This window comes from Papaver somniferum, unplaced genomic scaffold, assembly GCF_003573695.1.
Source record: "Papaver somniferum cultivar HN1 unplaced genomic scaffold, ASM357369v1 unplaced-scaffold_137, whole genome shotgun sequence".
NCBI classification, from domain to species: domain Eukaryota; kingdom Viridiplantae; phylum Streptophyta; class Magnoliopsida; order Ranunculales; family Papaveraceae; genus Papaver; species Papaver somniferum.
The window spans coordinates 5,325,697-5,397,517 of record NW_020622934.1 but is presented as its reverse complement, the minus strand read 5'-3'; the positions used below and the strand labels follow the sequence as shown (position 1 = coordinate 5,397,517).

The window sequence follows — 71,821 nt, the reverse complement described above, 5'->3', positions numbered from 1 at the left end:
ACACCAAGTTTTTGGCGCCGCTGCCGGGGACTTGGCGTTGTGTTTTCGAAGCATTCTTATTTGCTGTTCTCCTTGCATTTATTTCATCTAGCCTCACTTGGATATTCATCTTGCATATTCTCTGCACTGCATATCTTGCATCATGCATTGCATTCTTGCATCTTAGATTAACTTGCTGTTTTAGTAGCTGCTGTGTAGTGCAGCTGAAAGAAACTGATCTTTGCTGAGTCCAGGTACCTGCTGTGAAGCCCAAATAGAGCTGAGCTGCTTCTCCTGCTGCTTCTCCTGATCCTGCTGCTGCTCTTGACCCTTGTTGCTGCTGCCCTGCCTGCAAGCCCTGAACTGAACCACCTGCTGTTGCTGTTGCTGCTGCTGATGCTCTTGTGCTGCTGTGGTGCTCCTCCTGGTGCCAGGCCAACTGACCCTGTGCACTTGCAGCTTTGCTGAACCAAAGCCCAACTGGGCTGTAAGCTGCAGAAGGTGAAGAAAGTGAACCAAAGCCCAACTGGGCCTCAGAAAAGCCAAAGCTTAGGATGATCCAAAGCCCAACTGAGCTTTTGCAACCTAACTGAGCAGCTGGGCTGTGCTTAAGCAAGTAAGCCTAAACCCATTAAGAGAACCCAACCTGTGGGCTTCCATTTTTAATTTGTGGGCTTGTAATAATTTTTGTTTTTCTTTATTTTTTTATTTTGGGCTTGTAATAATTTTTCTTTTTCTTCTTTTTCTTTCTTTTATGGGTTTGTAATTATTATTGTTGTTTTTATTTTTCTTTTATGGGTTGTGCTAATTTATGATAGGATAATTTAAAAAAAAAAAAAAAAAAAAAAAAAAACCAAAATTTTCTTTTGCTCCCAATTTTAAACCAAATTTCTTTTATATCCCACCAAAACCAAATTTTTCCCAAAAATCCAAACCCATCAAAAACCAAATTTTTGAAAACCCATTAAAACCAAATAGTGGGCTTGGTGTCTTTTCAAAATGGGCCAATCTAATGCTCTCCATGAATACATGTATCCGTCAATAAAAATTCCATTATCATGTATTGTATTACCTCAAACCAATAACCCTTTTAAAATAAATGCAAACATGATACAAATACTTCCTATATTTCGAGGGTTCGATTCTGAGAACCCCTATACTCATGTAAGAGAGTTTGAACAAATTTGTCGGACTATGCAACCTGATCATATGTCCGAAGACTCTCTGAAATTGCGTTTGTTTACATTTTCTTTAAAGGAAAGGGCCAAAACATGGTTTTACGGTTTGAGACCACAATCAATCACCACTTGGGAACAACTCACTAATCAATTTTTTCAAAAATTTTTCCACATCATAGGACCATCGCTATTCGTCAAAGTATCAATTGTTTTGTCCAATTGGATGAGGAAACTGTTTTTCACTATTTTGAACGTTTTAATGATTTGTTGAGTGAATGTCCGCACCATGGAATTGAGAAGTGGAGACTTGTCGTCATCCTCTATGAGGGACTAGACTTTAAATCTCGAACCATGGTTGAGTCTATGTGTAATGGTGAGTTTATTGATAAATCTGTGGATGATGCATGGAATTTTTTAGCCGAGATTGCAGAGAAAACCCATCAATGGGAATCCGTTAGGGAAACAGGAACAACACCACATGATATGAGTCACCCCCATGAATTAGAGTTTTATTCTTGTAATAACTCCGACCTTAGGATTGAAAAATATCCTAGATTGCAAAATTCCTATCATGATGATGATGATGATTATGATGTTATGTTAGAAGAACATGTCTATACTGAAAATGTTATGGAACCTTTGGGTTCAAATACATTAGGCTTCTCTGCCCCGACCTTAATGCATGATATTTCTTCTAGTATTCCATGTGATGTTTCCCCTGATTTGCCGATGCATGAAAATCAATCTGTTGATGATGTTGATAATTCTGATTGTGATCTTGCCAATTTGATTGATGATTGTGAGCATGATGTGACATGTGTAGATGAGTTAGGAGATTTTGATTTGATTGATAATGATATGCCTATTCTTCTACCTAAGTCACAATCTGATGGCCTTCCACCCAACCTAGATTTGGTTTGTACCAATATTGTCAAACCGATTTTTCTGAAAATTCCCAATCTAGGATTGGAACTGTGTGCCTCCCAAGTCCTCTTGGACTATTTTGCTTCAAAATATAACACTTTTAAAGAGCCACAGTTGGAAATTGCATGTTTGCCCATCCCGAAAACAGTCCATTATGAGTTAGACCTTTTGAATCCTGAACCCTTAAAATTAAAAAATTTTGTGCTTAAAAGTAAACCTGTTGAACAATTTAGGTTTAGGGGTGATTCATTCGGTTTTTCACTCTCACTCCCATTTAAGTCCAATTTTAGTGTTTTGGAACTTTCTATGTCTTTACACTTTTTCTTTTGGGTTGATCCTCAACTCTTTAGACTTTTGGTGTATGGTGAATTTTTTGTATATAATCCAGTAGATAAAATTTCTTAAAAACCCTTTTGTTCCTTTTGTATTATTTTGCTAATCCAATATGATCTCGGCTGAAATATGTTGGATTTTTGCCTTGAAAACGGAGTTTTAATTCTGCTTTCGCCGAAATCGGGTATTCTCTCTCCTTTTACTCTACTCAGCATGTCCCTTTCCATATGTTGCATTTAATTCTTTCCATATTTTGAAACATTGAGGACAATGTTTAGTTTAGGTTTGGGGGTATAGAGTAGATACCATGATAATTTGCCATAATTGAAAACGAACTCCTTCTTCTTTTTGAAAAAAATTGAAAAATTCCAAAAAAAATTGAAAAATCAAAATTCAAAAAAATTAAAAAATGAAAAATCATAAAAATGGAGCTCATTTACCTTGAAATGTTGACTCTTGTGCAAATATGTATTTTTATTAGGAGTCTTAGTCTAGATATTTAGGCACCCTGATTCTAGCACAATTCACATAGTGATAAGAAATTTGCACGCGCACGATCTACCAATACATGTATGGCCTCGATCTTCAAGGTGTTTGATAGGAAGTTACGATTGCCAATCACTTTAGAATACTGAACGAAACTTGACTAGCTTGTTCTTTGGTTGGTTGGGATAGAAGGTGGAGGTTACATTAAGAAAAACAACCATCGAATTTAACTGGGTGCATCAAAAAGGGCTACCTCTTGCAAAGTGTCATGTAATTTTTGTTTCCTTTTGTATTTATCAAAAGTGTTTCCTAGTTCAAAAAAAAAAAAAAAAAAAAAAAAAAAAAAACGATGTATATATTCAGAAAAAAATATCAGAAAAATACAAAAAAAAAAAAGAGAAAAAAATATCAGAAAAATACAAAAAAAAAAATTCAAGTATTTATCAATTCCATCATCTCTTGTTCCAAAAATAAAAAGAGAGTAGTCAATGTAAATAAGAGTCATGTAAATAGTCATCTTTTGTTGTTTCATTGTAATAAGCAAGGAGGGTGTATGCCATTGATGTACAACGCGAGCAATTGTGAAATACCTCCAACTCATTCACAATTCTCGTAAAGTCCGGACAGCTAGCTAGATTTCGACCTTGGTTCTTAGCCTGAGAAACTATCTCTTGGTGATTAGTAGTCATAACTTCAGATCTTTCTTTACACATGTGTAGATACACTTTACACTCTTATCACATGTCTTTATTTGTTATCAGTGCTAGGATTGTGCCTTCGATAGCTAGATTGACATCTCCATTTTGCTGTGAGCTTAAACTGTTTTGCACATGTCACATTTGATGGAATATGAGCTTATATTTTGTCCTTAGGTTTTGTAGGCACACCTCTGGTAAACCTTCACGAGACTTCAACTCGTCCACTAGGGACACTTAGTGGTTTAAAAGGCTTAGTGCATACGCTAAATGCATTCGAGAGACCAGCGACAGTGGTATAGTTAGGATTTCCTTAGTTTTGTTTTACTTGAGGACAAGTAAAATTCAGGTTTGGGGGTATTTGATGAGTGCCAAATATTGTATATTTTATCCCTTTTTGTTGGCATTTATTCATCTTTTGTGCATTAATTCTACATTTTATCCCATATTCTGTATTTTCATTGTTTTCAAGAATAAATATTTTTCTTACTTAATTTTGCATTTTTAGGTAATAAATAAAGTCTGGATGACTTGCGGAGCGGAAAAGAGCTGAAGAGTGGTGAAAAGCCGGAAGAAATTACGCAAGGAAGCCGCAAAGAATGGTGCGCACAAGTCCAAAAAGCTAGGAATGGGCTCAAGAAGGAAGAATTGTTCTTAAAGAAGATATGGGCTTGGCATACCCAAGGTCCAAAACCCTTACCCAAACCCATTTTCTATATCCATACCCGCCTCCATTCTCAGCCGTTAGATTGGATCCATCTCATCATCCAATGGTCGCTTCTTCATCGTGCATCAAAATCTGAAGTCCCTGCAAAACACCATAGTACCTAAATTCCAAGCCTTCAGATTAGATCACATTTAGATCCTACGGTCGCTTCTTTGCCTTCTCATCAAATCTCGATACTTCCGCTTAACACTACAGCACCTAACCTCGATCTTCGCCGTTAACTTTGTTGTATTTCACAATCCAACGGTTGAAGTGATTCATCTCTCATACCACCGTTAGATCTACCAACCATCTTCACATCCAACGCGTCTCCTCGCTAGACATCAAAGTTTGATGAACCCGCTCAACACCTTAGCCATCGAACCCATCGACCTCAAGCCAAACACCCTCTTCTTCCCAAATCATTTTCTTTCTTTCTTCTTCTCCTCCACCCGACAGTTGCAGAGCTGCAACTGCAACACCATGTACGCCACCACCATCTCTTCCATCACCACCTCGAGCTTCACCATCATCCAGCTCCCTAGTATTTCCCTTTCTTGTTCTTAGCATCAACCCTAGGTGCTACAGATAAGAAAGAGAAAAGCTAGGGCATCAGTAGACGCAATTGGGAGCTGTGGAGCTGAGGAGGAGCAGAGGGAACATCAACAGGGCATGGGTCGAGCTTAATTCAGAAAATTGGTGAGAGAATTTGATTTTCCCCAAAATTTTAGGGTTTCGAATTAGGGTTTGTTTTTGTTGTAAACTATAAATAGGAACTGATGTGTAGAGAGAAAACTGTTCTTGGTTAGCCGAGATACCCCCTAATTGGGTTAATTTCAGTTTAATTCCAATGTCAATTTACTGTTAATTTAGGGTTCTTTAATCTTTAATTTGCAATTTCAATGTCCTCTTAATTTCAGTTTTATCATGTGTTAGTTTCAATTGCTAGGGTCTTAAGGAAGCCTTAACTTGCTATCATGTGTGATGTGAATATGCATTCTTGAATGTTAAAAATGTTTAGGAGATAATCACTTTGGCATGTCTGCAAATTGCTCTCACAGTGGATGCCATGTATCCACTGTAGTTAGAATATCTCTATGTGGACATAGCCACCAATCATGCTAAACCAGACCATGTTGAGCCTTAGACTAGTTATACTTAGCCAGATAACTAGTGCTTTGGAGCAATGTCTTATTGGGGATGATTTCTCTAGTGGAGAAACTTCTTAGACATAGGGCAGACCACATCTTAACCCATGTCATCACAAGAACAAGAATGTAGTCATTGAATACATGGTGTAGGTTAGTGGTGGAATTAGTGATCCTAACTCCCTTCATCTGCTTTGTTTGCTTTCACCACTGCTCACCCACTGCCTATGACCTTTGGTCACTATCACTGTTTTTGTTACATTGCCTTATTTCTTTCTGCTTTGCTCACTCATCATCTTCACTGCCCTGTTCACTGCCTCTTGGCTTTGCTTTTCTCTTTACTGCCTTCTCATTTTTCTCACTGCACTGTCACTGCCATTTAGCTTAGGAATCTTCATGAACACACCCAAGTCCCTGTGGACAAACCCTTTCTTACTCCACCTATCTACAACAACCCTGTATACTTGCTAGCTATGCTCGGATCCTGAGAGAGATCAAAGGAAGGGAAAACCTGGAGTGGCCATGGTGTAAGGGAAAACAGCCCTCGAGAACCGAGAAGTCTAAAGATTATTGTGAATATCACTGCTTCAACGGACACCAGACCGAAAAATGTAAAAACCTCAAAATAATGATCCAAAAATTAATCGATGCTGGCGAGCTCAAACAGTACATACGAAAGGATGTCACCGAGGATAGATCCAAACGAACCAAGCCAGTCCAGCTTCCAGAAGGGAACCGCACAATCAACACCATTTCGTGTTCTGAAGCCGCAGTGCCCTCACTTACAGCACAGATAGGAAAGAGGTTACGGAAGAAGTTCGAAGACCGCTGCGAATTGTATAAGATCGATGGGATAGAGGTGGACGAGCACGAAGAGTGGATGTACTCTCCTATTATTTTCGATGCTGAGGATATCGAAGAGGACATGGAAGACCATAACGACCCCCTGGTCCTCACACTACCAGTGGCCGGATGTAACCTCAAAAAGATCCTCATAGACGGGGGAATCTCAGTAAACGTTCTATTCTACGACGCATTCAAACTAATGAAACTCCATGAAGAACAGATGATGACCTCTTATTACACCATCTACGGATTCAATGGTTCACCCACGAAGCCATTGGGAGACATCGTGTTGCAAGTTAACGCCGGACCCATGAAAGTAGAAACACGATTCAGCGTGGTTGACGCCCCATCCCCCTACAACGCCATTATCGGACGAAAGTGGCTACATAAACTCAAGGGAGTGGCGGAAACGTACTACCAATATCTCAGATTCCCTACACCTGAGGGAGTAATGGAAATCAAGGGAGATCGGGTCTCTACAAGGGAGTGCCAAGCCACTCAGGATCGCATCAACAACGAACAAGAAGAGCAGCGAAAAACCCGAAGAATTAAAAATAAAGAAGCCGCGAAAGAGAAGGCCATAGACCTGTTCCTCAAGGAAACTACAGGAAGGGGTTTGACCAAAGATGATAATGTCCTAAACACAGAGACAAGTACTTCAGCAGCCAATGAAGGACAGAAACATACTAAATAGCAATCAAAGAACGTCCTAGTTCTCGGGGGTCCGAAGCCGGTGTTCACGCCAGTAGAGCCCGTAAAAGAAATCAACATAGGAACGGAAGAAAACCCGAAGATGATCAAAGTAGGGACCATAATGGACGAAAAAAGAAAAGATTCTCTAATCAAATTACTTAAAGAATACGCGGATGTATTCGCCTGGAAATTAGGAGATATGCCTGGGATTGACCCAAAAGTAATCCAACACGAGCTGCGCATCAAACCAGGCACACCACCTTTTAGGAAAAAAATAAGAAAAGTTGCACCAGAGTATCATAAGGCCGTGGAAAAAGAACTTCGGAAACTACTAGACGCAGGTTTCATCAAGGAATTCAAGTACCCTACGTGGATCTCCAATATGGTCGTCGTTCCTAAGAAAAATGGAGGGGTTAGGATATGCATCGATTTTACTAACCTCAACAAGGCATGTCCAAAGGACAGCTATCCCTTTCCAAGCATAGATCAGCTGGTAGAGGCGGTAGAAGGATAAGAAGAGCTGTCATTCATGGATTGACATTCTGGCTACAACCAAGTAGCCCTGGCAGAAGAAGATCAGCCACACACAGCGTTTTACACCCCACATGGACTTTATTGCTACACTAGAATGACTTTCGGACTTCGAAACGCAGGGGCAACATACCAAAGAATGGTCGATGCTATCTTCAGGCCATGGATTGGTAGTACCTTAGAAGTTTACGTTGACAATATGCTCGTCAAAAGAAAGCTGCGCAAAGATCACCACCAGGATCTGAGAGATATCTTCGAAGCAATGAGAAAACATCACATGAAAGTGAATCCAGAGAAATGTACTTTCGGTGTCACCTCGGGAAAATTCCTCGGGTATCTGGTAACAAAAAGGGGCATTGAGGTAGACCCAGTAAAGATTCAATCCATAGTAGAAATGCCGTCCCCGAAGAATTTAAAATAAGTGCATAAACTCAATGGGTCCATCGCAGCCTTGGGCAGATTTATTGCCCGATCCTCGGACAAATGCAAACATTTCTTCAATATTCTCAAAAAAGGGAGTAAGTTTGAATGGACCGCAAAATGCGAAGAAGCCTTCCAAAAAATCAAAGAACACCTAGCTTCAATTCCGATCCTGCAGAAACCGGATCCTGATGAGGTTTTGGAATTGTACATAGCAGCAACAGAAGACGCAGTCAGCGCAGTGTTGGTCAAAACCAATACGAAGATAGAACAGCCTATCTATTACGTCAGTAAGACCCTCAATTCTGCGGAAAGGAACTACACAAAGATCGAACAACTTATCCTAGCATTGGTTTGGCCTACTCAAAAGCTGAGAACCCACTTCCTAACTCACTTCGTCCGCGTCCCATGCAAAGCACCACTGGAAGCAGTCCTCAAAAGCGCGGGAAAAGTGGGCAGAATAGCCAAGTGGAACACCCACCTGGACCAATTCAACATCATTCATGAAATTCAACATTCTCGAAAATCCCAAGTTTTGGCGGATTTCTTAGCGAACCTCCCCCTGGACAACGACGAAGAGATTAAGGGAATACCAGAAGCCGAAGAAGAAAGCAAAGATCCAATGGATATCCTCGAACCCGCGAGTCAAAGACAATGGGAAGTCTTCGTCGACGGTTCCAAAAATAAGGAAGGAGCAGGAATAGGCATTGTCATCACCACCCCAACCGGAGAAAATTGTACAGGCACTCAGGTTAGAATTCAAAGAGCATACCAACAACATCGTTGAATACGAGGCAGTCGTACATGCCCTCCGTGTAATAATAGAAATGGGGGTAACCGATGTAAGACTGACAAGTGATTCGCAGCTTGTCATACGGCAAATAGAGCTCGAGTACAATGTGTACGATGACACCCCTCAGCTTACATGGCCTTGGTCCAAACATTGGCGTCACAAATTCCGAACATCAAATTCCGGCACTTATGCAGAAAGGATCTCAGGCATGCGGATGCCCTAGCATATATATCATCCATGCTGAAGGATAAAAGCGTCGAAGCTATTAAAATAACAAGGGTATACGAGCCTTCGATTGCATCTCAATTCTCCTTCGCTACCAATCAAGATACAGTGGAAGAAAATATCGAAGACCAAGTAGGAGAAGACATCCATAACGATTTTGACGAAGAAGATATCCTGTCAAGAGCAAATCAAGACGAAGACTTCAGCAACGAAGATGATTGGAGAACGGTGATCCATGCGTTTCTCGAAAAGGGAAGCTTACCCGCGGATCATAAACAAGCTAGGAAAATACTCTCCAAAGTAGGAAGATATGATCTCCGGGATGGGGTCCTGTACAAGAAATCCTTCCTCGGGCCATTACTACGTTGCTTATCCCGGAGAGAGGGGCACCGAATTCTAAACGACATCCATTATGGTGACGCAGGGAATCATAGCGGCATGAGGTCACTAGCCGACAAAGCAAAAACGCAAGGATATTACTGGCCCACAATGATACAGGATGCCGCAAGGATGTCCCGACGGTGTGAAGAATGTCAGCGCTTCGCCAAAAAATACACGCGCCGGCAACACTGTTAAATTCTGTAGATAGCCCGTGGCCATTTGCGAAATGGGGCATAGATATCGTCGGGCCTTTCGTCGAAGGGTCAGGGAAAAGACGATTTTTGATAGTAGCCACGGACTACTTCAGTAAATGGGTGGAAGCCAAAGCCTTAGCCAGGATCAGAGACGTGGACGTGTTTACTTTCATATTCCAAAATATTATTTGCAGATTCGGCATACCAGCGGAAATCGTGTCCGATAATGGTAAACAATTACAGGGGAAAAACATAGACATGCTCTTTGACACTTTCAAAATAAGGAAAAACAAGTCCACCCCCATATACCCTCAAAGCAACGGACAAGCGGAAGCTACCAACAAGACCCTCGCCCTTATCCTCAAAAAACAATTAGACGAACATAAGGGGCGATGGTGTGAACAGTTGCATAATGTGTTATGGGCATACAGAACAACAAGAATGCCACCGGGGAATCCCCGTTTCTCCTCACTTATGGAGCTGAAGCAGTCATCCCGACAGAGATCCTCATGCCAACCACAAAACCGAAGCATGGGAGAAAAATCTCACAACAGACATGATGTTAGAGAGATTGGACGACCTAGAAGAAAGGGGAAGCAGCATTGCAGAAGATGGAAAATTATCAACGAAGACTAGCAAGGGAGTACAACAAAAAGGTCAAGCTTCGGAATTTTGTAGAGGGACAGTATGTGTTAAGAACTATCCCACAGTATCAACGAGAAAAGAGATGGGGAAAGTTAGCACCTACGTGGGGAGGACCCTTTATAATACACGACATTGCGGGAAGCGGTTCCTATTACCTTCGCAATCTGAAAGGCGAGGTCCTCCGACATCCTTGGAATGCTAAGTGGCTTAAACCATATTACCCATAGGAGCAACGCAGCTTTGCATCTGCGTGAAGAGTACCAGAAGAAGAAGGCAGCGTGACCGCTCTACATGTTTCTATCTCTGGACGAGGAATTGCAGGCCTCAACCTATCAATCAAACAAGCTTTCCTAAAAATTCAAGAAATCAACTTATCAACAATATTGGGGAAAGTAGTTAATCTACAATCTCTCAGGGCTCCCCCATCAGTGTCCATAAGTGTAAGACCAGGGGGAAGGCACCCAGCAGAAAGAGATACCCAACCAATCTTAAGGCAACGGGTCGACGGAATGGGTGTATGTAAATTTTTTAACCCCATATCCTAGAACGTTGCCTCGGCCCCCACCGTCTGGGAATCCTCTGGCCAAGGGTTCGCCAGCGGGGTGACAGGTCTCAAGCCGATCACGAAGGTACCTCCCTTCGGTATCGCACCCAAACACTTAAAAAACTCTTTTTTTTTAGCGTCTTTCATCACAATGCCTAAAATAAACAACAAACTGATATTGCAGGTATATCAAAAAAATGATCCATTTCATAAAGGTTGGTTACAAAAAGCGGCAAGGCCATGGATTGTAAATTTACACATCAAAAATTTACAAGGAATACACATCAAAAATATTCTTTTTCCAAAAGACTAGCAAAATCTAACGGAAGGATAATGATGTCGCGGTCTCTACTTAGAAGATGCCGCCCCATCAGCAGGGTTGTTCCGAAGAGTTGAAGGGACACTCCCACCAGAAGGGTCCCGAGGAGCCAGGCAAGGAAGCATGCACTGGACGACGCGGATAGCTCTTCACAAGGCCATGATCCTTCTTAAGGCCAAGCTCAATCTTCTCCAGCATCTTGTTTGTCTCCTCAGCCAATTGACACCGAGCCTTATGCATAATAACTGCCGTCCGCTGTTGGGATTGGGATAACAACGAAGATAGACGATTCACTTCTTTAGAAGCTGCACCAACGGCCTCTTCGCGGGATGCCGCCAAACTCTTAAAATGATTAGTCTGTTCTTCCTGCTGCGCTAAGGAAGATTGAGCCTTTTCAAATTTTTCATTCGCAACGCGGAGTTGTCCCTCGAGCTCTGAAAAAAGACAACACAAGGGAGTTAGCACAGAAAATACACAATCACACTCGATGAAATAGAGTTATACCTTCGACACAAGCCGAAGCCTCTTCATACTCATTAACAGCCGCATCTCGCGCTTCATCAAGATGGTCATATTCCGCGGATAATTTCTTATAATCTAGTTGAAGGTTGGTGAGAGTAAATTGACTGGCATCTAGTTCTACCTGCTTCATAGAATCCATGTGACGAAGATGGTTGACTTCGTTGTTTATCTCTGATACCCCTTTGCCAAGTTTGTACATACATACTTCAAGATTTCTCTCAGACTCAGCCAGACGTGCTATTTCAGCGCGAGACGCAGCAAGGGCCTTGCTTAGAGCCCAAACTTCGGCTCGGGCATCGTCCCGTTCTCTGGTATGACACAGCATGCTCTCATTAACTCCCGGAAAAGGAAGGGAGCGAGCCTTTCGTAATTCCTCTTCCAGAAGATGTATCCTAGACTCCAACAATGAAGTTCGCTCACGGGATTCCCGCAGATTCTCACGTGTCCACAACAGCGTACCATTGAACAAAGTACGGTCATGGTTATACAGATTCTGCATATCAACCATTTGAACATGCCTCGCGCCCCATACCTCAGCCCGAGCGTCCCACTTTTTGGCTTCACTCTTAATTTTCTCGACCAGCTCTTTGATACGAGATTTTTGCCGTTCCCTTTCGTTTCGAAGCCATATCACCTCGGGGACGCCACCCACTGGAGATAGGGTGGGGAAACTCAGACAGAACAACTAAGGAATATAGAGGAATTACGACGCACTGCGAGGGTAAAAGAGGAAAAAGAATCAAACCTGTGAAAGCTGAAACTTGGCCGCGAGTTTTCTCTAACTCAGCGCGAACGACAGCAAGCTCTGAACGAAGCCCAGCCTCCGCTTCACCCAGCCTTTCTTTCTCTCTAAGGCTTCTCTTCAGTTCTTCTATTTCTACCTCAGTCGCAGATAATTCCTTTTCTCTGTGACGAAGCTTAGCCTCCATCTTCAAAGATTCCGCCTTAAAGAATTGATACAGCACATGGTTACAATGCTCACTCCTCATCATCTACACATCAAAACGGCAAACATTATTACACCGAAGGATTCAATCGTCACGAAGAGATATGTACGAAGACTTACCTCCAAGACACGCTGCTGAGGAAAACCATATTGGTAACCGTCAGCTATGGCCATCATATCCTCGACAGAAGTAGGAGGCTCAGGTACAAGGGTAGCTTCGGGAACACTCAAACTTTTCCCCCACATCTCAGATACCCGCGCCTTGGAAGACAGTTCCATCATCCGACGGGTATAAGCATCGGAATCCTTTTCACCAGCAACCACTGGGGCAGGATGAGGGACAAACAGCAAACCCTTTTTCTTAAGCCAATCCATTATGGCGTCCTCACCCTCAAATGTCAGCGAATGAGGGAAATCCTCAGAAGGCGAATCAACCACGGACTTCCCCTTGGATGATATTGCCTCATCAACACAAGTTTCGGCATCACCCGCGCCTCCATCCTGAACAGCAATGTCTTCCTTACCAGACCCCCCGAGCACATCCCAATCATCATTGGGGGAAAGTAGAGAGAAGTCTTCAGGAAAATCAAGAGCATCGTCAAGGAGATCCCCTGCGGAATAAGCCCGGCCAAAAGAGAACTCTTGAGACATGGGGGGGGAGTTCCCGCAGCATCACCAGCAGGGACTGACATATCAGCGATAACACTGCCATCAGCTACCGCGGCATTATTTCCTCCATCACCTTTAAAACCCGCACCAATCTCCTCCCCGATATTAGGGGGGGAAGTATCAGTACGTTCTTCCCCATCAGAAATCTCATCCTCGGCAAACTCTTCGTTTACCGGACTGGTAACTTCTTCATGAACCTCAGCCTCACCCATCACAATGGTAGAAGACTGCTTCGGCCCAATCTTTTTCTTCTTCGAAACCTGCAAACCAACACATGTTCCACAGAGTTACTTTCCGAACAAGTTACTTTCCACGGAGTTACTTTCCGAACATGCGCGGCCAGAAACTGCAATAACCATACCTTAGCAGTAGTGACACTCTTCGGTGGAAGTATAGCACCAGAACCCTCCTCCTCGTCTCCTTCAACGACGTCGAGGGCATAAGGAAAGTTCATACCTGCGAATTTTAAACGCCAGGGACAGAAATCTCCATAACGAGCAGGAGGAGATTCACGTGGCCTGCTACTCCCAGAAGGACGCCAACCGCGTGGACCGGGAATCCAACCGTACGCCCAAGGACCAACAACTTCGATTACAATAGCGTGCCACTCATAGTCATGGTCACGCTTGATCCTCTCACGTGCCGGAAAAAGTTTCCGCTGACTAGACCCCTCGGTGCCTGGAACATACTTCAGTTTGGCATCGCTGACCTCACTTAACAGACGAATTTCACCCCGAGGAGCAGCGAGATTCTGAAGGATAACACTCCATGGTTTACGATTCCTACTATTGACGTAATCACCAAAAGAGTTGTTGAAGTTTTCAGGAGTATACCATTCCCTCTCTGCGGGATTTGGAACGTAACATGTCATCGTCGTCTGTCCCTTACTCCGCAGATAACACTCCTTCAGTGCACGGAGATATTTCCCCGATAATTGCGACACAGAACGGCTGTGAAGTATTGGTAGAAGATCCTTCACGACCAGCAAGCACATCGTAATAGAAGGAGTCGCCAGACTTGTACAACGGCAGCATAAGACCCGCATCGAAATCTCCAACCGTAGTCAACAAATGGAACTCGTCGAACTGATACTTCGAGAGGAGCTCATAAGTAATATCATCCTCAGGGGCATAGAAACGAACCTCGAAGGCTTGAAGCTCATGCTTTTCCTTGAAAACTTCAAGGTCAATATGCTTGAACGTCACTTTCTTCTTGTTGACCGAAACACTGCGTATCACCGGGGCAGCCTCATCCTGTTCCGCGGGGTCGTACGAACCAAAAAAAGCCTCGGAAGCTCGTCTTTTCAAAGAGGGATTCTTAGACGATTCAGTCCTCGGGACACAACCTTTGGTGTTCTTCCCTTTGAGAGGAAGTACTGTAGGCGGCGGTAGAGGGTGTTGCACAGGCACTACCGAACGCAGAGGAAGAACATCAAAGGCAACAGCACGAGGAGGTGTCTGCGGACACCTAACGTCATCACGAGGACGAGAAACCGCACGGTCGGCAGCGTTTCGAGACCCGGAAGGATTTTTTGAGGGACCATCTTTCCTAGGAGGAGAGGCCTTCGCCCCTGAAGAAGAAACTCTGATACCACGGGGATCCATTTGAGACTCTCTGCGCGGAGGGGATCTCGGTAGACTAGAACCTGGAGTTTGATAAGGAAGCTGCGGACGGTCAGACATGGCTGCGAAGAGATACAACGTAAACAAGTTAGAAACAAACACAAGGTCATCACCAAAGATCAAAAAAACCACAAAATTAGCAGTCCATCTCAACATAGCACAGAAACCCTAAAACCCCAAACTCAAAAGTCCAATCAATACACGTAAAACAATGGCCTCCTCGATTTGAGACGAAGAACAGGGGAAACTAGCATACAAGCATTAGAAAAGGGTTCTTCATCACAAACAAGGGACGACAGCAGCAGAAAGGGAGGCTACAATACGATCAACACAGAAAATTTACAACCAACACAGCTTAAAACAAAAGGAACAAAGAAAAGAAACCTTACCACCACAAACAGCAGCAGGAAGAGGACAACAAACCAGAACAATGAAGAAGGGAGCGTGATTAATGCTAAGACAGAGGATTTAATGGTCGAGGAACAAAGAATGAAGACTGACAGATAATGAAACAAACCAGAAACAATGAAGAAGGGAGCGTGATTAATGTTAAGACAGGGAATTTAATGGTTGAAGAACAAAGAATGACAGAGAATGAAATTAATTTTCGAAGGAGAATGAAATTAATTTTTCTCCCCTCCTTAATATACTCGAAAGAAAGAGAAGGAAGTTAAGGGAGGAATGGGAAACGTGCCCATTAAATGAGCAGTTAATGCACGAATAAAAAACATTCCCAAGTCTCTAGGAGAAGTTATTAAGAGAGAGGAAGAATATGTAACGACTGTTTTCTTCAATGCTCCCACTAAACACTCAACCCCGAAGAAAAGGGGCAAATTGTGTGCACATATTTCATCATCAAACACGTGTATATAGGAACATACGTGGAGAGCATGCGAACAAAGTCATCAAAGCATGATGGCATGTTCCCACAGCCAAAATGCCCATCCCGCCGACGTTGGATCTTTGCCCGAACAAATCTAAGGGCAGAAGTTAAAAAGACGTACCGGTAACACGATGTACTGCGGAGCACCAGATAACTCCCGAAAAGAAGCCAAGATCAACGGTGGAGAGAAAATGAACTGACATGGATGTGACAGGGGCAGAAGACACTTGCCTGACACGAGCAGGCACCTCAACTACCCGCATTAAACACTCTGAGCAGCATAGGTGTCGATCAACCCGTGGAACGAACGAGGACGACTCTGCGTGATGAAGTAATAAACGGAGACCCCCGCGTGATGGACACAGAACACAAGAAGATAAGGTTCCAACGGTCCTCAGAGATGGGTCCCACACTCTAACCCTATAAATACCCCCTCTCCACCAAGAGTAAGGGGATCGGAAATTTGAGGAAGGGAAGGAGAGAGAAATTGTGAGTGTAAGTTAGTCCTTTACCATATACAGATCTATGTAAACCCCAAAGTCACTCGACTATCTTTGTAACCATCAAGTATATAGTGAAACAACAACCCCGTGGATGTAGGCCTTAGTGCTGAACCACGTAAATCCCAGTCTTATTTACATTTCAGCACTTTATATTTGCCTAACGCTCCATGAGTTTTACTTTTATGCTTCGTTTTCTTTATCTTCCCCTACGTAAACGCCCATCTCGATGTTATTGGATGAGGCTATGATAAACCCGAAGGTTTGGAGCCAAGGAATCAATGCCATTGTTTTATCAGTGCGAGTCCGTACCTAGAGTGCGAATATTGTTTGTGAACATATAGATGCCTTCGTGATTTACGTGTTCACAGTTATTTTTGAAATTAACAAATATCAGTTGTATTCCAACTCGTAAACCGAAATACGTCTTAGTTGACAACTAATATTAGCTAGCATATATTTATACTTTGACCAGCCATTAATGTCACACTAATATTAGCGTTGCAAATTTAGAGTGGGAGTCCCACCTATCCATATACGTTGCAATTAAGTGTTGTAATTTTTTTTGAAGGGACATATGACATCCTTTTCGTATCGAATTCATGCAAATGGCAGATGCGACAGGCAATATTCGTCTTAATTCATGTGCCCAATTTGATAGACTGAACCATACACCATTTTGGCAGGCCATATTGTCATTACAACATAAGTCTCACGCGATGAGTCATAATTCATAAAAAAATGGCCTTGAACATTGGACATATCCTAAACATTATATTTTCTTCACTTCCCATACGCGGCTAACCATATGCGTTTGACCACATATTATGCACGGTAAGCCAATTCCGATAAAGTTTTACTTGTCACATGCGATTGGTCGTATGTTCTTACCCAATGTGTCTGGAATGGTAAACCCCAAAAGCTTGGCTTGTCATATGTGACCTCTTTTATATGTCAAGACACATATGACTTGATATATGTGACTTTCATATATATACGATTGATTTTATGCTGCCATGAATAATTTATCATAGTGTTTAGCCAAGGTGTCTTAGTTTGAATATAATTTAACATATATGTCCTGCTACATATGCTTAATCACTTCAGCGTTCCCATGATTTTTTCTCTACATTTTCATGACCATCCATTATTTTACGTTGATGTCATGAAATGCAATGCCTAATTCACTTAATGCCCACATCATGCATTAGTTGTTCACTAAAGCATGTCAACTCTCACTGAGCTTCTCATAGACTTGACATAATGCCTAAATAAATACATATTTATTTTAGTCTTCCTATTCTTCAAAAGTCACGCTAGTCTTGTCAGACTCATTAGTCGCCAGGCATGACAAGTCACTAGTCAACTGATTGGCTTGGCAAGTCTCATTCGACTTTACAATAGTAATATTTAATTCTACTAAAATTACACGAGACATCAAAGATGTCACAATGTGGGGATATTCGCTAAGGGACTGGTTTGGAGGATTAGGACATGTTGTATAGTAATACACAAATTACGATAAAGTGTCTGGATGTGCGAACGATTGACAAAGTAGATGAATAGTGGGTGTGTAACCATCAGGTCCTCCCTAACAATAAGGACACGATTTTCATCACGTCCCCCACGACATCCGCTTCACTGTCACTTTTACTTCACAACTTGCATTTCCTATGAGGTCAGGGTGTGCAATTACGACTCTATAAAAATAAGTTTATTTAATCCATGAAAATTAGAGATAGACAAGGAGAGACAATCGACTACCTCCAAACAAGTCTGCGACCTAATTTTTGCAAGAGCTTTCTCTCAATCATACATAAAACTCTTCGTACAACAGTAATACACGCCTATTATATCTATCAGAATCTGACACTCCGATCTCAACAGTTTCTCTGCTTCCTTTTCTAAATCCAACCTTTCTTCTTCTTTTTTGACCGAAGCAAGCCAGGGACAACTATTTCTTGTCTTGTAAGACTTTGATCTCTCGAATCTAAAGTACTTCCACATTACAGTTGTTTAGGGTTCAAATGTCTTCGGACACAAGCGTCGGTTTACCCCTATTTTTTACCACTATCAGTTTTTACCCCAAGACAGTGTATTGAACTGGACATTCAGTAGATCCATCAAGGTAACTAATATTCCCTCCGTTCCTTTTTAATAGGCTGGTTTTGTTTTTAGAGAATTTTAAGGAAATTAAGAGAACTAATCATTGAAAGTGGTCCTCATGACACTTGTCAATAAAAGAAGTGAAGTGAAATGGTTCCCATGACACTTGTCAGCAAAAGAACTAAAGTGAAATGGTCCACATGACACTTGTCATCAAAAGAAGTTAAGAGAAAAGTGGTCCCAAAAAATTAAAGTAACATTTGACTTTCCCAATTAGGAAACCAGCCTATTTTTTGAAACATTTATTTATAGAAACCAGCCTATTAAAAAGATACGGAGGGAGTAATTGGAAATTAGTAAACAAAGCAAGCACAGAGATACCCAAGAAAGATATTATCTCATGTAAGCTCTGAAGGAATGATGTTAACTAATTGATTTTAAGGAATAGTCTCATGCTGGCCATTAGAGAAAAAGGAATAAAAACAAATAGAGATGATTTCTCAAAAACAAGAAGTAGGCATGAGGTAAGAGATTTAAAGAAAATCTAAGAAACCATGAGAAAACTCCACTAATGGAGAAAACACTTGGAATGCACTGACACCAAGATAACATCTTGGATATGATTGAATTGATCACAACACGCCTTTTACATTTCATTACACAAAAGAGTTCATATATTCTCCAGACAAACATGATAGAAAGGAATTATGCTTCAAAAAAAAAAATGATAGAAAGGAAAGAACCGGTGCGAAAGTGACGTGAATAGTCAGTTAGTTAACAAACATAACTAACAGTATTGTAAACAGAGTGCAAGAAACTAAAGGAAACTATAACTCTAGTTAATAGATGAGAAACAAAAGGTTCTTATGATCTAGATTTTCCTCATGTCTGCAATGCATGCTTATCCGAATCATCATCTACTTCCAAAATTTACATAAACTTTACTTTGTTTGGGTATTTCTTCTTCCTGCTATATACGAGTGAGGTTTTCTGCTTGTATTGTTGAATCATATTATAAACCTGAATCAGAAAGATGCGCGTACAAGAGAAAGTTAGTGAAGCAGTAACTCAAATAGATATTTATTCGAGGAAAGCGCATAAAAGAGAGAGTTAGTGAAACCACAATAGAACTAAACGAGAAACTTGATTTTACGGAACTACAGAAGATGCAATGGTGGGGAATTGGTGTTAATAAATGTACAAAGCTTTTCCATAGAATCCTATGACATCAGGCATCACAAAATAAGTGCAAGGATTTCATATCATTATTGCAACTTTACCTTTCGCACTCCGGATGTCAATCCCATGCCTTCAATGGCATTGCTGCTGATGCACTTCCATGCTACAGTGTCATTACCCTCTTTTTCAGACAAGATCTTCTCCTCACCTTTGTTACCACAAGAATACTTACAATAATGTTAAAATGTAAGAAAAAGCTGACACGGGGAGAGAGAGATGTTTACAAGTGCCTTACCGTTTAGATTTATAATCAACAACTCTACATACATTCGGAGTCGAATGTGACTGAAAATGTGTATGCAATCTCCAACTTCTTCTCTTGAAATTACGTTACAATTCCTAGTATCTAGTTCAAATGACTTCTTCAAGTACTGATCCATCACTTTTCTCCTCGTACCCGAGTCGCCTTCTCCATCAAAGAGCACAGATGGGAATTCCCAAAGCCCTGCAAGAAGCCCTTCCTCCTTTTTACAAGTAAAAGTCTACTGCTCATATTACTGCAGGTTCCTTTCTGGTCGTCCAATATTTCTACCACACAAACAGCAGAAAACTCGCGTCTTGGTTTTGGCTTTATAACCTTTAGAGGATAATCAATAACCTGCACTGATTGAGAATTCTTGGAGAGTGAAAATGCATGACATTGTTCTGAGATAGGACAGGAAGAGCAACTAGGGCTTGTAGGAGTGCATATGGTTGCTCCAAGTTCCATTAAAGCCTGGTTCAGATCTCCGGGTCTACAAGGATCCACTAACTGCCTGCCAGTTTCCTGATTTAGAAAGTAACAAAGAACATTGAGTACACATATGCTCTTTGATTTTTCACATGGTGATCTAAACTAGAAGATGGGAAACATCGCTCTTCTGTTCCCAACCACGTACAGGGCCAGGCATAGAGAAAATCATCTAAATATGCGTGTTTAGAAACTCACCAAAAGCTCTTGATAGTTTCTGATTCCTTTGGATTCGCAGAAATGGCCTTCAGCCTAGCAATCACTCTAACAACATTTCCATCAACCACTGGCACAGACTGAAATATCAAAGTTAAAGAGTTAAAGAAAAGGGAGGCAAATGTTGGCTTACTTTGTTCTTAAAGCAGATGATAGTAGATAAATTTACCTCATTGAAAGCTATGGAAGCAATGGCCCCAGCTGTGTAATCTCCTATTCCCCGAACCTTAAGAAGCTGGGGAACTGTTCTTGGAAATTCTTCTCCTCCTTCTTCAATCACCATTTTTGCTCCCTAATCAACATAACCACCGAATAGAGTTATCTGAGTGCAACAATTAGAGCACAGACACAATAGTAGCACTTCCATGGAGGAGAATGTTACATAAGACCTTTCCGATTCTTTCTCATATTTTTCTTTTCAATGTTGGATGAAATTAGAGTGATGCACATTTCAGCTCAATCCTCTTACAAAAAATCCTATTCATCATGAATTCCCTTGAATCATTAGTTTGTAAGCAAGTACATGTGTGCTGTAACAGAAAAATATGTAGATAAATTTCAAGCCAACAAATGCATTGTTCATTAAACTCGAGAGCAAAGATACACAATGTTGACACTATGATTTCGTGAATTATGAAATTGTCCCCCAAAGCGAAATTTTGAGCAATGCAGAGAGGATGCAATTCTTTTTGTTGGATCATTAAGCTACACTTTTCTAATTAAAACAGAATCCGAGCCGGCAAAAATAAAGAGCAACCTAACTTACCTCTAAGAGAAAGCGAGCCCGTTTATAGTACCCCAGTCCAGCCCACATCTCATTAACCTCCTACAACAACAAGAGGAAGAAACAATCAAGAATGATATGCAAATTAAGTTTAATGAATTTACATAGGTATGCTACCAAACTTGTATACCTCTTGAGTAGCTTGAGCTAAATGTTGAAGGGAAGGCCATTTATCCATCCACCGATTGTAATAATCAATAACAGTTGCAACCTTAGTTTGTTGCAACATGATTTCAGAAACCCAAACATCATAAGCTCTTTCAAAAGTCTGCCTTTCATCTTCTTCATCTGGTTCAATACTACTACCCATCTTCCTCCTCCATGGCAAAACCCTCTGGTTTGCATCATACCAATCAAGTAAAGAAGCCCTAATCTTCAAAACAGTTAATTCATCAGAGAAATCTTCAATATCTAAAACACTACTCTTAGTCGGCTTCCCCGTTTGGTTAGGGTTTGTTCTGTCATTCCCTCTTTTCACCACCACTCGCCTTTTCCTCCTCTTCTTCTTCTTCTCTTCCTCCTCGGAAGATGTTGAAGAATCAGTATCAGATATATTGGAAAAATTCAAACTTTTCTTCTTCTTAGATTTTCCCGCCATTGTTAACCAGTTGTTGTATTGCTGCTGCTGGTGATTCTTCAAAGTTTCAAACTCAGAATCATCTCTCAGGCTGTAGGAGCGGAGAACCTTGAGTTGGCCGTGTAAAATGACCATATTACTTACTACTTACTTTACTAAAGGCACCCCGATCCTTTTTCTCTTAGGTGGTGGACCCACAAAAGAGGGTCTTTTGCTTTTCTTCTCCGCTCTGGTTCTGCCTATGATGATGAGATGAACTCACGGACAAACAAATCTGCAGAATACACAGTAAGAGGTTCTGGGAAGTGATATTGAACATCCATTACAGGTATGTCTGATTCATTGTTTACTTCTGTTTCAGTCAAAACCCTTGGGTCAGGATATTTGGGAATTTTCTTGGTTGAATTTGGTTAGGGTTTTTAGTTGGCATATGCCTACTGTATCGCTCTCAATTTCTTTTCTTAAGTTGTATAAGTGCTTAATTATATGTCACGGCTTGATTAGCAGTTTTATGTGTGAATTTTACTTCCCATTATATTATTGATTGAATTCTAGCTTCAAGAGATTCAAGGTTAATCATATTCTACTCTTGTACATAACTATTTTTCGGGTAACAAATATAATTTGGTTTCACGAGACACTGTAGATTCAAGCTGTTGTTTTTATTTTATTTTGCAAAAATCCTCATTTGTTTGAGATTTATCATTATAGCTTATTGGAATTTGGATTACTCACAGCGGAAAATATTGATTAGGAGCGTCTGAGTGTTCAACTTCGTCTAGCAAACATTAATGGAAGACGAGGATACAGGGAAATCCAAGCTAGTGGCTTCAAATTCTACTGAGGATCTTGAGATGGACTACATAGAAGATGAAGAAGACGTAAATAGAGACGAAGAAGATGGGAATGAAGGAGAAGAAGAAGATGCAGATGATGTATTTACACTTGCATTCCATGGGGAGATGAATCCCTTGGATTTAACGGAGGATGATGCCTTTGGAGTTCAACCGTATCAGAAATTTGAGCTGCTTGAATATGAAGCTTTGGCTGAAAAAAAGCGAAAACTGCTGAATAACCGCCCTCGTGATGCTCCTTCAAAGAAGTCGAGGCAAGAGGATGATTATGTTAGGAAAGTTGATGAGCTCATGGGAGGGATGGTTATGTGGAAAAAGTCAAAGGAGCTTAAGAGAAAGGGTAGAAAGAAGGGATCCAGAAACAAACTTAGCCCTGAAGTCACCAAGAAAATTGGTGAGGCTAATATCTTTTATGCTAAACGGCAATATGAAGAGGCAATACCTATACTGAAGGGGGTAATTATGCTTGCTCCAAATTTGTCCGAAACTTACCACACTCTTGGCCTTGTCTATGAGGAAATTGGAGATAAAAAAAAGGCCATGAACTTTTACATGCTTGCTTCTCATTTGGCACCCAAGGAACATCCATCTCTTTGGAAGAGGCTTGTAGCTCTGTCTATAGAGCAAGGAAATACTGGCATGGCTACGTATTGCCTCTCTAAAGCAATAAAGGCCGATCCTGAAGATTTGGGTCTTAGATTTGATCGTGCATCACTTCACGCCGAGCTTGGTGAATATCATAAAGCTGCGGAATCATATAATCAAATAGTAGGACTCTGTCCTGAAAATGTTGAAGCACGAAGGATGGCTGCGAAGATTTTAATAGCTGTGGTCAGGTAGAGCAGTCGATCAGCATTCTGGAAGACTACATCAAAGAGAGAATATCAGATCCACAATGGAGTGTGATTGATCTTTTAGCCACCATACTCATGGAAAATAATGAACATTTAAGGCACTTCAGCAGATTGAGCATGCACGTACTATTCACTGCCGCTAAGGAGCAGTTGCCACTGAGTTTAAGTTGTTAAAGCGGAATTTTGTCATGTTCATCTTGGAAATTGAACAGGCTGAGAATTTATTCAGGAATTTGCAAATGAAGCATAATGGAGATAACATGATTGATTACAGCCGTGGGAAACACATTATGAATCTGGGGCATTATGAATCTGCATTGAAGTATTATTTCATGCTAGAAGAAATGGATCAAAATGGCAGGGAGTTGCATATGAAAATTGCTCAGTGTTACCTATCATTAAAGGAACGAAGACACAGCTATTACGTTCTTTAAATAATCATTGGGTACAAAGGAAATGGAGGGTGATGTTGATGCTCGCCTAACTTTGGCTTCTCTTCTTCTTGAAGAAGAAGATAAAAGAGGATGAGGTGGTTAAATTGCTTTCTCCTCCAAAGGATTTAGCATCAACAACTGATACAGCTCAATGTCTCCTAAACCTTGGTGGAGTCATCCGAAAGTAAAATGCAACTTGCCCATATATATCATTCTAAAGGATGCTTGAAGACTTTGTTGAGGCAATTTTATCATCTGTTCGTGAAACACTGTTTACCGAAAGTTTGAACCAGAAAGTTCGATCAAAGAAGCGGCTCTCGAAAAGCACTCTCGATGAAAGGTAAAATTACTGGATGATCACCACCCAGATGATGTATTTCGTGGTTTAGACCATCGAATTAGCAGCACCGTCGGACCTGTTAAAGCTTCTAGAGAAAAAGTCACTTCAAAAGAAGGCAGCTCTGATGAGGAGGAGAGAAAGGCTGCTGTCGTTGCAGCGGGCCTGGATTGGCACAGTGATGATTCGGATGAAGAGTCTAGAAACAAGCACTGAGAGAGCCGCCTTTGCCAAAACTCCTAAAAGATGACAACATTATCAGCTTATTTTAGATCTGTGCAAAGTGGATCTTCACTGCGAAGATATTGGGAAGCCCTAGAGATTATTAGTCACAGTCTAAGATTAGCAGAAACATACTTCCGCTGAGAAGAAAGAGGAGCTTCAGTCTCTTGGAGCTCAGATAGCGTACAACACTACCGATCCAATCGGTTATGACTGTGCAAGATCATTGTTCAGCAGCATCCCCAGCTTTGCCGCCTGGAATTGCTACTACAAAGTTATTTCAAGGATTGGAGAATAGGTTGGCGAAGCATGTAAAGTTTTGCATAATATGAGGTGCACACACACTGACTGTGTACTCCCATGATCATTTTGGCATCAGCTTACCAATATCAGCCAACATCAAGCCAGCTGCAAGAGAGTATCTTGAAGCATATAAACTATGCCAGACAGTCGTTGATCAATCTTTGTGTTGGGATGCTTTAATCAACTTAGCCCTTGGGTTTAGACTACAAACAAGCATCAATGTCTAGCACAAGGCTTTGCATTCTCTTTAGCAATTTAAGACTTTCGGGAAATAGCCAGGAGCCTTGTATAATACGGTCGGGCGTGTCAACCATGTTGGTCTGGTTACTCTAGCAGTTCAATTATGAAAAGGGTGGGAATGCGGGAGAAGGATTACCCAATCCAAAGCTCCAATGAGGATTCAAGTATTCAAGAAACTAAGAATCGGGTTACTGTGACCTCCGAAGAGAAGCTGCTTACAATTTGCACTTGATCTATAAGAAGGTGGGTCTCTGGATCTAGCTAGGCACGTTCTCAAAGATCATTGTACTCTTTAAAGGTATTAGGCAAAGTAATCCTCCCGATAGAAAGTTCAGGATCTTCATCACATATATGGATAGAATTTAGTTAGGAGTTGCAGATTACCTTCCAGATCATCATCCTTCTTTGGAGTTCTTCGTATTTATTTCTGGTTCAGTTATGAAAGACTTGAAATTCTCGTACTCGAGGTAAGTCCCCTGAAGTCTGTTACTTAACCTTTTATTTTTTGTTTTTGACTTGAGTTTCCTTAACCTTTGTGTTCATGTCAAACAATTGATTTGATGCGGAACTGATGGAAGTAAAATTGTCAATGACGTGGATACATTATTGAACAACTTCCACTCGGCTAATTGCATGAGGTGAAATTAGCCGAATATTATAAAATTACAATAATGATGAAGTGAAAGAATAATTATAAATCTCGAATATTATGATATTAAGAACTAAGCTTATTTATGACATTTTAGTGATTTAAGCACTAAGCTTTTCTGAACTGTATAAGGAAAAATAATAAGATATTAAGCTTTCTATAGTTGGACTTCTTTCTTTCTTTTTGTTCCCTAAATAGATAGAAATTTATATGATATATTTCTGAGCGCTGTAATTCTCATAGTATGCTTCCATCCGGAATGACTGTATTTCTCAAGACAATGACTATTCCTCCACTAATAATGTACCCTAACGCTTCTCTGTTTCCTTCTTGGACATTGTCTTTATTCGTAATCTACAAACAGCCATAGCACACTATTAGTTTAGAGATGATCTAGTGGTTAAACGTAGAATAAAATCAGGACAATCTTACGATGGACTTGTGGATGGATAGTTATATCGTTCTTTAGATTGTGCTTTGTGTCAAATAATATCAAATTAGAGACAGAAAGGTTGTGTTGGCGATTGTTCGTTACCCTGATGTTTTTGCCAATCCTCACATTCTTATCTATTATGGCTTTTCTTATGTAAGAGTTTTCCCCAATTCCAATAGGAATGCCAATGCCAGTTCCCTCTTCTCCAATGCATTGATCTCCATATGTTGTTTGCTGGAAACACGAATAATTTGATCACAGTTTACCGCTATCCAATATAAATTTTTCGTTATAGATTTAAGATTGTTCTTACTTGGTAAATATCAGCACCCATTAATACTGAATCCTCGATCACAGTTCGATCTCCAATCCTTGTTCTTGTACCAATTACCGAACCCCTGATGTTGCAACTCTGAATAAGCATATGCTTAATTGATCAGATTCAGTATTTCGTTGATGATGAAAATTTTGTACATAAAAATGAATGTCATATGGTTCTATAAATATGTATCACGTACATGTAGATATAAAAGAAAATATAAGATGGGGTAGGAGTGAGTTTCTTACATTGAGGATGCAACCACCTCCTATGATACTGTCTGTTATGATAGCGTCCATTATCAGAGAAGGAGGGAGACACTTCGGCAACGTGTACAAGGTAGACTCTCTATCGTAGAAGCTGTTACCGAAATATTAGGAGTCACTTAGAATTTGGTAGTGGATGGTCCAGTCACGAGAAAATGATATATTCATTGAAAGTGTTCGTGTATAATCACTGTCTGAGATTCATCCTTCTTAAGGTGTTTAGGGTAATATAACAGTATAAACACTTCTAGCACTTAGAAGGTTAGAATATTTGAAATGTTAAATAGACAGATATATTTGGATCAGCAGATTAGAAAGTGTAAAACAAGAAAAGAAAAGAAAAGAAAAGAAAAGAACAAAAGACTGACTTAATATTACTGACTTATATCCACTGGTCGAGTTCTTTGTGCTTTCCATACTGGCTTTGTAGAATGCTTTGATATTTGTCATATCCTCCCAGTACCCACCAAATATGTATGACTGAACCTGATATCACACATCCCAGTGAAATTATGACATTAACATCTGTTCCAAATCTGACATTTTAGTTCCTGTAAAACACATGTTTATAATGGTAATTTATTTTTCTTGTTCTGTTTCTAACAAGGGGTTTCAAGGCCCTTACACCTCCATGTTTTATAGAATTATGCAATAGTAAAGTTAGTAATTGAAAACTCTATGTTGGAAGTGAAATATTCTGTCAAAGCAAATGAACCCAAATGGAGCAAATGCGTGCCTACTTTGTCAATCAAATATAACGTATATGTAATAATAAACAGATAAAGAAGAAGTGTTGATTGACCTTCATTCCTATTTTGACTGCTCCTGGTATAATTTCTGTTGCCAAGTCATTGGCCATGGGGAAGTACTCTCTTAGAAGCTTTACCATTGCATCTTTCTTAATGACGTAAATACCCATGCTCCTGTAGCTGCTCGTGCTAATACCGTTTTTTGATTTTCTTGAGTTCTCTGCTTCCTGAATATGTATACTTCTGTTAATCAGGACTTTATACTTTTTATTTTGAGAAATTAGTTGAACTTGCGAATGCTATAATGATTATATTGATGTATGCTGCTCAGTTGTACTAATAGATTTTCTAGATCGTCATAAAAATATTTTTCGTATATTTAAAGTAACATGATGCAGACGCATGTACTAAACTACTATGCACATAATGCAGTTTTGAAGAAGTGATTAATAATCACCGATAACTTACTGCTGTAGGATTCGGTTTCTCTGACTCTTGTTTCTCTCTAAATTCAAGAACTTCATTTTCAGAATTTACTGTGACATATCCGAAACTCGAGTGTCCATTATTAGGCTTTATGTGGTGTGCTGGAGGAGCAACCGCTAAAGTGATATCTGCATTGCTACTGCGATGGGTGGCTAAAAGGTTCTGATAGTCCATTTTATATAGATGGTGGCCAGGAAGGAGTATGAACTCAAGTGCTGAATTATGATCATCTTCCAATACCCACAGGCATCTTCTCACTGCGTCAGCCGTCCCCTGAAACCAGCCTTGGTCTTCGCGGCTCTGGTATGCAGCAATAACTTCAACGTCGAAGCCCTGTTTACCAACTAGTCCTGCGCCAGAATATGCCCTTGAGAGGTGGGAATTAAGAGATGTCGAATTGAACTGTGTGAGAGCATATATCTTGGAAATGTTGCTGTTAATGCAATTGCTGATTACTGCATCAATAAGTCTGTAATTTGCTGCAATTGGAATAGCTCCTTCAGATCTTCGCTTTGTCAATGGATATAGCCTCTTTGATGATTCTTTCGATCCATCACCAAATACAATAGCTGCAACACTCTGTACCATCCGTCAACAAAGTTAATGCACGCATTAATGAGTGAGTAACTGGTAATTAAGTTCATTAAGTTGAAATAGCTTCATGAACTAGTTTAAAGTAAGAAAACCAGACCTGACTGAGTGGTGGACACAGTGGCAGAACGTTATTGCATTTCTGTTCGTCATATTGTAGTGAGTTGGATATAAAAGAGGCAGCTGTTGACGACGAAGAAGACGCAATGCAATAAGAAGAATGCAGCTTTGTTGGATGAATGCTTCTCTGCTGGCTCAAAGTAGAGATCCTTGTTATTATTGTTGCATGAGTAATATTGTTCATCAGAGAAAGGTTCAACATAATTTCAGCACAGAGAGAGAAGAATTAACAAAAATGGTAAAAAGAAAAAACAAGCAGAAAATGGCTGGTTGGTTTGATGTAGACCAAACTCCTCTTGTAGGTTTGGTTAATGGTGCTTTGTAAGCTGAGAAAGAAAGGAAAGAGAAAATTGATAGAATAATTACCTTTCTTGCTCCTCATATATAAGCTAGCTTAACTACTTTATGATCATAGAGATGTGCAACAACGTGATTCATGCAAAGGTTAATTTACCACTGCATCTATATTTACATTCCCCTGCCATATTTAGCAATATAAGTTGAACTTTTGGGACTAATAATTTGCGCTAAACTTCTAAAGTATAACCATGTAGATTCTTTCTTGTTACGTTTACCTAAAGTTATTTTTGATTGAAGGGTATGATTAAGTGGTTTTACTTGTACCTTATGCTTTAATTTGAAATTGATTCTTGTTGTTCATATTGTTTTTCTATTCATATCTGCACTCTAAATTTTTCTATAATGAAACAGGTTTTGTTATACGATTTTCTATGTATGAGGAAAGCAGGAGTTTGAGATTGTTTTACTTTTCTTTATCGAGGTGTCTGCAAGGTATCTCTAATTCTCTATATTTGATTCTAAGTTTCTCATTTCTTCTTCTTTTATCCTCTTTTTTGTCTGCTGTCTGAATCAATTAATAGCTTGTGTTTCTTAACTGGACAAAGAAAAGAACATGCTCTAAATTTAAGAGGGATAGTCTAGCATTATTTTGGGAAGGGGTACGTTCTGGTTCGTCAGATTTTCTACTTGTAGAGGGGTGGGGGAGTACTGTAGATAGTCCTCGCAAATCTAATTTCATATAGAAAGAACTTAAATAGAATAGATGAAGACCAGGAAGAACTTAAGAAGTGTAGAGAATATGGGTTTCAGTTGAAAGTGGTGGGGTAGAAAGTATTTTTTGCCTTTGAATCTCTCTTTAAAGAGTCAGATTGGGACCACGTTTCGATCATAAAACCTAGCTTGAATGATATCTTACTTTTTAATTATAACACATAAACAAAATTTGGCATTTGGAATGAACTCATTCTCAAGATAAGTATGTTTTTTATTTTTACTTTCACAACTTTTTGATGCTTCTTGTTCTCAAATTGCTCTCCCACATGCTCATGTTTATTTGGTTTTGTTTGCCAAAAAAAAATATCAAAAAATAAAATAAAATCCCTTATGTTCTATATTCTACAAAAAAGAAAAAATGGTTGGTTTTGTTTGTCTTACTTTCTAATTTTTTATTTGTATCACTTTTTCTTTCAAAAAATGACTAGGTAAATAGAAAAGGACAACACACAAATAGAAGAAAAGTAAATAAACAAGTACTAAATTGTATACACAAGAGATAATATGTTTTTAATCGGACACTTTAAAGCATTTCGATGAAGTGTTGATCACTGAAGAATACATACTGAATTCAACACAAAACGTGCAATATTCTGCATGATTATTTCTCTCCCCTGACTGTAAATTTCCTTTTCTCCTTTTTATCTCCAGTTACAGTGGTTAGTTTGATTACTTCTACATTCATGCACACCCTACTTTGTTCGATGGCGCGTCTGATGCTGGAATGATCATGTTTACTGTTTTTGACATTTCTTGTTAAATTTGCTGCTTGATGATTTATTTCTCTTGTATCCTGTTTAGAAAGCAAAAACACTGTTAAAAATAGTGCCCCCCCTTTTATTCTTCTTTATGAATAATGATGTGTATATGAAGATTTTGAGATGGAGTCGATCAAATCAATGAACGAGTGATGCAAACACAACTAAAATCACATAGAAAAGTAGCCTATTTACCTTGCTGTCCCGGAGAGCCATATCAGATGAAGTTTTAAGTATTCCTGCCCTTGGTTTCTCATTGCTGATGGGTAAAGAAGAAGAGGAAGTGGAACTTTCAAACTTATCTTGGTTTTGGGCAGCCGATGACGGTGATGATTTTCTGAAACCAGCGACCTCATTGTTAATCATCAAGGAGGAGGAGGCGAATCCCCTAGCGTTTTGCTTATGACTTATTTCTCTCTCCTGATTTACAACAGCTACTGATGATAATGTTGTTGACCTTCTTGCATTCATCACCTTATCCACCATTTTACTTCCGAAGAGATTATGTGATGATCGATTGTTACTTCCTCCTGATGATGGATGATTTCTCCCTCTACTGCTCACAATTGTTGTTGATGCATGCTCATTGTTTATTTCAGGCTGCTTATGATCACGTATGCTGATGGAATTTCTTCCCCTTGTCATACTTGGAGAAACTGATTGCCTTGGAGGTTTTACATGTGAATGTTGTTGATTACCGAGATGACGATCTTCATCAGTTGATGAGGATAATTTGTTTATGTTGTTGTTAAGTCGAGTCTTTGATGCAGAAGAAGATCGACTACTGGTGTTAGCGACAGTCCTCAGGCGTTGATCTTGATCAGCTGACAGTGATTTTGCTGGATTGTTATCATTGATAGTGCTGTTGTTGTTATATCTACTTCCCCTTGAGGCGGAAGAGGGACGATCTTTCGCTGTACTAGTGCTCCTTAAACCTGAGGAATATCCAGATGATTGTTGTTGCCAATTAGGTCTAGCCCTTGACACAGAAGAAGAGCGGGTACTAGTACTACTAGCAGTAGTCAAATTAGGTGGCGTCCGATGAAGATTATCATGAATTCCTTGTCTAGGGAAATACTTATTTGATCTCGAGATTGCTGATGATACTGAATCTTTTTCGTCCTGGTCACTAGTATTATAGATCGTAAGAGATATATTACGGGACGTTAGGTCGTGAAAACCATAATTGTTATGACTGTTACAGGCAGAGGTTGATGCAGGATTAGGAGCGTTACTGTTAGGTTGTGTTGATGAATTTGTTGGAGTTGCCAACAGAGAGGGCTCCTTAATCTCTGCTGCTTTTGTTGGTGATTTGGGTCGATGATTCAGCTTTGATTCTAGGTTGTTCACTGAAAACTGATCAACGCGGCTTATCGTTAAACTCTATATACATTTGAAAAGTAAAAGGATGCCATTTTGATAATCAAAAATAAATTACCCTGGTAAGAGGAGGTTGGAGAATAGGGATTTCTCTTTGAATGACAAATTCTGGATCCATTTCCATCTCTAAAGATGGAAATAGTGGAGTTGCTGGTGGTGTTTTTAGCCTAATACGAAGAAGATAATAGAGATTAAAGATCATTTAGTATTTTTAGAAAACACTAGTAATTCAAACTAAATTAACATTTCTTACCAATCATAATCATTCATGCCTTCCATTCCGTTGATTTTTTTCGCGGAATACAGTGGATAATTACTACCTGTTGGTTTTATTTAGGATTGAATATTTGAAACTTAAGCTCAGAATTAACAAAAGCAAGCAACACACTCAAGCGTTGACTGTGTTCTTAGTCGAACTATAGTAAAACTACCTGAATTTGGATCTGAAACCGAGTAATCAAGCAAATCGTGATCAGATGAAATGGGCTGAAGAAGATTATTACTTCTCTCTTTCTCGCTTCGTTTATGGATTTCTCCAAATAGTAGAAGATCATCTTGGTCATCTCCATTTTTCCTTGGGGTTACTGTTGTTTTTGTCCCAAACATCGATCCCCATCTGCTAGTCGCACTACTGCTGTTATTCATTCCACTCTTCATATATTATGACATGTATCAAAATTAAATTAAGACTCAACTGCTTATATTACTGAAACCAACCAATTTCACAAAATTATTATAGAGATAATCAGATAGGGGATGACAAAGAGGCCTTGGCCGGCAGGTACTGTATGGGATCCGACGCGCATTTGGCAGTTTTAGAGAAGAATATGTTCAAAATTTTATTCTATTTTGACATGGCAACTACTCCCTCCCTCCCACTATTAGATGACCTAGTTCAAAGTTGCACAATTCTTAATACCACCCATGGTTGGGTTAATTGATGATATTCTGGATGAACGGTTAGTACATTACTGTAATATACCGGACTAAGATGAATAATTGATTTGAATTCACGATTATGTCATACAAACTTGGGCTCATAATTAACTCAGGTTCCTTGCAAGAAACTTGGGTATTCCAAACAAATCTTGAAAATAAAGTTACTGTAAACTGAGAAATCATACCCTATTTTTGATATGGGTACAATAAAACATACAATCCTTGGTTTTACTCAATCTTCCTCGATCATCATCTTTTCAAAGAATAACCGAAGAAACTCCTCATCATCCATAGTATTCCATACAACCATGGATGCTTACGTTGATTTTTATTCTCTTCAATCTTAATTTTATCTTTCACTATGCCATTACCCATTAATTATTTCACTGATTGGAGGTACCCCGGTATAACATTAGGACGTCCAGTGTCAACTGTTAGAAATACATTAGCATATGTATGAGCCTAACACGAAAATTTTCTACTTACATTCTATTGATGTTTTATTCTGGCACCCCACTTTCCTTGCACCCTCTGAATGCCACAAATATGGTACAAAAAATGATGAATAAAATGGGTGCTTCAAGGAGTAGGGGGGCAAATGGAGTTTTAGGAAAAATATGAAGAAGAAAGTTGGACCTTACGTGGCTGCCAATAGCCACCACAGCTGCTAACGATTGACTAGCCAACCTGGTTTGAAGATGAGATCTTGCTTGAAGTTACGGCCAGATACAGATGTGGATTCACCCTGACGACGATAACACTGAACCAAGAGCAGGTGTGGCAGACAGGAAGATCATAAACGAAATGAGTAATGTTTATGATTACTATTATGTCTAATAATGCACAATCACAAGGAGCACCAAAGGACAACAGGTCAAAGATTACCAACCTTGTAGCAAACGATGGAATCATCAGGGTACATGGCAAAGAGCTTAGTACCCAGGCGTGCATGGCAAGAATCGCAAGAGCTTTCATCGTTAATCTGTATGTTTCTTGATCTCTCCTCTAGTCTAGCTAAGCTGCTATCAATGGTTAACGCACGGGATAGACTATGTACAATCTACAATGGGAAACTAAAGTAAGATAATAATGTCAAAATTATTAAGAAAAGTCTGATCATTCAAGCATTGCTTGCCAATTAAGTAAAATCACGTAATGGTTTAAACATTGATTGGAGATGATTCTTCTCTAGTCAAGGATGAACCTCCAATGCATTACGAAAAATATAAAATAAAAACAAAAAACCTACCTGACTTTGAAGGTGGTGATGAACTCGGGCTCTCATCATTCTTATAAGTGTGTCGGAGGCAAGCTGGAGAGGCATATCAGGAGATAATGTCTGCAACAAGAGATAGTTAGCATCACCAGAGATTTTTCACACAGAGATTGTGAGAGAGAGAAGAGATGATACTCGATAACAATATAATACCGTTAGAACTTGCCGAGGATCCAAAGATTCTCCATGATTATGCAGAAGACGAACTGCAGCATTAAACATTGGTTCCTTTCCATTTTGTGGATCCAAGTACATATCAAGCAACCTGCAGTAAACCACAAACCAACAAAATTAGAAAAAGAACTCCAATATTGGGGCTTATATTCCCATGAATAAAAGAAAAAACTATACTGGACAGAAAATAACTGACTGCATATAGGCATCTGGTCTTCCAATCTCAGCACAATATCGCTCTGCTGCTTCACTGTCCTCCAGCTTCCTAAAATAAGTCAAGTAACAGATATTTCAGAACTCAAATAAGCTATAACTACACTTTTAGTGTAACTTGATGTTCCTCAAGTTCCTTATCTAAATAGAATGATCAAAAGTATCACAGTTGCTTTTAAACTTACAAAGCCAAGATTTTGAGAACTAGTGTCTCTTGCCCTAGTTTCCTGTAAAGAATAGCCTGATATAAAAAGCCAAAAACTATATTAGGGACACAAAAAACAAGTGACCCCAGGATTACTGAAACTGACGTATATAGGTACCAAATTGAATTCATAGACAAAACATGTTAAGAGAGAAAGACAGAAACTCAAACAACCTTTTCCAACCACAATTCTGATTCTTCAATTAAGTCAAGGACTTCTTCTGGATCATACAAGTCTGAGGACTCCAAAAACAACTGTAATCTTTCTCTCAGAGCTTGAATATAGATGGTTCGACTTTCGACTGCTGAAATTTGCATTGCTTCTGACCGTTTAGCAGCAGGGTTCTGAGACTCATTTTCAACTTTAACAGCTTCCAGAGTTGACTTAGCAAGAGAGACTGAGTACATTGTATGGAACTGTGTATCATCTGAGTCCTGCTCCTCAATCAACCATCGGAGATATCTGCGCAGATAAGGCTATATGGTGATGCCAGAAAAAAAGTAACAAACAAAAATAGAAAGAAGGAAAGAAAGAAAAACTTTAACAAGAGCACAAGACAATAACTAGCAACCGAGAAGAAACTACAGGCGTAGGAATACCTAGAAAAACAGCTTACTACTTCACACTAAGAGATAATAAGAAAACACTTACCTCTGAAGTATTTCAACCTTCTTCAAAGCAATTGCTTCAATTACTCTTTCTACATTTACAAGCATAAAAGTATCGTGTCAAGTTTTAACTTAATTTTACATGCAATACAGTAAAGAAATACAATATCCCCAAGCACTTCCTTCATTAATTGCATTAAGGTTATGCTGCAAACAGTACCAGATGAAATCAAATTTAATGAACCAGCTGAACAATAACATAAATTGAGTCTACACAACTACATTACGAAGTCAAGCTCCACAAGCTGTACTGCTCGTCAGCCCAAACAAACAAAAAAAGAAAAACACAAACATGCCAGTACAGCGAATATATGATGGTTGCAAGGACGCCTAGTGCATGAGATGGATTACTTAATAGACTGACTAAGAACATAAAAAGGGAAAACTAGAAACCAACTAGCATCTTAACTGTTTAAGCATTCAAAAGTTTTTTGAAACCAACAAATTACCTGGAGAAAGCTGATCGGTTCTCGTGTCTGATGTTAGAATGATTACCGCAAGCTCCTGGTCTACGTCTGCAATCTAATTACAAATACGACAATGCTCATTACTATATATGAAAGCATGAACACTTCAAATGCCTACAAAAATCATATAATTTATGGAAGAAGTTGTACACACCCATCCAAGATGTTGCAAAACCATATCTTGATCAGATGATGACTTCAGAAGCTTTGATGCTTCAATTGCAGCAGTCTCCTGGCCGGAGAACAAGTTTAGACCGTTCTCCACTGAAGGGGCTTTCCATAGGCCAGATGAATAATTTCGTGCCAAAATACGCCAGATTGTTAAGGCCTTTGAGCTCATTCCTTTACTTGAGTAGAGAAAAGCAAGCGTCCTTAAATGCCCAGACTCATCTAGTAAAGTGTCTAACTCCTCCTGCACGGCCCATGCAAGTTGCAGGGTCATCCTTCAAGCAGGCTTCTGAGAACAACACTTTGCTTTGCAATAAATAGTAAGAACAGCATTTTGTTTTTTATGATCATTCACATGATGCATGGTCTTGAGTTCTATAATCACTAAGTTTCACAGTAAGTCTAACCAAGACCATGTATGCCTATAAAGTAAACCTAGTATTGAAACAAAATAACAAATGGATCATACCACAACACAACTGTTCTCAGAAGATGCCAGATTTTCCATTTCATCTACATGATTAAGGGCTCTATAGAGATACATCAGAAGTGTGTCAACTCCCTCCCTTATAGCAGGAGTCAATTCCTTCTCGCGGCATACACGTAGATACCTAAGACAACCATATAAAACATAAGTGAGACAAAGATGTAATCACAAGCAACCACTAATATGTACATGATAAGTACAACTTCGAAGCATTTTCGATCTGCCTATATATGATACACAGATAAGTATATGAACGGCTATTATGTTTCTTTCTAAAACAAGGAAGTGACCTGATAAGGTTTTGGATAGCTGACTCCAACAAATCAGCTCTACTAGGTGGATTTACAAGAAAATCTTCATTAGTTGCAGTCTCTACACCTGCTTTTCTCAGAAATGTAGCTCTTTGGATAGCCATCAACCCTTCATCTACGACATCTTCAAGAGGTATAGGAGGAGGATGCAAGCCCCAGTATCGGTTCCTCGGAATCTGATTCATACAAGTCTGATTTAATTTTCAATATTAAGGAAGTATGATGCGCGATAAGAATACCACTACACAACAAGTTGGCATTTTATGCATCAAGAATCTTATATTTAGGAATTTTGTGGTCTTAAACATGGGACTGTATCAAGAGGAATATAGGAATTTTGTGCTCTTAAACATGGGACTTTATCAAGAGGAATACATTTGTAAAATTGTCACTACTGTCGAAATTCTCTCAAATTGTAAACCATATTAAGCAGCAAGAAAGACAGTGAAAATTAATAAAATAATTACCATGTGGGACCAGCGACTCAGATCCCGCGTAATAAATGGAAATACTTCTGATGGTTCCATTGTTTCAGACTGCAAGAAATGATCCACGGCTTCCTCAAAATGCAAATCAAATAGCAATACAAACCCCACTTGAGCATGGACAAAGGAAAGCATTTCTTTTGTCATTTCACCTTCGCACTTGAGTTCTTCCACCAAAGCAATGGCTTCCTTAAAGTTCTTTTTCCTCAGTAAGTCTTTAACCTGCTCTGCAACTGATAGTTTCCTAAAGCAGATGACCTGTAGAAATGAATATGAACTTCTTATAGAATAAACAGAATAACAAACTAAACATTTGCCTAATCAAAAAAGTGATCCTCGTGTTTACATCCAAGAAATATGCAATGCTAGATAAAATGTTGCAAAGTGTTAACAGTTTGACATTCTAGTTTTTCCAAGTAGTGTACAGTATGAATTTTAGCATTACCTTAGAAGATGTCGCAACGACAACAAGTTCTCCATTTCCACCGTCCTCGCTTTCCACAATGCATGGACCAACTTCTTGTGCCGCAAAATTAATGGACTGAATACAAAGACTTGTTTTCTTATGATACAAATCCATCCTTCCATCTTTAACAACAATCAAATAAGAAGATATATTCCCAATCGAATCAGGAGCATGGCGGAAAACCAAACTTCCACCAACTGGTTCCCCATTAGCATTAACAATAATACCCACATTGTCAACTAACAAAAGAGCCTCATGATGTTTCCCAAGTGTTTTCAAATATGGGCTACAAGACAGATCAGGAAGTGAAAACAACATTACATTTTGCCCCGTAATCGCAGAAAAAAGTGTATAACCGTTAGCAGTACCAACAACAATAGAATCGTCTAACCATACCATAGTTTTAACCCCCTCAACACCTTGAATTTCTTTCAGAACAACAGTATCAATAACTCCCTCATATGGTAATAAAAGTTCAACTAAAACTATCTTCTTTCCTATAGCAACAGAAACTAAACAATTATTACCACTAGCTTCCTTTTGTAATTGAGAAGAAAAATCTCTTGATTTAGTCCCATTTGCCCTGCTGATTCCTCCCCCTAATTTCTTCAGAAACCTCGAACTAGAAGTAGAATTCACTAAATCACTTTCTCCAAAAATATTTAAACTTGAAGAAGAAGAAGAAGAAGTAGTACCAGATACATTACCAGCACTATGTAATCTACGAGTAAAGAAAGTGACTCCTCTGGGAAAACTCAATCTTTTGGGAGGTTGAAGTAACAAAGAATCTAATAAAAACAAACACCCATCTGAAAGTACTAAAATTCTATCAATCTCCACAAAAACATGCATTAACTCTACTGGTGAATCAGTAACTGATATAAATCTTGAGAATGTAAGGGTGTGATTTTCAGGTTTGAGATCCGAACCATTTTCTTTTTCAGGAGAAGATGAATTACCTAAGAAAAGTAAGATTATTGATCCATAATAAGTTCCGATATAAATTAGGGTTTGAGTATTTGATACTGATGATATAGCTAAGGATTTGAATGATTTAAGCGATGATGATGAAGTTTTTGATGGATCAAATTCTGCGACAGATTCTACGACAATCCGATCCTTGGGTTCTAATTTCGCCATCAAAATTCTCATAAATTAATTAAACATCATGGAATGAATGAGTAATTAAGTTTGAGTTTCTTCCGTCGCCGGGAAGCAGTGCAGTTTACTAGGCACACAACTTTGAAGTTTTGTTGGGTTTTTGCTTTTGCTCATTACGATCTAACCGCTTGTTGGCGGCTGGCTAGTAAGAACAGTCCTTTTTACGGTGGCACCAGTAATTCAATTGAGGGCATACCCAGCTGGTTTACTCCAAGAGGTCAAGCTGACTTTTGACTGCAAATTACTCCGTAGAAATTCGTTTAGAACCATAATTTTGGACATACCAAAATCTTTCAAGACATACTGAATGAAGACAAAAAAAGGTTGTTGAATAGCAAAATCAGATAACCCCTTAACCCAAATTTTTTTAATGGCAAATCTGCCCTTTACGTATTAGTGTTAATAATCTTGATTAGTGATTAAATATTTTGTTTAGAGATTAAGATAATTTTCAGAATTATAAGAGTTGTTTAGATGAAAAATATGAGGAAAAAAAAATCAAAGTTTTGGTTTGGTTAATTTTTGGGTTAAAATATTGTTCGCGGTTAAAATATCGTCTGAGCCGAAACCTCGTATGTGCCGAACCGCGAACAATATTTTAACCCAAAAATTAACAAATTCATGTTCGGCTCAGACGATAATCATATTATGTGTCGAACCTTGAACGTAAGAGGTTTCGGCTGATACGATATTCTCCATATGTGCCGAACCAGTAACAATATTTCAACCCAAAAATTAAAAAATTATGTTCGGCACATACGAATTTGGATATGTAAGCCGAATTAGTAATGATTCTATTCCGGGCTATTCAGGATGTTGTTCGGCTTACTATGAAACTTTCATATAAGCCGAACTAGTGTCTAGCAAAAGGGTGGGAATTGGAAATTATAGGTTCGGCGTATGCAGTAAACAGATTCAGTAAGCCGAACCGTTCATCAATTGGTAGATTCGGCTCATAGATGTGAGCCGAACCTCAACCTGTTTCGCCGAACCATGATTCATAATCTAAGAAATCAGCCATTTGGGAATCATTGGTGTAGTTGATGTGTATTTTCCTATGTTTTTTAGATGATATATGACCCTCCTCATCCTCCATTGAATCAAGAATTATAATTTTCTCACTTTCTCTCCTTCTTAACCAAACCAAAACTTTGATTTTTTTTCCTCATATTTTTCATCTAAACAACTCTTATAATTCTGAAAATTATCTTAATCTCTAAACAAAATATTTAATCACTAATCAAGATTATTAACACTAATACGTAAAGGACAGATTTTCCATTAAAAAAAATTTGGGTTAAGGGGTTATCTGATTTTGCTATTCAACAACCTTTTTTGTCTTCATTCAGTATGCCTTGAAAGATTTTGGTATGCCCAAAATTATGGTTCTAACAGTTTAGTCCAAACTTTGGACAAGTCAGCCCAAATTTCATCAGTATCAAATACTCAAACCCTTCTCAACTTTACGACGTTTATTTTTTTAGATTTCATAACATTTTGGAGACAGAGATGGAGACAGAGGCAATTTAGAGTTGTTGGTTTTCCGCAGAGACTCGTTCTTCAGGTTGGTGCCCTAATCCTTTCATTTTATGTTATTTGATTGATTTCAAAATCAATTTTTAAATTTGTTTTATGGTTATGAAAAACTAATTACATTAATTTCAGTTCCGAGTTTCTTATTCGATTGATGGTAAAAAGTTAGATCTATAAATATCTAATTAGGTTTTGCTTATTAATCGATGATGTTTCTTTTGATTTAGTATCTTACATAATTTTTAATTTCATTTTGCAGTTGTGGATGGGATGTTTGTCATCTTCAGGGAAGCTGCTTGAAGAATCAAAAAGATGTTACGAAATAACTAAGAGGAGAAGCAAAATTATCTTTATTCCTTAAGCTTGGATTACCTAATAATTTGGTGAATTAAGTACGAACATACACTATGAATCTGGTTATAGTATTAGCTCAGGTGGAAATTATTGTATGGCATTTATGTTGCAGACTTGGCTAGGTTTCTTATGTTCATTTTTAACTTCATAGTGGAACCTAAGTGATTTTAATTTTATTGGTAAATGTCCTTTCTACTGCCCTGGTTTTAGACAGTTAAAAGTAACAAATGGAGTATAGAATTAGCGCTAAATTGATCAATTAATTTTGTTTGTTCTGCTTCCCATGTTTAAAAACATATATATAGCATTAAGTTGTCACTCATGATCTTAGATGTTTTCTATGAATATAGGTTCTGGATTTGATGATAAGAAGTCATTGCTCATGTCACACTCATAGATGACATTTATTTGCTTTTTGTTTTGCATATAAATCACGCGTCTACATATGGTGAAGAAGTTGTTTTGAATTTATCTCTAGTAGTTTTAACCATGCTTTCAGTGACAATCTCTTTGTGATTTGGAATAATTTGGAAATATGATTAGTGTATATTACTTAGAAAAATGGATTTGATAAAATTTGTATTTGTCTGCGCAATGCTTATTATCATAGTAATCAACAATATCCAGCCAGCAACTACAGCTTGATTTCGTGTGCATGGAAACCTTATATGGTTTTAATAACACACAAATGTCAAAGGCAACAGTTCACACAAAGATTCATTTTTGTGTATATATATCTCAAAGTTTGAACCTCCCATGAAAGTTAATTTTACTCGTAATTCGAATGGACTGAAACAAACATAATTTACAATGATTTTTTTTTTTACCAGAATAGAAGCAGAAGGGATAACCAAATCAAACAGAAAGAGTAAAAATGCCTTCTAGTCATCCATTCAGAAGGGTATGCCTCACAAGTTATATCATGGATGCGCTGGTATTGTCTGAAATGTTATCAGAGGTACTACTCTTAAATAACATAAAGGGACCAAACTTTGGTCCATTGAGTGCTTTAGAAGCTGCAAATGGAGTTGCGATAGTGGGAAAGAGTACACAGGTTTCATCATCTCCTTGGTGCTAGTTTCCATTGAGCTGGTTGATTGTATCGTTTTGTTTTACGATTATTCTTCTTAGCAACACGGACATGGTAAATTAATTTTTATTTTCACTCTTGTATATGATTTTACTTGTTAATAGTCTTTAAACCTCTATAAACATATTTTCCAGAATAGAGGTGCTTATCTCCACTGGCGGGTGAATATGAGCGTTGCCATTCTGATGACAATAAAGTTCAAGCAGAGTCTTGCTACTGTTGGTCTCATCTAGTCATCTCTTTTTTGAGGATCTTTACTCACTCAGGTATTACTTGAATATTTCTTGGACCGACAGTATAAATAATGTTAGTCTAAAATTCTTAGCTCATATGAAATGTGCAGCTTCCACTTTTCCCTAAATCCTTGGAATGCTTAGCTCATACGAAATAAAGTCAATTCCTTTATCTTTTCAAACCAATCAAAGTACTCCCATCTTTTCCCTAAATCCTTGGAATGCGGTACTAGTACCATTTGACCCTATGCAATGGAAATATTAATATGCACATAACTGTGCACATGTTGATTCTTCGTGTGTACATAATTATACAGTTTTTGATTGTTATTGTGTACATAGTTGTACACATGCTGATTATTAATGGTACAGAACTGTATGATGCACCTTTGACAGTTTTGGAGAGAGAGATTTTGGGATACTTGTCTTTTCTTCAAAAAATTTATGTTCCCTCATTTGTCAAATCACAGTTCACATGAATTTAGTTTAGTATTTATTTTCATAATTTCATTGTTTGGCTGCAATTATGTTGGTTATATGTAAATGATGTATTTTACGACATTTAAATTGAGTCCTTAGTTTTATCGTTTACCATAAGATGTTACATAATAACATATAACAGAAATTACATGTGTACATATTGGTACACATGTAATATAAAGTGTACATTTTTGTGCACGTGTGATAAAAATTACATGTGTACATATTAGTGCACCAATACAAGTGTACATTGTTGTGCACTTTATTTTTTCGACTTCTACAAGATAAGTGCACTTAATTGTACACCAGTTATATGCGGTGCTCATAAAGTTGCACTGGTTTTTTCGTGTTGTATATGACTTCTATAAGACAGGTGACTAATGACTTCTACAAGGTCGGTGTACTTAATTTTATATGCTTGCAGGCATGTTGTTTTACTAATTACAATTTAGGTTGATGAAGAAGTCGTGGGGAAGTACGAATATGTTTTTTTACCACTGTTCATGAGCCCTGCCTTTGCGTTCCTCAAATCCATTCATGAGACATCTGCAACTCCAAAACTAAACAAGTAAAGTGTAATGGTACTTGAGTTTCTTGCTTATCGATACTTGTATGTATGATACTCAGCATTTAGGTTTTCAAATTCATATACAACACCTAAGTGTAGAGGATCCTTAGTCATCTACATAGTGGTTTATGATTTATGGGTCAATCTCCTAGTGTTTTGCATACTTCTAGCTTGATTGAAGGTTATCTTCTCAGATGTTTAGAGCTACAAGCAAGAATAACGAATTTGCATATAACTGTTAGGGCAAGCTGAATTATACACATTAAAGTTAATGTGTATTCCTATGACCACTTTTGTCTTGTTGGTTCTATGTTAGTGTGCAAGCCATGTACCACTTGATTGTGCACATAAATGTACATTTGCTAATTATTAATGTGCACATAAATGTACACATATTTGATTCTTTTGATCTCTGGCTCTGCACCTTATATTGATGAAAACATTCTCATTTTTCCACTGCCTCTCTTGTTCGGCGCAGTCCTAGTCCTGGGAAGAGGAGTGCATATCCTCACAGGACTTCTCCATCTAGGGGTGAAATCCCTGATAGACGCAGTCATGGAAGTCTTAGAAAAATGAGCCGATCTTAGCGTGAACCTGCTCGTCTCGTAGCCCATCACAAAAAAAATTCTGAGGCTAATGTAAGTTATCTGACCCCGTTTTTGTTTTTTAATCTTTGAAACAAGTAATTAAGCATGTTAGGTCGGTCATCGCTACATAATACAGGTCTCTTACCATGGTTGAATCAGGACACTTAGGTCGGTCAGCGCTACATCATACATAAATTAGTAATTACTAATTAAGCATGTTAGGATCGACTTATATTGCATGACTGACGTAGGGTTTACATAATGGACAAGTCGCATCCTTTGAGTAAGCGTATTTTTCAAAAGGTGGTGAACGTTTGCATGTTTCTTCAAAGTACAGGTGTACATAGTTATACACCTGTTGACTGTTAACGTCTACATAGTTGTACACATGTTTCGATTATAAGGAACTTCTTACGTTAAAAGTTTATTTGGAAATATTTTGCTGGTACCACTGAATCAAGAACTTCTTTAGGTGAGCATGTTCAGTTGCTTAATGTTATTATTCTCCCATTCTTGCTTTTTTTTTTCTTAGGTTCTGAAGTTTTGGATTTAACCAAAGGAGATTTCCGTTAACAAAGATTGAGATTTTAAAACAATCCATAAGGTATTGTAAAGATTGAGTTTACAGGGTAAAGTGACAAATCTGAATATGATCTTAGAAAATACAAGAGGTTGGTTTGGCTTACTGGTTTGCATCCTTGAGATCAAATGTTTGTTGGATAATGTACAACAATCTTCTAATATCGACGACTGCAATCTCTTATTTGATAGTCATTATATTTATTGTTGGAGATATATGGTTGCATATAAAAATGCACCTTTTTTTTGTGCTTGTTACAGGTGTATATGCTTGTACGCCTTACTCTTGCTCTTAGAGCTTCAATGGAGGAAGAGAGGGCAAGAAAGGACGCTACTGCAAGGGCTGCAGAAGAGAAAGGGGGTGGACAGGCTTCAAGTTCACATGTTACAACGATGACTGAAAACGCTGGCATTATGTCTGATGGAACTAATACAGGCGATTTGATGGCAGGTCTCATGCTTATTACTGGTTGTCGTGGGGTTGAATCTGTGGTTAGAAACAGGATGCAGTTTATGATTGTACATGAATTAGAAAATGTGGTTTTTTACAATGAAGGAAATATGTGTTTGGTTTGGTTAGAGTTTATGCCTGCTCGAGCCTGAAAGAAGATGGTGTTACTAATTGTTGATTTGATGAATATGAGATGGAGACAGTACTGTTACTTTGTGTGATTTAGAGTGCAGTGAGTAAGCTGATAACGAAATGAAGAAGCGACGTGTATTGTTGCTGACTGAGCAATTACAGGGTATGGATGAGCTGCAACTGGCTATGAAACAATTGCAGGTGATGCTATGGGAAATTTGGAAGATTGGGGTTGCTTATATGTTGCAGTACAAGGAATGGTGCAACTGAGTAACTGGTGCGATTGAGATGGTAGAACTCTGAAGTGGTGATCTGGTGAATAAATATGAAATACCGATGGAATCGCAAAGATAAAATCTGAAATGTGTGATGTTGGTGATACTGCGGAGCGGGAATTTATGTTGATGTTGGATCGGTAGTGTTGCTGCAGAGAAGTGTAGATAAGATTGGAAAGCTACAGAAACGGATAAAAAATTTGAGTTGAATGGGTGAGGTGTTGTAGATGTTTGCAGCAGGGTAAAGAGTGGTTAAGCGTTGGAGCTGGTGTTGGTAATGAGTTTGGGTAGCAAACAGGTTGTATTTTTGTAGACGTGTACATGTTTGTACACCAATGTAAACTAAGTTTTTTTTTTTAAATGAGAATTATATAGTCATATGGGTACTCTTTTTGTAGATCTCGGAAAGAGCTTTCAAAAATATGTAAATTTTGTGAATTTTGGACATACGTTTCGAAAGATAAATTGATTTTAGTTTTTTTTTTATATTACTTAAAACTGCTGACATCATCATGAGTCACTTTGGACTAAACTGCAAATATTTGGACTAAATTTTAAACCAGGAAGATTATTTGTGTACTTTCCATAAAAAATGACTAATTTGTACCTAGTTGAATGGGTCAGGGCTAACTAGTATACTTAGACGGGAGTTTGGACTAAACCGTATTTTTTCCAAGGGAAAAAACGGTTTAGTCCACCCAGATCCGACTAGGACCAAATTAGTCCAGAATTATTTTGAAAATGTATAAAGACTTTCTTCTCCTTCGCACGCTTTTCATAATGTACACATGGGGGGAATGAAAAACCGTGTAACTGACTTAATGAATGTAGGGGCGCCACGTTCACCACTTCCACAAATATAATAACGAAAGAACATTTTCCTTTTCCTTAACGAGAGAAAAAGAAAAACTGTGAAAAAAAATAAAAAACAGAAGAAACCTTCCCTAAAATCTTTAACCTAACTGTGAAAACACAAAAACAAAACCCTAAAATCTTCATAATCAAACATCTAGATGATTGCAGTACCGGTAACATCATGTTGAGTGGAAAAAAGGTAGTTACAAAGAGAAAAGCAAAAGAAATCGGGGAAGATTTAACATCAACTGAAGAAGAAACTTCATCAATTGCAGTTGAAGAAATTCGAAAATCAATAGGACCAAAGACGAGATCAAAATCAGCAGTAAAAGTTTCAACATCAACTTCAGTACCAGAAACTTCAAAAACATCACCACCTAAAAATAAATCAAAGAAAACAAAACCTTCAAAGACAACAACAGCTTTAACATATGTTAAAAGAGCTAAAGGTAACAATTGATGTTCAGTTTTGTCTATTTTTAAGCAAAAAAAATAAATCAGATTTGTTGTTGGTATGTAAAGACTAGTACACCAACATGTTGTTGTAATGATTCATGTGCAGTTTTGTCTATTTTTTGTCAATTTTTTTTTCATATTTGTTGTTGGTGTGTACATACTAGTACACCAACATGTTGTACGTTGTAATGATTCATGTTCAGTTTTGTCTATTTTTTATCAATTTTTTTTTTTCAGATTTGTTGTTGGTGTGTATAGACTAGTACACCAACATGCTATTGTAGTGATTCTTGTCCAGTTTTGTCTGTTTTTTAGCATTTTTTTTTCAGTTTTGTTGTTGGTGTGTACAAACTAGTACACCAACATGCTGTTTGTAGTGATTCATGTCCAGTTTTGTATATTTTTTAGAAAAAATTTTCTTCTGATTTCTTGTTGGTGTGTACATACTAGTACACCAACATGCTGTCGCAGTGATTCATGTCATCTTCTGTCTGTCTTTTAGCAAAAAAAATCAGATTTGTTGTTGGTTGATAGACGCATTTATGTGTCTAATATATCTCAATTGTATATAGTGTTAGTGCTCGATTCTATACTTATTTGGTTATTTTATTTATTTGTAGGTGTTTTTAGAAGAATAAGGATTTGCGGCGAAATTGGCTGAAAATGCGGCGTTTGGACCTCCGTTGATAGAGTACCGGAAGCGCCCCAGAAGTGTACCGGAAGTACCCCAGAAATACCCCGGAGGAACCCCGAAAAAAAGTGCGGAAAATGCCCCAGAGGACACTTGCTATACGGACCCTTGATTTTGGATAAGGGGTAACCTAATTACTAAGGGGTGACCCATTTCCAGGCAGCTGCTAAAGGGACACCAGGACTGGTTAGGGGGTAACCCATCTTCAACATTTGAAACGTAAAATTTGGCGGGAAACTAGTTCTCACGCCTGGAAGATTTTCGATATAATTGTTTGGGTAGTTTTAAGGAGATTAAAGGGCTGGAAATGTTTGGGCTTATTCTATGGACTTATAGGAAGCTAACAGGGGTGATTTGAAGGACCATAATTGATCGTGTGGAGCAAAACAGAGCCGTGAGTCATTACGGGTTCTGTTTGATTTTAGCTATAGAAGTTACGTGGCCAGAATATCTTGTATTGGATTGCTGCTCTATCTTAGGGAGTTTTACAACCAACTGCCGCGTAGAAGAGAGTTTGACAGGAAAAGAAATACCAGATAAAGACCGTGACCTGCAGAGAAAGAAAGAGATATTTCCTTGAGATTTAACCGTGAGGTTACATATAAATAGACTCGGGATAGGTCAAAGAAAAGGGATCAAGAGTTTTTGGGTCAATAGAATCGTAGAGAGAGGCTGCAGGAGGAAGAACAAGAAGCCGCAGGAAAACTTTCCTGCTGCTGCTGCCATTAGAGGTGCTCAAGAACACGAAGAACAGACGCTCCAGAACGGTCGTTCTTCAACAGTGCAAGCAGCAGCATCAATCTGTCGTTGTACAACAGCAGCAGAGTACTATCGTTCTTTTCTGGACGTGTTTTGTGAGTCTCAGAACTACTATTTTATAACTTTTGACTCTTTTAATCACACTTTGAGCTTTGAATTAATATGTTGAGTGTGTGATTGATATGAATAGATAAACCCCAATACTGGGATGATGGAGGAAACCATTCTTTATGCATGAATAATTTTTTATTTAATTCTTTTATGACTATTTGCATTATTATGAATTGAATTATGATTTTTCTTAATTATTTGTGATTTCATTTGATGGTTTATGCTTGGGACTAATCCTTTTGATAGGCCATGCTTAAGATTTACACTTAATATTTTTAAAATCTATTTTGGCAAATAAAGAGTCGATGTTTAGAAGCTATAACTGTTTAGAATAAATACATGAATCGCATGAGTATAAGAATTGGTGAAATCCTGAGTCCTAGTATCTCTTGATCCTGTGACAATTTTGTATATTATTTTTTTTTAAATCTATTCAAGTCCGAGCAACAAATCCGTATTTACCGCAATCGAATTACTACAACAAAATGGCGCCGCCGACGCGGACTTGTATATAGATTTGTTTTTAGGTTTATTATTTTATTTTATTTTTTTACTATTATTTGTTCCTTTTTACGTTTCTTTTTGTGTCTTTGATTTACAGGTTCGAAGTGGAATACTAAGGACTTGGGAAGAAAAAGCTTAAAGCTAAAAGCTAAAAGAGAAGAAAAAAAAATAGACATAATATTTTTTTAGGATTTAATTTTTATTATTATTTTTTTTTTGTATATAGATTTTATTTATTTATTTTAGAATTTGTAAATAGGCTTTACTTGTCATAATTTTTATAATTTTTTGGACTTTATTCTGGACTTTGGGCATTATTTTTAAAACCCTACGGAAGGGTTATAAATTAAAAAAATAAATAAATACAAACTGTTTGCAGGGAAGGACGACGATTACTATATCGTCTCGGCCCCTAGGGTTCGCACACGGCATAGGAGTCGTGGCCCGAGTCGACGACAACGGTTCATCGCCCGTCTGGTACGGGAGGTAAGTCCAATCGAAACACCCGCGAATCTCCTGCAAGCGGGTTACTGTCTGCCTTAAGGTGATAATTGTTTGAGGACGAACCGGACTGTCTTTATTTTCCTAGTAAAGGGCAAGGCCTGGCCTAAACAAGATAAGAGTTCGGATTTCATCACCGTTCCCTTCTTGCCCGCCTTAGGAAAACGAAACCTAATGCGAACCCAAGCTTAAAATTTGGAATAGAACGAGACCGATAGGGTAACGAGCTTAAATAGGAAACTCGTTCGAAAAATATTGGTTGCTATTTAAGCACACTCCAAAGTTCATGATGGTTTCTGTGAGTTGAATGCGTGACTGCGCCGCCTTGTGATAGCGGTGAGGCCTTGGGTATCAAAGCTCCACTGAGCTTCCCTCGCCTCAATTCAACTTACTTTGACTCGGATTGATTCCAGAGGGGTCTGCTCAAATTGCAACGAATTCCTTTTCGAAGGAATAGAAGCTGGTCTAGAAACAATCTAAGTGGAGCCATCATGCTTTTTGTTTGCTAGAAATCTTTAGGTTTGCTTTGGTGGAGTCGAGTCGACCTTGTTTGTGATTGCGTAGAATTCCCATGCAATTAAGAATGTCGAACTGGTATGATAGAAGACAATACAATGAATATCGACCTGAATTTGAATATGGACATCATCAGTATTATGACCATAGTGAGAATAGTGGCTGGGGACGCCAACCTTTTCAAGGTTATGGTTCATACCATGGTGAGCCCAATTACTATCCGCACGTGCATCAGTCTTACGAGCAAGAAGATTATAGTACTAGTTCTTCGTCTCTAGAGGATACAATCAAACTATTGAAAAGTAGTCCTTTTTATGATCCTTCTGATAATTCCTCTTTACTAGAGTCAACACGTAAGTTAGCTGAGTCGACGCGTAAGTTAGCTGATATGAATAGTATAATTATAGACGACAGAACTACAATAATGAGTGAACCATCTTTAGAAGACCACCTCAAGAGGATAGCTGAGACGAACGAAAGAATTGCTCGAAATTACTTGAATTGCCAATATAATGTATCCAATAATACCCTTGAGAATGAAGATAGGTATTTACATAATCAAGATAACAAGGTTAGAATTGGTAGCACTACTTGTTTTGATGAGGTTCGATCTTTTTCATGTTATAATGATGATTATGATAAGGATAGTATTGATGAAGAACATGAAATATGTAGGAATAGTGATCAGGAAGCTAGTAATCCAATTGAGCTTTATAATGATTATTTTATTTCTAGTTCAAATCCAAATAATTATTATGATTATTCACCTATTCAAAAGGACGAGGATTTGATTAGGGATTCCACCGTTTTAGACGATATAGTTTTTCCTGTTTACGAATCCGATAAAGGTTTAGAGGAACCGGTTTATCTTGAGACTACTGTTTTCGAGTCGAACGATTTAGAAACTGTAATCGATGATGGTTTCGAGGAACGGTTTTACCCTGAGAATACTGTTTCAGAGTCGTACGATTTAGAAACAATAGTCTTAGATGAACTCGTAGAGATTAATGAGGATACACCGCAAGATTACAACTTAGAAGAATCAATTGCCCATTTTCAGGAATCTGATGACCTAGAAATTAGGGAGATTGTGGCTAGTCTAACTAGAGACACTGAAAACTCTAAGTTTGGGGGTGATTATCACTTTCCTAGTGCTTTACCTTTAACTCTCAGAAAGTCGCCTCACATAGGACTTGATATCCATGCCTCAACCATCTTACAAGATTATCTTCATACTAGGTTTCCCGAACCTAATGATGTCATGAAAAAAGTTCAGTCGTTAGAAACCCATCCTCTGGTTGATGTGGTTTGCCCAGGCTATGATCCCCAGATTGATTTTGTTTTCCCACCAAATAGTTTTCTTCCAACTGTGGGAACGTTTAGATTTCAAATGTGTCACTTATTAAGTTCGAAGACTAAGCCTAAGTACTTTAGGAAATTAGAATCGACATATTTGCTTCAGAATGACCACTACTCTGACTGTGGTCAACTATGTAAGTCATACCTAATTGACTTAGAGGATCCTAAATTATTTAGGTTATTTCGTGATTCCAGGTTCTTATCTGAGTTTTTCCAGACTCTAGGACCTAATAATTTGGATCTTACCTATGAGGAAATGCATCCAAGGAAAATAGTCTATTTAGACCCCTTCATAGAACCTGAACCTGAACCGCAATTAGCGATAGTTATCCAGAAACTAGGTAAGGGCATGCCAGTATTGTACATTTTCTTGGTTTATTGCAGTTTCCTTTTGTCAGCTCTTTTTGGTTTTAAAGACCCACAGTTATTCCGGCTACTGTTATACGGTTCGAGTTGACTAAACCTTTTCTATGTCTGGCTGAAGACTTTAAACTTAGCACTTCTTGGGAGGTAACCCAAACTCATGCAACCAGGTAATATCTTTCCTTAACTCTTTTGCTTCGAATGGTAATAGTTTCTCCTTGTTCATGTTTTTAATTTTATCTTTAGAACATTGAGGACAATGTTAGATTTAAGTTTGGGGGTATGGGAGAAACTTTTTAGTTGCAATAAATAAACTCCAGAGCTTAGAAATTATGCCTATTGAGGATTGCACTAACTAATCTAAGTGGATGGAAGCATTTTGATTGTAGGAGTTTGAGGAACCAATCTGATTAGATGGAAACATCTAAAGAGTCTATTCATAAAAGCACAGAGCTCAGGTGTTAGAAATAACATGATAGTTTCACCATATCTCGTTGAGTCCTTTTCACTTCTAATTTTATTTTATTTTGTTTTTAAACTATGTTACTCTAAGTGATTTGGTGGGGCCCACGATTCAAGTTGTTACCAATGCTAGGGTGAATTAGAGTGATTGAGATACCAAAAAAAAAAAAAGTTGAAAAAGAGAAGAAAAAAAAAAATTGAAAAAAAAAGAATAGATGAAAAGAAAATGGTAGTTACCAAAAAAAAAAAAAAAGAAATTGAGACCAGACCATTTGACCAAAAGGAATAAATTCAATAAAGTTGACCACTGGTACCCTTGTATATGCCAGTTGTGTTGACCTAGAGTTAGGTTATCGACCACTGGTACCCTTGTATATGCCAGTGTGTTGATATTAGTCAGACTAGTATCTCAATCCATTAGGATAGGTTCATTTTGGCGGAGGCCTTCAGACAGATATGGGAAACGTCGTTCACTTAGTAAACATCAAAACCATATATGTTTTTCTATATCCATCTTCTTGATCTATCCATGTGATTAGTTTTGACTCCGAATATGATGTCCATAGTGCAACTATCTGAGTAGAGCTCTGTCACTTTATATGAATTTTTAGTATGCTTGAGTGCAAACTCGTGTACATCAATTGGAATTTCGCATCAGGGTACTTCTTCCTGTAGTCAATAAGTATGCCAACCAAGGAGATTCTTTAGTGCCTTCCAAGGTTCTGCGTAGATAGCTAAGGTCTGGAGTACAGGTTTTGTGGGTATATCTCTTGTAAGCCCTCCCGAGACTATAACTCAGCCACTAGGGCCACCTAGGGGTTTAAAAGGCTTATTGCATACGCTAAATGCAATCGACGATGCCTGCGACAGTGAATTAGGATTTTATTTTGTAGTTTTGATTTGCTCGAGGACTAGCAAATAATAAGTTTGGGGGTATTTGATAGACGCATTTATGTGTCTAATATATCTCAATTGTATATAGTGTTAGTGCTCGATTCTATACTTATTTGGTTATTTTATTTATTTGTAGGTGTTTTTAGAAGAATAAGGATTTGCGGCGAAATTGGCTGAAAATGCGGCGTTTGTACCTCCGTTGATAGAGTACCGGAAGCGCCCCAGAAGTGTACCGGAAGTACCCCAGAAATACCCCGGAGGAACCCCGAAAAAAGTGCGGAAAATGCCCCAGAGGACACTTGCTATACGGACCCTTGATTTTGGATAAGGGGTAACCTAATTACTAAGGGGTGACCCATTTCCAGGCAGCTGCTAAAGGGACACCAGGACTGGTTAGGGGGTAACCCATCTTCAACATTTGAAACGTAAAATTTGGCGGGAAACTAGTTCTCACGCCTGGAAGATTTTCGATATAATTGTTTGGGTAGTTTTAAGGAGATTAAAGGGCTGGAAATGTTTGGGCTTATTCTATGGACTTATAGGAAGCTAACAGGGGTGATTTGAAGGACCATAATTGATCGTGTGGAGCAAAACAGAGATGTGAGTCATTACGGGTTCTGTTTGATTTTAGCTATAGAAGTTACGTGGCCAGAATATCTTGTATTGTATTGCTGCTCAATCTTAGGGAGTTTTACAACCAACAGCCGCGTAGAAGAGAGTTTGACAGGAAAAGAAATACCAGATAAAGACCGTGACCTGCAGAGAAAGAAAGAGATATTTCCTTGAGATTTAACCGTGAGGTTACATATAAATAGACTCGGGATAGGTCAAAGAAAGGGGATCAAGAGTTTTTGGGTCAATAGAATCGTAGAGAGAGGCTGCAGGAGGAAGAACAAGAAGCCGCAGGAAAACTTTCCTGTTGCTGCTGCCATTAGAGGTGCTCAAGAACACGAAGAACAGACGCTCCAGAACCGTCGTTCTTCAACAGTGCAAGCAGCAGCAGCAATCTGTCGTTGTACAACAGCAGCAGAGTACTATCGTTCTTTTCTGGACGTGTTTTGTGAGTCTCAGAACTACTATTTTATAACTTTTGACTCTTTTAATCACACTTTGAGCTTTGAATTAATATTTTGAGTGTGTGATTGATATGAATAGATAAACCCCAATACTGGGATGATGGAGGAAACCATTCTTTATGCATGAATAATTTTTATTTAATTCTTTTATGACTATTTGCATTATTATGAATTGAATTATGATTTTTCTTAATTATTTGTGATTTCATTTGATGGTTTATGCTTGGGACTAATCCTTTTGATAGGCCATGCTTAAGATTTACACTTAATATTTTTAAAATCTATTTTGGAAAATAAAGAGTCGATGTTTAGAAGCTATAACTGTTTAGAATAAATACATGAATCGCATGAGTATAAGAATTGGTGAAATCCTGAGTCCTAGTATCTCTTGATCCTGTGACAATTTTGTATATATTTTTGTTTTTAAATCTATTCAAGTCCAAGCAACAAATCCGTATTTACCGCAATCGAATTACTACAACATTGGTGTATACAGATTTGTACACCAACATGATGTTCCAGTGATTCATGTCTTGTTATGTGAGTTTGTGAGTGATTTTTATGATATTTGTCGTTGGTTTGTACATATCTGTACACAAAGGATAGCATGTTGTTGTTTTATCAGATTCATGGCCTATTGTTGTGTGATAATAGCAAGATATGACAGATTTTATTAAGTCATTTCATTTGGTAATTGATTTTTTACTTAGTGTACATACTCTCAGTGCTAAGTCATTCAGTTTAGAGGACCACTTAAGCATTATCTCTTAAAGAATGCAGATGAGCAAGTAGCATATTCATTTTCAGTCGGAAATGTTTCATTTATCTCTTAAAGAATGCAGACGAGTAATGATCTATTTATAGGACCACATAAGTATGTTGTTGACCACTTACCCATTGACCACTTAAGCATGATGTTGCAGTGATTCTATTGTAGTGATTCATGGCATGTTGTGTGTTTTTTAAAGATGTTTATGTAGGAGTGTACAGGTTTTTACACCATCATGGCGTTATAGTGATATATGCCTGTTGTATGGGAAATAATGTTGCTCTTGTTATATTTATGTAGCAGTGTACTGGTTTGTACACCAGAATTTTTGTGTGAGTAATATGTGTTATGCTTCTCTTTTCTTATTCTCATTTTTCTATTTTCGTAGATACAAACAAACCTTATAGATCAGGTTTTCATGCAATCAATGATTTTGTGAACAAGCACCTTGAGGAGGATGAAGAAGTAAGAAAGAAGAAATATGATAAAGTCTGGTTCACTGACTTTATTTTTTTTTGAGTTTTTGGTATGTAAGAGTAGTTTGGTTTTGAGTCATTGATTGTTCACTGAGTTTCAGTTATAGAAACAAAATGAGAGCCATTTTTGGCCTATTGGTAGATGTATTTGTTCACAAGAAAGGTGAAAAGAAAGAGGAGAAAAAATCAGAAAAGAAAGGGGATAAAAAGAGAGATGTGTGGTTCAAGAATCCAGACTCAATCTTGAAGATTGTGAACCAATTCCTCCATGATAATTCATGGGAGAATTTTTTCGTTTTCAATACAGCCAAGAAGAAAAAGATAGTGGAAGTAAAGAGTGTGCCAGAAGATTTGTTTTTAATTTTTGGATTAGATATGGTGGCATCAGAACCTGGTGAAGGGGAAACTACCAAAACTACAGCTGAGATGATATTTGGTGCATTGATAACCCGAATAATTCTGAAGGAACCAACTAAGTTGGGGGAACTAGATGTGGTGAATGAAATCTTGCGTATAATGAAGGGAAGACCAACGTTGGAAAAAGAGATTGAAAGAAATGTTGAGTAATTGGTAGTGTTGTTTGGGATGTACTTGTACATCACAGTTTTTTTTTACAAGTGCAAACGGAAGCATACTTACCAAGAGCAATTTTGCTCACTACTTTGAATCATTGGATAAAATGAAAAAAACCAACTGGCCAGTTCATATACATAAATATCTAATGGATATCATTAGGAAACATATCCAATCACCACTTAAAGTTAATGGTTGCATGGTATACCTGTTGGTAAGCTTACATGTGTACATTGTTTTACACCTGTGTTAAGTTGTACCAATTTAAATACTTTGGCTCATTGTATTTATTGGGTCCTATCACATTTCTAACTCTTCACTTGTTTGTTAATGTAGTATTGGTTTGCTGAACACAACAAAAGCATGACGCCAAGAAATGAACAAGGTTTTTAAGGTGGGTAATAAGTGACATCAGTACAACAATCGTGAAAGACCTTAATAAAGCTATGAAAAAGGTAACTCGATAACTTTCTTATGATAGTGATTTCTTCCTACATGTGTACATTAATGTACACCTTGATAAGGTGTACAAACTGGTGATAAATTTTGAATTTTTTCATGTGTACAACAATATACACCTATAACACATGTGTAAAAAGATGTACATTTGTGATCCATATTGATACTTTGACATGTTTTCAGATTCAACCAGGATGGGTAAAAGCTTTCCGTGATGAAGAGCAACAGGTTTTGGAAGAGTATAAAAACAATAGGCAAGAAAATAACACAAATGCACTGAAGGAAAAGCTTCACATAGCACTAATGCAAAGAGATGAGTATATGAAGAGCTTTCTGACTTGCAGGTTAAACATGAAAAGCTTGTTACTTTCATTGAAGAAAAAAGCCTAAAAATTCATGCAGCTGATCTGAAGAATTTTCCAAATGATAAGGATGTTGTTGATTTATGTGTTGACACCTTTCAAGAAATCATTTCATTTACAAAAGCATTAAAACTTGAGGATGAACGTGAACCTGAAGAGGAGGAGGAGGAAGGTGAGAAAGGTGGCAAAGTTGGTGATGTGGATGATAGTGATGATGATTAAAGTGATGATGATGAGGAGGAGGAAGGTGACAAAGGTGAGAAAGGTACAAAGGTGGTGATGTGGATGATAGTGATGATGATGATGAGTAGGAGGAGGGTGGCAAAGGTGGTGATGTGCATGATGTTGATAATGACAAAGAGGGTAGCAAAGGTAGTTATGAGGAGGAAGAAACTGAATCCGAAAAGAATGAAGTTCCGTCCGAAACTCCTGAAAATCCGAGGTATAACAACACTTTTATTAAATATGGCAGACATTTCTTTTTTATATTCTTTATGTGTGGACATAGTTGTACGTTAAACCTTTTACTCAAAACTTGCATCTTTTATCACTCCTTTATCAAAGACCAATGAGAAAAACGAAGAAAATGATATGAAGGACGCAAGCGAATATGACAAAGGATTTATGTCTGAAACTGCTAACAAGCCGAGATATGATGATCTCAGCTCGCATTTCTTTTAATTTTCTGTATATGTACATACTTGTACACCACTTTTATAATTCATAATTATATTTTTCAGCACTCCTCTGTCAAACACAAATGAAGAAGAGGATGGCAAGGATGGAACAAGCCGAGGAGTTGAGTCTGAAACTGCTAACAAGCGAAGGTATAAAGAAAATGATCTCAGCTCAAATTTATTTTCATTTTCTGTATATGTGTACCAAGATGTACACCCTAGTGATTTCTTTTGTGTGTGTACAATAGTGTACAACTTTGTACAACCTAACAAAATTGCATTTTTTCCAGCACTTCTCTGCGAAAGACAAATGAAATCCCTGAAGATCAACAAGACCAAATGGACCTTGATAACCAGGATGTGATGGATACCACTCAAACTGCTGAAATTGATGAAGCTACGATAATTGCAGCGCAAGCCATATCTTAGCTGGACCTTAAAGGCGTGTTTCCGGTTGAAGAAGATGTCCTTTTACTCACACAGAGAGAAGAGCCGAAAAATGATCCTTGTACAACAATTGATGACCTTTCTAGATAACTTGTCCGAAAATGTATTCGTAAAGCTTGAAAAAGGTTGTTACAAAACAACACCAACTGAAGTGAAGGAAAGGATGACAACCTTGATCCGCAACGACTGTGCAAGCTTTTCATTATTGAGCCAAGAAGATCCAAAAGAAGAGTCGTCGCAAAAATCATTATCCAATGACGATGTACGAGAAAGGATCATTGCTGAAGCAGTGCAGTTATCCAACAACATGAAAGTGAATTTTTTAGCAGTCAAAGTAGAAGAACAAAAGATACCAGTAAGAATAAGAGCAGGGAAAATGAGGGAAGCAAAGATGTTGATGACACAAGCGGCTGGCAAGTTGTCCAAGACACCACAAAACAGAGTTGCAAAGAAGAAGCTAGATCCTGAGTTCATTACCGAGGGTAAAACCAGACCAGGTAAGATAAAAGCGGATCAAAAAAGCAAGGGGATCAAAGCGGGACAAGAACCAGGCTATCATGCGCCACTAAAGAGAAAAGCAGATGAGTATCATCCTCTTATTCCGTTGCCATATGTTCGTCAATCCCAACTATATCAAGACATGAAACCAGGAGAGGACAAAAAAAGGATATATATTTTTCTAATTATCCAGGCCAGCAGAACTGAAAACATAGAATTGAAACACTAAACATAGAATAGAAGAGGCATTAGAAAAAGTAATAACCTAGAATCTTTCCAAACAAAATAACCTAGTATCATCCATTGTACAGCAAAATAAACCTAATTAATGGCATTAGAACTGAAAACATAAAATCTTTCTAAATAATATAACCTAGTATCATCTGTTGTACATATGTAAAAAGCGGGTAAGAAAACTGAAGTGCACATGAAGGTGTACATATTAATGGTACACATTTCCTGACACTAATTATCAATGCCTAGAAAATTGAAAAGACATTACCAAAAGTAAACACCAAAAACATAGAATCTTTTGAACAAGTCAAACATAGTAAAAAGCATCAAGGAAGGGGGAAGGTAGCTCTGTTGTGGTGACCAAGAGTGAAGAACTTTGTGCACATCATAGGCCTCTTTTGATTCTCCCAAGCATTCTTGATATGATGTGTTCTTCGTCTACCAGGTGGAGGAACATGAATATGGACAATAACCCTATCACTAGGATCATAAGCCTGCGACTTGTCAAAATTAGGGATGGGAGAGATGATCCCCTGGTATGCCAAGTTGTACCATTCAGTGGTGAAGTATGGCTCAAAAAAATGAATAGATGTCTTCCCTCGTAGCTTGAATGGCAGCACAGGCATGTGCACAAGGAAACCCATTAACTCGCCACCTGTGACACGTACAAGTTTTCTGCAATAGATCTACAAAATGAGACCTGGGAGAATGTACTTCATATAATCTTTCCATGGATTCAGTAACACTCCAAGTATGACCAATGCCGATGTTTTCCTTTAGTAAAGCCTCATATATGGGAGTGAGACTAGTGTTGAAAGTTTCTAGACCTTCTACCCTTCTCGTAGAATTCTTCTTCATAATTTGAAACTAAAATAATAAAAACACAAAACATAAATCAAAAATGATCTAGAAGGACTACAGATAAAACATGTGCACAACAATGTGCACATTAAGGAAATACATGTGTACAACAATGTACACATAGTTGCAGATTCACAAATAAAACATGTGTACAAGTATGTACAATCAAGAAAATCCATGTATACAACAATGTATACAAATAAACATGTGTACAAGGGAAGATATACACATAAAAAAAATGAATGAAACACTAAACATCAAACTCACCGTATCGTATCGAGGAGAGCAAAAGCAGACAACTTTTTGAGATCAACAATCAAGTTGTTAAATGACTCAGAAAGAGTTGAAGAGTGAGTATTATATCTCCATATAGGGAAGAATTCATTTTCCCATTTCTCCTTTGGAATAGTCCTGACATAATTAGCAACATGTCCACATTCAATTGCATGCATGCCCCGTAAAGCTTCTTCAAATTTAGTTGTTGTGTAATAAGAGTAAGCAGCTTTGTGAAACAAATCAATAACGGCCTTGGAATTCGCATCACCTGATCCGATTGGAAGATTGCACTTAATGTGATAAAAACAATAGTTGTGATATGAATTAGGAAATACTTTTGAAATGCCCTGCAGAAGTCCTTCTCCACGAAAAACAATCGAACGACCATCGACCACTTGTTTAAGATTTTCCAGAAACCAAAACCAATTTTCTTTTTTTTTTTAGCAGAAACAAGAGCAAAAGCATTTGGGTAAAAACCATTGCTTCCATTAACACATGTTGCAGCCATCAAAGCACCCCTGAATCTACCAGTAAGGAACGTAGCGTCCAAGTAATCATGGGCCTAAGATACCTATAAATATGCTTGCAAGCACCGAAACAAATGAAAATCCTTTGAAATATTCTGGTTTCATGATCAACTTCAAACTTCACATAGCTATCAGGATTAGTTTCCTCAATGGCTTTGACATACCAAGCTAAATCGCTATACGACTTCTCATCATCACCAAACTGTTGTTCAAATACGACTTTTTTCCCTTTACGGGCATGGTGATACTTAATATTGGACCCATAATTCTTTTTAAAAAGTGACATGATCTGATTGGGTTTCAAACTAGGATCCCTCTGTATATTGTCAGTGATCAAATGCTTGACTAACTTGGTTGTCACCGCAGGAATCTTCAACCTCAAACCAACACCACAACTATAAAGAAACCTGGAATAAGTAATGTGCACCACAATGTACACCTAATCAGATCTCAAAACGAACACCACATATGCAAAAAGAAGACACATACCAAGCAAGAATATGAAATTTACCCCACAATGTGCACCTAAAAATCTTACAACAAGTAATGATCACCACAATGTACACCTAAAACAACTCTACATATACAAGGTGCACAACTACGTACACCATGATGAACATACACATAAAAAGTCTAAAAATAAGTAACATGGATCACAAAAAAAAAAAATAGTAATGTGCACCAATATGAACACCACTAACCTGTGAAGAACATTAGCATCTTTCAGCACAAACCGAGAAATGTCACCATTCACATGCCCAAAGTGAATTCTCCAACAACAACCAACTTCTTGGCACTTTGCAGTAAAACGAGTACTCTTGTAATTTTTAAGAATACTAATCTTGTAACCAGTAGCCATCTTGTACTTATCAAAAAAAAGTCTAACAGCTTTAACACCACCCATAAATTCTCTACCGATCTTGTCAAAAATATATAACCATTCATCGGAAATCAGAGGCTTGGCCTTGTCTGCATCATGATTTACCACCCTTACAAACTTAGGACTTTCAGTTACACAAGAATTTGCAGTACTAGAACTAAAACTAGTGCTACATCTAGATTCCAGGCTTAGAACTATAAGTATACTTCGGAATCACGTCAACATTCAAATAGAAATCTTTATTGTTAAAAAATAATAATAAGAGCAATTAGATCTTGCAGTTGTATATCACCTCGTATACTCCAAGGACACAAAGACCTCCATTGCTTACATGAAAAATGCTTCAATTCATCTATGGTAGTCGAAGTATTAACACGAAAAGCAGCAGAATGCTCACCATGATTCAAAATAGCATGAATAACCTTCTTAGACATATTTGATACCCCTACACATTACAAAAGATATAAGAATAAACATTTGAAGCTTCAAATCACAATTTCAGATTAGAATAACCTAAAACGTAAATGGTGTACATGAAAGTACACATCTAATCGAAGCCAAACATCAAATAACAATAAACTTAAATCGAATACTCCATCGACTAATCGAATATATAAGCTTTAGAAACTTACCAGAACAAATAATTGAATAAATCATAAGACTACGATCAAATATGAGTTTGATTTCATATCATGTATCATAAAACAAAAATCATCATCAAACAACAGTAAAAAAAATCGATTCACGAGAATCAAAAGCTACGATATAACAAAAATCAAATCAAGATCATACATGACTAAAAATAAAAAGAGACATAACTAACCCGAGATTGAATTCTGCTGCAGAAACGATCAAATTCACCCTAACCTCTATGAATCTGTTAAATCACCTCCGAAATTTATATATGGATCAATCTGTCTCTCAATCTGTCGTGAATTAAAATCTGAGATCAAGAAAATCGATTTCAGAACACTTTCAAACTAACCTGAAGATGAATTCTACTGGAGAAATAATTGAAATCTGTTTCATCTCTCTCTCTCTCTCTCTTTGTCTCGCTCTCTCTCAATCTCAATCTCAGATAAAAAATAATAATCAAAAAGCATTGTTTAAATACTGAATCGATGGAAGGTCGGTCTGGAATAATAAAAAATCGGAAATCGCTGGATCGTTCCAAAGTTGGACTAACTCGTCAAGATTTGGACGAGATTATAAAACACGGGTGATTTTTGGATTAGAGCTTCCCGGGATTTGGGTGGATGGACTAGATCATCTAAAGGCCACTTAAAATGGGATTAAACGTTAATTTCTACCTAAAACATACCGCATGTTTTCAGCATTAGCACCTATGCTAAGACTCAAGGGTCCGCTTGGCACAGGGTAGTTTCCTAGTTAGACGAGAGAGAATAGTCAAAGGGTGATACAGGGGGGTGCATTCAGAATTTTAGAGTTTGGCACGCCCAAATGCATGATGTGGATTTTTCCAGTGTGAGAAATATTACTCTTTTTTCTCTCCTTTATCCCTTCCAAAAATTTTCTCACCCAAAAATTCCTTAAAATCTTGGGCTTTCTCCTACTCAAATTTGAAAGCTTGGAGCACATCTGGGAAGGAGAAGCTCAACCCAACTTCAACAGCCCCTTAATCTTCATTTCATTGTTTTCTTTAGAATTATAGTTTGAATCTAATAGATTTATCTAGATTTAGGTTAAGATTTAATCTATTCCTTTGTTGTTATCTATTTCCTTCCATCTTATGCTGATTTTTTCTTCTAAATCTGGCTCCTATGGGCATGACTAACCCACAATTTTTCCACCCACTATGGAGATGGATAACTGGCCTGGCTAAGTGTCAAATTTTTCACTTATCCAGGCTCAGTCAAGACTACACCGTTCGGTGTTATTTAGACTGGTAGCGGCTTAGACTAGACCACCCGGTGGAGACACGACCGTTCATTAGATCCAATCCAACAGACATAAATTCATCTGTCTATAAATACCCAATTCTAATTTCATTTCAACTCACACATTCTTCTTCTTTTCTTATATTTTCCAATGGCTCAGTTCATAGAAGAGCAACATGCGGTCGAAAATCAACGAGTTGAACTTCGAGCTAATTTGCAAAATGAAATAAGAAGAGCAAGAAGTGGAAGAGTTGCGCATCAGCACAAATTTAACACGTTAGAAGATGAATGCATCTGAAGGAATTATGTTTTCTTCACTAATCATCCAATCGTTAATGGAGCATTACAGGGCATTCCTTTTTGGGGACACGTTTTACTGAAATTTGAAGAAGAAACAACGGAGCTCAACAATCGAGATTCGCTAGTGTTGACTGCTCGATTCTCCATAATTTCTAAGAATGTTAACAAGTATATTGGTATGATAAGGGAAGCAGCTCGAAACATGAGAAGTGGTGAAACCCTGCTGGAGATTGATCAGAGGTGTCGTCCAAAGTGGCTCCGTGACAACGAAAAGGAGTTCTGATATATAAGTTGTTATGAAATTTTAAAAGTGTTGCCCAAATTTAATTTAATGTATATGTTTTAGGTTCTCAATTTTAACTTAAATAGAAAACTTTAAAAGAAGATTATTATTTATCAAACAAAAGTGCAATTACATTAACGATTCAAATTAACGATTAACATTTGTCTATCAAACTAATGATACAAAATATGTATTCCCCTAAGCCTGTTTGATCCTCTGAAACCTCACTATTTTGAGTCTGAGATGGTGGTTGAGTAGCATCAGGCGATTCATAACCTTGAAAAGGTACCGGAGATGGTTGAATTTGAGGCTCTTGAAATCGGTGAAATGCTGAAGTAGTTGGGTATAAATTACGGATTGCCTAAATGCATCCATATTTACACCACCGCCAGGAGTGACTACAGGACCTTGGGGAGTGAAACCAATAGGAGATTAGAACTGAATATCCGTCATCTCCACGTCCGCTGCTGCTGTTGCTCTTGTTGTTGTTGGTAGCTGAGTCTCTTCCACCATATTTGGAGTAGAATGATGACTTCTTCGACCTCCACGACTTCCAAGACTTCTTACACTGCTATCACTAGGGGAAATACCATCATGACCTAAACCTACCTGAGAACTTGACCCTAACGGAGTCTCGGGCATTTCGAAACTCAAGTTCTCCCTCTGTATCTGCATATGTCTCAAGTGAAAACTCTAGAATTCATTGAAAAGAGACGTTAAATTGTTCAACTGGTTATGATACTCTTCTGGTGATGCCACCACACCATAGTATGGATAGCTCTATTGCCCAGCTAAATTACTAAGTGGAACTGTAACAATATCTCTACCGGGTGATAAAGTCCGAACTTCCCAAGGTATTTGAGGCATATTTGACAACCCCATTTGACTGCTAGGATACGTATATGCTTCGCCCGTCGGTGGTGGAGGTTGGGATGGAATACCCGTAAATGGAAAATTTCCAATTGCTGGAAAGTCAACACTACCTAAGTTTTGTGGATGAACAACATTATTGAGCTTGCACACCTTTTGAAACCAACTTTAGTAATCAAAGTCATCATTTGGGATTTGGATCAAATCTTCAGCTTCATCCCAAGGTTCTCTATTATTTATCAATGTCAACCAATCATCCTGTGAAATTATTAAAGTTGGAAATGGGTTGATTGCTTTTACCTTTTTGCCTTGTAGCTTAAACATATGTCTTTCTCTGTAGTACCAGATACCATGACCAGCAATAGGACCGTAAAACACAACTCTCTTAAGGCTTAATTTTAGCATGGGTTGTGTTATTGGTTCATGGTACTCGTCAATAGAAGTATACGGCATTGTCCTAATGGTGATACTAGTTATGCATACTTGTTGCATCCTTTGCATAGCAATGATATTTTGACCATCGTTAATTTGACCAATCCAATTATCAGCTTTGTACTTGTACACGATTGGAAAAATTAATCATGCGTCATGAAGTTCATGTTCGCAGACCTTAAAGTAAGTATATCACCAATACTAAAAAATAACATTGACGAACATTGTTGTGTTAGTACATTCACCACAAGTTTAACAATTAAATCGATAATGAATCAAATAATAAAAAGGGATCGTGGTTCTTACCTCCAATACGACCCAACATCCATTCAAGCTATCTTTATCCTTACTCGAGCATTCACCGAGACTTATGTATAGCTCAGTTAAAATTGCAGAACCCTATCATAATTTGGCGCTTTAGTTAAATCTTCTAAATAGTTGAGAAAACCAATTAATGTCACTGAGCTAGCATTAGGGAAAAAACTTGGCCTAACAACCATAACAAAAAAATACGTTCAAGATCGGGATAATCTTCAACTATGTGTATCCCCTTGGCAGCATACGGTTCAAAAAAGCCTTCAACCCAGACACTCTTAATCCATATGAGTGTAATATTCTGGAATCTGGCTTTCCTTCAGTATTATTTGAGTACAAGGGAAGTAGTTGTTTCCATCTTCCTTCTGATATCCACTTTAATTGGTTAAAATTGTACTATTTGACCCTCACATTTTATTCCTGTCAACATATACATCTAACGGTGTGAAACCTAAAAACAACATGGACATAAAATTAATGCTTGTATATGGAACTAAAATCTGAATCAAACAAAAGAATTGGATCTCTAAGTATTTAAATTTGTTTCTGAACTAAAAATTAAACTATTGAATAGAACTTACCACATTCGAAATCATTAAAGAAGCACGTATTTGCAGTGTTCCACCAACGTTCTACTATAACTCGCACAACTTGAGTCCTGTGGTTTTTGCCTTTCATGAAATATAAATGTTGCCAAGAATATCTTCGCAAGGATTCTTGAACAGCTTCAAGGAGGAACCCAAACATTTCGGTTATCTCAGACAACTCACCTCTTAGTTTAGGTAAATTAACTCGCTCGGGATGGTTAGATAAATGCGTAGGTAATACACCAGGTCCAACTAGTTGCCTAACATTTGCGAATTCTTTTTCTTTATCCTGGACCCATACAATATCACTATCTGCAGCAGATTTTCCTTTACCTTTCCCGTTTCTTTTTCTTTGTCTGTTTGTTTTGGAACTGTTGATACCTGAAAAATAACACCCTTAAAGGGTTTTGGGTTCCCCCAAAGAAGAAGAACAAAAGAAGCCCAGCAAGAAAGTGTCCATTAAAAGGGAAGGACAAGGAAGGCATTAGTGAGTAAGAAGAGGTTTATATTAAGGAATGACATTAGAAGTAATAAAGGAGGGTTAAGACACATGGCATGATGTCATAAAAGAAAGGGCTTTTTAGAAAGCCTATATAAAGAAGGACAAGGTACAATGGAAAGGGACTCTCTCTCTTACCATTCTTGGCATTGTGAGGTCATTTGATGAGGCTAGGACGGGTAGAAACCTAAACCTAAATTCACCCCTCAACATTTGACGACCACAGTGGGAGGCTCATGCCTAGATCACCATGACACACCTAGAAGGCGCTATCTCGGAAGCGACAGGAAACCAAGCGGCCGGTCAACCCCTTAACCTCGACGAAGTAACAATAGAAGATGATGACAGTGAGGAAGAAGCACCAATCATGGGCGTTATCAAGCAATTGGTAAAACGTGGACCTCAAGATAAAGAGGTGAAAACGTCACAAGAGAAGAACAAGCAGGCATCCCAGCTAGCGAAACCCATATCATGCACTTTACAAAACATGCAAGAAGAATCGGATGAGCGCGCACGAAGGAGACAAGAACTTGAAAACTGGATAACACAGGTGGTAATAGTAGGACAACGTACTTCCGAAGAGGTAACAGGGAGCGCACAACACAAAGGTGACAATATGACGGTAACGTCACAAAAAGAAATATCCAAGTACCTAGAGCAGAACTATCACGTGGTAAACCAAGAAAATCATTGCCGCGTGAATAGCCCATACCCCGCGCACATCCGGGAATATTCGTATCCCTAAGACTACATCTTTCCAAAGTTCAAAGTGTATGAAGGCCAAGAAATGCGCGAGAGCATCTCAGTCGATTCTTATCAACAATGAACGATAAGGCTACCGATGGAAAGTTGTGCTTAAAATAATTCCCCAAGTCACTCACGGGCACAACGTTCACTTGGTATGACAACCTAAAGGAAGAAAGCGTGGACTCCTGGAAAACTTTGTCCACGCGCTTTATTGGGAAGTTTTACTTGGCTAAAGGGAATATCACGACGATAGATCTGAGCAAGAACGGGCAACGAATAGGCGAGGAAGTAGGAAAATACATCTTGCGGTTCCGGCGCTTGACATTGGACTGTCATGAAGAAATCAACGAGGAAGCGCTTGTCGAAATCTGCGTACAAGGAATGGTCCCAGCTTTTAGAGGAAGTTTAATCAATTTCAGATTCCAGACCTTCGTAGAACTAGAAGAAGCAGCCGAGAGGATCGTCGACTACATAGAAGGGGCACCTATAGATTCTGTTTGGCGTACTATGGTTAGTGCTGCGTCGGGAACCCCACGCAACGTAAGTCCTAACATTAGTAAGGAAAATAGAGACCAACACCAGATTGATGGCAGAAGCCGAGGGAGAAACGGAGGAAGTAGGCGCGATTATAAAATGCCACCCACTCTCCTCTGCAGCAAAGAACGCGCAATTAGACTCTTGAACCAATGGATCACCGAAGGAGAAATTCATCTACCCTCAACCACGATGGATATCAACAAAATGGATAAAAACTCGGCCAGATACCGCCACTACTAGCGAAGGATGGGGCACCTGACGGAGGAATGCTTTGCCATTCATAGCATATTTTAATGCAAGCGGGCAGCTAGGGAACTAGAGACGACAAGACAGACGATTGCACATGACCCGTTCCCTCGCCACTGACAAAAAAAAAGAATGCGGAGTATAGGCCCGCAAGTTGTAAAACTTTCGTTTGGTAAGAAAAAGTTTTCTCTCACGTTTGACGGGCAAGTATATCAAAAGGTCTCAGGAAAGCCAAAGGCGCCTGATTGACTGACAAATTCACAAAAGGTCATAGGAATGCCAAAGGCGCCTGGTTGACTGAAAAAAGGTCTTGGGAAAGCCAAAGGCGCCTGATTGACTGACAAATTCACAAAAGGTCCCGGTAATGCCAAAGGCGCACGGTTGACTGACGGAAGGTCTCGGGAAAGCCAAAGGCACCCGATTGACTGACAAATTCACAAAAGGTCCCAGAAATGCCAAAGGCGCCCGGTTGACTGGAAAAAAGTCTCAGGATAGCCAAAGGCGCCTGATTGACTGACAAATTCACAAAAGGTCTCGAGAACGCCAAAGGTGCCCGGTCGACTGGCAAAAGGTCTCGGGATAACCAAAGGCGCCTGGTCAACTGACTAATTCACAAAAGGTCCCAGGAAAGCCAAAGGCGCCCGATTGACTGACATCCACAAGTAGTTTCGAGGAAGCCAAGGGCGCCTGGTCGACTGATAAGTCCACATAGGTCTAGGGAATACCAAAGGAGCCTAGTCGACCGACGCTTCACAAAGGAAACAAGATAAGCCAAAAGCGCTCGTATGTTTTCCCAAACACCCACTCAACCGAACACCCTTTTGAACTAAAATAAGGGAAGGTACGCCTTATCCTCGCCCGTCCCGCAAAAGGAGACTAATTGACCAATAGACATACAAAGGCCCTGGCTATGCCAAAGGCGCCTGATTAACTACCAAACTTGGAAGCAGCTCTCAGAAATGCTAAAGACGCCTTATTGACTGATAAAGCACACCCGGATCCTAGGTATGCTAGACGCGTTTCACCAGCGAAACAGGCGCGTGTCACCCCTACCTACCGCAGACAACCCCCTTGCGAAGTAAATAACGGGAAGTAGGTGCGATTGATAACGTTTGACTTACCCGGTTCAAAAAAATAAATAAAGGAAAATTATAATCATCTGACAATCGACATAATCAACAAATACGATTTAAGCAACCAAAGCAGTTAGTTAAAAGATAATGAAATACTAGTAACAGAAAGACAATCAAACACAACAGAGTATCCCACAACATAAAAATAAACAAGCAACAATCACGGCGCCTTAAGGGCAAGCCCAACAGAGGGAAATGAAATAAAAGATGGCACAGGGACAAAGCGCTCTAAGCCAGTTAGAGCCTCTCCATATCGTGTCGTTTCTCCTCAAGATCATCTCGAACAGTTGCCTACGCGACCTCCGCCTGCAACACCTCATCAGTAGCCACTCCAACGTCATCAAGCAATGAATCCATCACCTCTTTCTTGCTAGAAGTTTTCTCTGAGCGCTTCTTCAACTTCTCCTCCAGCTGAGAAATTTGACTCGTAAGCCGACTACGAGGGTCATTCCGGCCCTTCACCTTCGCCAGCAGCTCCTCCAACCACTGCACTGGGAACTTGACATTAAACGCAGATCGCACAACAGCTTCCCAACCGCGTAGAGTTGCCGCGTCAATGGGATCATCCCTCACGCGCGTAAGGCGGTCTGCGATCTCCAAGAGGTTTCTAGTCATATAGCACCACAAAGGAACGGCCAAGAGCCCTATTTTGCTATATGACCGCCACCATGCTCAACAATATCCCTGTAGGCAGCAGCAAAAACTTTCGACACCCAGAAGCCGTGGACAAGAGTATGGGTAGGAGGGTCTACTTCATCCTCAGCAGCGCTCACCACCAAAGGGAAGTGAAACCGCGCATCCTCGAATCTTCTGTTACAACAGGGGTGGTTGGTATATCAACCATAAGAGTATCAGTCTGCTTCTCATAAAGAACAGACGATCCGCCGCCATCCATTTTAGTCCGTTTGGAGGATCCTTCGCCGCTAGGGACCACGCGCCTGGTACCATCCATGTCAGACTTCGTGGTTTCTTTTCGCTTTTTACCCATATCCTAATACCAACGACAACATGTCAAAAAAAAAGGGGGGGGGGAGGGGGAAGGGAAAACCAACCCCGGGAACCAACGAGCCTAGCGGAGTATCATCAACTTTAGGACGAGACGCGGAGGAACTAGAAGACGATTCGGATCCACTGGTGGAGCCTGACAAATGATAAATAAGCACCATTGCAAAATAACTTAAATTTATAAGAAAAGAGATGATAGAAAGGAAAAGAAAGAGGAATAACAAAAACAAAGACACGTATTAAATAGGGAGTTACCTGCAGGATCATTAACGGTTAACGCCACGTGGGATGGGACCCACCAAAAACTGACCGGCTAAACCCATAAGGGATCATTGATTGTAGCACCACACTAGGAGATACTGGAGGTTCCCTCCTTCCACGTACGGTTTCATCTCTAAGAGGGTGAACTGATGATATATGAAGGCGCGATGACACCCAACCAGACCCTGTGCGGAGGCTAACCCCTAGACTCCTCAGTTGATCTACGAACGAAGGAGTCGGGCTGACACCCATATTCCCTGGAGGCTGCGACGCGCTCCCCCGATGACTTTGACGAGGCTGCAAAGGCGCGGTGTTTGCAGAGGAACAAGGGCGCGGAGCAGACGAATGGTTCGCCTCCCGCCTAGCTTTCTTCTTTAGAGTACTTTCAGCCCAGTCACACTCGGGCATATTCAAGTATTGATCGGTGCCTAATAATGCATATTTCTAGATCATTTTGTTGTCTTTTATCGAATCTTGTATTTTGCGCATTTTGTTCATTAGCGGGTAATTTTGTCGGAATAATCTCATTTTGTTTGGTGTTATAGGTGGTTGAGTAAATGGCGAACAAGAAAGCAGTGGGTTGATACAAAGGGAAAGATCAGAGAGGACTTGGTGTTCACATGAGAAATGGAGATCAAAAGAAGGCATGTGACCATAAGGGTTAAAGTGGAGGACCAACTGCCTTTTCCAAAGCTTACACGTCAAGATGGTCATGCCACAAGGATATAACACAAGTCATAACTATCATTCTCTCATACACCTGAACTTAGTATTAATGCCTAACACACTAGTAAGTCTTTTATCACCTTCACCAACTATCACTTCCAAGATCAGAACAAAGATCTTATCCCACCCGACCGACATGACCCTCTTTATCATTTGAGAACAAAGACAACCCTAGCTCTGCCAGTATCATCTCTGTCTATCCCTATTTCATTCTCTCTTCCTCATCCCAGCACCATTTCATGTCAAATCAATCTCTCCATCGTTAAAAGAGACAGAATTGACAAGTTAGAGATCTGAAATCTCTAAAACATCATGTACAACAACATACAAATGAAGACATTAGGGTGGCGGTGCAACAGTGAGTAGTCATATCAAATCCCTAATTTCCGCTCTTGTAATTGTTGACTATGGGATTGATTGATAAATGAAGAGAACTTTTGTATAAATAGAGAAGTTGGGTTGTAAAGGAAGAACTCAAGCCCGGAGTAGCCGGTGTAACTTGCAGTAGTAAATTAGGTTTAATTTCATTTTGTATTACGTTCTAAAATTCTCTGCTAGGGAAGAGATGAAACCCCTTGATAATTAGAAATACTTGGTTTGATTTTACTTTGTTCTCCATGGAATTTTATTGAAAGCATGATTTAATCTCTGAAAAACATCAAAGTACTTTCACCTTGTATGTTATGCATCCATGGTAGTTAGAGTAATTCTGTGTATGTTTTCAAGCACCATGTAAATTGATTTAACTCAATTTGTGATTATCTATGCCTTAGAAAGATAGGTAATACTAGGGGATTGACATATTTTTCTGAGGTTAAATTATCCATTTGAACTAGTGATTTATCACATCTTCAAGTTAGTTTGAGGCTAGAACTTCTATAGCTCCTTGATTAAAAAGAGAACTAGTGTATCAAACTAGAGAATTTCTATGCATCTAGGTGGTGGATTCAAATCCCTATCTTATCATTGTATCGTTTTCAATCTTGCTTCTTTTGTGTTTCATCAACATCATCTAGTCGTTTCGACACACAACCAAAACCCTTTGGTCACTCTTGTTTGAATCAGTATTAGCAAGACCATCGCTTCAACCTACACCCACCTTGTCCATGTGGATCGACCTTTGCTTGCCATGTGTTGCTTATCGACATTGTGCACTTGCAATTTAATATAATTGTAGGCATCTTCTAGTC

The 71,821-nt window shown here is 38.6% G+C and overlaps 3 protein-coding genes, 2 long non-coding RNA genes and 2 pseudogenes across 14 annotated transcripts; 3 read left to right on the top strand and 4 right to left on the bottom strand.

Moving 5' to 3' along the window:
* Positions 1–18,886: 18,886 nt before the first annotated feature.
* On the bottom strand, positions 18,887–21,989 carry LOC113334336 (annotated as a pseudogene).
* A 44-nt stretch (positions 21,990–22,033) lies between these two features.
* On the top strand, positions 22,034–25,374 carry LOC113334536 (annotated as a pseudogene).
* A 401-nt stretch (positions 25,375–25,775) lies between these two features.
* On the bottom strand, positions 25,776–29,368 carry LOC113334828 (inactive glucose-1-phosphate adenylyltransferase small subunit 2, chloroplastic-like). 2 transcript variants are annotated; one of them, XM_026581047.1, is made up of 8 exons: positions 28,672–29,366; positions 27,963–28,559; positions 27,548–27,721; positions 27,128–27,231; positions 26,728–26,839; positions 26,474–26,572; positions 26,263–26,394; positions 25,776–26,081 (listed from the first exon to the last, which is right to left on the bottom strand). In XM_026581047.1, the coding sequence occupies exons 1-8, from the start codon at positions 28,891–28,893 to the stop codon at positions 25,965–25,967; spliced, it is 1,557 nt and encodes a 518-aa protein (XP_026436832.1). In that variant the 5' UTR covers positions 28,894–29,366; the 3' UTR covers positions 25,776–25,964. The 2 variants fall into 2 exon arrangements, with proteins under 2 accessions (XP_026436832.1, XP_026436833.1); XM_026581048.1 differs by lacking the exon at positions 27,548–27,721 and having other exon boundaries at positions 28,672–29,368.
* Positions 28,998–31,241, top strand: LOC113334829. Of its 2 annotated transcripts, none has more exons than XR_003352984.1 (3): positions 28,998–29,135; positions 29,403–29,483; positions 31,123–31,241. It is a non-coding gene; the product is annotated as an uncharacterized LOC113334829 (long non-coding RNA). The 2 variants fall into 2 exon arrangements; XR_003352983.1 differs by lacking the exon at positions 31,123–31,241 and adding an exon at positions 30,417–30,552.
* Positions 29,862–32,663, bottom strand: LOC113334827 (homeobox protein 2-like). The gene is made up of 5 exons (XM_026581046.1): positions 32,335–32,663; positions 32,157–32,223; positions 31,962–32,070; positions 30,719–31,879; positions 29,862–30,558 (listed from the first exon to the last, which is right to left on the bottom strand). Exons 1-5 carry the CDS (start codon positions 32,558–32,560, stop codon positions 30,367–30,369), a joined length of 1,755 nt encoding a protein of 584 aa, XP_026436831.1. The 5' UTR covers positions 32,561–32,663; the 3' UTR covers positions 29,862–30,366.
* Positions 32,664–32,882: 219 nt separating this feature from the next.
* On the bottom strand, positions 32,883–39,044 carry LOC113334826 (vacuolar sorting protein 3-like). Of its 3 annotated transcripts, none has more exons than XM_026581045.1 (15): positions 37,743–39,044; positions 37,280–37,555; positions 36,792–36,988; positions 36,484–36,625; positions 36,001–36,258; positions 35,829–35,901; positions 35,363–35,411; positions 34,885–35,173; positions 34,691–34,746; positions 34,489–34,557; positions 34,272–34,383; positions 34,092–34,181; positions 33,732–33,902; positions 33,479–33,602; positions 32,883–33,273 (listed from the first exon to the last, which is right to left on the bottom strand). In XM_026581045.1, the coding sequence occupies exons 1-14, from the start codon at positions 38,913–38,915 to the stop codon at positions 33,510–33,512; spliced, it is 3,048 nt and encodes a 1,015-aa protein (XP_026436830.1). In that variant the 5' UTR covers positions 38,916–39,044; the 3' UTR covers positions 32,883–33,273; positions 33,479–33,509. The 3 variants fall into 3 exon arrangements, with proteins under 3 accessions (XP_026436830.1, XP_026436829.1, XP_026436827.1); XM_026581044.1 differs by having other exon boundaries at positions 33,484–33,602; XM_026581042.1 differs by having other exon boundaries at positions 33,186–33,602.
* Positions 39,045–40,347: 1,303 nt separating this feature from the next.
* Positions 40,348–45,047, top strand: LOC113334885. Of its 6 annotated transcripts, none has more exons than XR_003353035.1 (8): positions 40,348–40,488; positions 40,717–40,849; positions 41,642–41,955; positions 42,036–42,167; positions 43,067–43,182; positions 43,661–43,820; positions 44,302–44,373; positions 44,610–45,047. It is a non-coding gene; the product is annotated as an uncharacterized LOC113334885 (long non-coding RNA). The 6 variants fall into 6 exon arrangements; XR_003353034.1 differs by having other exon boundaries at positions 43,039–43,182; XR_003353033.1 differs by lacking the exon at positions 43,067–43,182.
* The last annotated feature ends 26,774 nt before the right edge of the window (positions 45,048–71,821 follow it).

Excerpts from the sequence above, each read along its gene's own strand:
- LOC113334828 (XM_026581047.1), bottom strand. The coding sequence starts at position 28,893 with ATGTTGAACCTTTCTCTGATGAACAATATTACTCATGCAACAATAATA. Across the intron at positions 28,560-28,671 it reads TGTGTCCACCACTCAGTCAG|AGTGTTGCAGCTATTGTATT; the intron begins GTCTGGTTTTCT and ends CGGATGGTACAG. Across the intron at positions 27,232-27,547 it reads CAGTCAAAATAGGAATGAAG|GTTCAGTCATACATATTTGG; the intron begins GTCAATCAACAC and ends GTGTGATATCAG.
- LOC113334827 (XM_026581046.1), bottom strand. The coding sequence starts at position 32,560 with ATGAAGAGTGGAATGAATAACAGCAGTAGTGCGACTAGCAGATGGGGA. Across the intron at positions 32,224-32,334 it reads GGTTTCAGATCCAAATTCAG|GTAGTAATTATCCACTGTAT; the intron begins GTAGTTTTACTA and ends TAAAACCAACAG. Across the intron at positions 32,071-32,156 it reads GGCATGAATGATTATGATTG|GCTAAAAACACCACCAGCAA; the intron begins GTAAGAAATGTT and ends TCTTCGTATTAG.
- LOC113334826 (XM_026581045.1), bottom strand. The coding sequence starts at position 38,915 with ATGAGAATTTTGATGGCGAAATTAGAACCCAAGGATCGGATTGTCGTA. Across the intron at positions 37,556-37,742 it reads TCGTTGCGACATCTTCTAAG|GTCATCTGCTTTAGGAAACT; the intron begins GTAATGCTAAAA and ends TCATTTCTACAG. Across the intron at positions 33,603-33,731 it reads ATTCCATCGTTTGCTACAAG|TGTTATCGTCGTCAGGGTGA; the intron begins GTTGGTAATCTT and ends CTCTTGGTTCAG.